General features: G+C 43.9%; 2 protein-coding genes across 2 annotated transcripts; both read right to left on the bottom strand.

The window, feature by feature from the left end:
• Window positions 1-21,028: 21,028 nt before the first annotated feature.
• LOC144507874 (metalloreductase STEAP4-like) lies at window positions 21,029-40,902 on the bottom strand. The gene is made up of 6 exons (XM_078235313.1): window positions 40,872-40,902; window positions 40,235-40,693; window positions 34,609-35,081; window positions 33,909-34,436; window positions 25,422-25,586; window positions 21,029-23,187 (listed from the first exon to the last, which is right to left on the bottom strand). The coding sequence occupies exons 3-6, from the start codon at window positions 35,077-35,079 to the stop codon at window positions 22,939-22,941; spliced, it is 1,413 nt and encodes a 470-aa protein (XP_078091439.1). The 5' UTR covers window positions 35,080-35,081; window positions 40,235-40,693; window positions 40,872-40,902; the 3' UTR covers window positions 21,029-22,938.
• An 8,797-nt stretch (window positions 40,903-49,699) lies between these two features.
• steap4 (STEAP family member 4) lies at window positions 49,700-66,858 on the bottom strand. Its single transcript, XM_078235299.1, has 5 exons — window positions 66,731-66,858; window positions 59,986-60,422; window positions 55,492-56,019; window positions 53,882-54,046; window positions 49,700-52,890 (listed from the first exon to the last, which is right to left on the bottom strand). The coding sequence occupies exons 2-5, from the start codon at window positions 60,415-60,417 to the stop codon at window positions 52,630-52,632; spliced, it is 1,386 nt and encodes a 461-aa protein (XP_078091425.1). The 5' UTR covers window positions 60,418-60,422; window positions 66,731-66,858; the 3' UTR covers window positions 49,700-52,629.
• Window positions 66,859-72,089: the final 5,231 nt, after the last annotated feature.

Raw genomic sequence — 72,089 nt, 5'->3', positions numbered from 1 at the left:
TCCTCTACCCTACCCTATTCTTATAACTCCACAAATTTCCCATCACCAATCCACCTAACCTGCACATCTTTGGGAGGAAACCGGAGCATCCAGAGGAAACCCACGCAGACACTGGGACAACGTGCAAACTCCACACAGAGTGACCCAAGGCTGGAATTGAACCTGGGTCCCTGGCTTTGTGAGGCAGTAGTGCTAACCATTGTGCCACCGTGCTGCCCTATGATGACTCTATGATAGCCATACCCTGTTGAGGACAAGCTCTCATGTGAAAACATGAATTAGGAGCAGGGGCAGGCCATTCAGCCCCTCCAGTCTGCTCTTCCACTTGATGAGAACATGGCTGATCTGATTGTGGCCTCTACTTTTCTGTCAATTTGTACACACTTTATCTCTCTCATCAGTCAAGAATCTATCTAATTCAGATAGATTGTTTAGCCAGGGTAGATGGAGTGATTCGTGGAACAATGCAGGCAGCACGTCTGTGAGTGCAGACCTAAACATTCACCTTGGTACTCGTGTAAAATAGTAAACAACAAAGAATCCACTCATCATTCACTCGCTACTTAATATGACAGGGTTGTATTCACTTAAGCGCTCTTTTAGACAAGAGCCATTATGGTAACAGATGCTGGTCAGCGGGTGGAGGAAGGGAATAAAGTGGAGGTGGGGTGAGGAAGAAATTACTTCCTTTAAAATAATAATAATAATGGGAACAAAGCCACTCAGGAGTTCTTGCAGGAAGACTGTGCTCTATATACCTCTGAAGAAAGTATTAGTGGGGAAATTAACACCTAACAGTGCAAATAGGGTAATTGCGGATTGACTGTTCGTTGTACACCTCTCTCAATTTTTCTCTCTATTGACTTCAGGAGATGTGTTTAATAGGCAGCTGATCCAAAATTGCCTGTTTACACTGTCGGTAGAAGTTACAATGTTGTCCTAGTGTGAGATAAAATTATGAGATGCTTGTTAAATAGAAGGATGGGAGTAACGGTGAAGATTTGATTTGATTTGATTTACTATTGTCACATGCATTAGCAGACAATGCAAAGTAATGTTACTTGCATGCTATACAGACAAAGCATACCATACATAGAGAAGGAAATGAGAGAGTGCAGAATGTAGTGTTACAGTCATAGCTAGGGTGTAGAGAAAGATCAACTTAATGCAAGGTAAGTCCATTCAAAAGTCTGATGGCAGCAGGGAAGAAGCTGTTTTTGAGTCGGTTGGTACGTGACCTCAGACTTTTGTATCTTTTTCTCAATGGAAGAAGGTGGCAGAGAGAATGTTCGGGGTGCGTGGAGTCCTTAATTATGCTGGCTGCTTTACCGAGGCAGCGGGAAGTGTAGACAGAGTCAATGGATGGGAGGCTGGTTTGCATGATGGATTCACGACCTTTTGTAGTTTCTTACGGTCTTGGGCAGAGCAGGAGCCATACCAAGCTGCGATACAGCCAGAAAGAATGCTTTCTATGGGGCATCTGTAGCAGTTGTTGAGAGTTGTAGCTGACATGCCAAATTTCCTTAGTCTTCTGAAAAAGTAGAGGTGTTGGTAGGAAGATAAGAGTAATGGTGAGGGTGGAAATAACGGTGAAGATGGGAGTAACGGTGAAGGTGGGAGTAATGGTGAAGGTGGAAATAACAGTGAAGGTGGGAATAATGGTGAAGGTGGGAGTAACGGTGAAAGTGGGAGTAACAGTGAAGGTGGGAATAATGGTGAAGGTGGGAGTAACGGTGAAAGTGGGAGTAACAGTGAAGGTGGGGATAACAGTGAAGGTGGGAGTAACGGTGAAAGTGGGAGTAATGGTGAAGGTGGGAGTAACAGTGTAGGTGGGAGTAACGGTGAAGGTGGGAGTAACGGTGAAGGTGGGAATAACGGTGAAGGTGGGAGTAACGGTGAAGGTGGGAATAACGGTGAAGGTGGGAGTAATGGTGAAGGTGGGAGTAACGGTGAAGGTAGGAGTAACAGCGAAGGTGGGAGTAACGGTGAAGGTGGGAGTATAGGTGAAGGTGGGAGTAACAGTGAAGGTGGAAATAACAGTGAAGGTGAGGATAACGCTGAAGGTGGGAGCAACGATGAAGGTGGGAGTAATGGTGAAGTTGGGAGTAATGGTGAAGTTGGGAGTAATGGTGAAGGTGGAAGTAATGGTGAAGTTGGGAGTAACGGTGAAGATGGGAGTAACGGTGAAGGTGGGAGTAATGGTGAAGATGGGAGTAACGGTGAAGGTGGGAGTAACGATGAAGGTGGGAGTAACGGTGAAGGTGGGAGTAATGGTGAAGGTAGGAGTAACGGTGAAGGTCGGAGTAATGGTGAAGGTGGGAAAAACGGTGAAGGTGGGAGTAATGGTGAAGGTGGGAGGAACGGTGAAGATGGGAGTAATGGTGAAGGTGGGAGTAACGGTAAGGGTGGGAATAATGGTGCCATTGTCATAAAGACAAAGTGAGACACAGCAGATATGAGCACTTCATTGGTTAAAACAGAAAATGTTGGAAATTCTCTGCAGCGTTTGTGCAGAGAGAAATGTAGTTCAATGACCTTTCATCAGTTCTGACAAACTGAAAGCTGAAGTCAGTTTGTCTCTCCTCAGATGCTGCCAGACCTATGGTGTATTTCCAGCACTTCCTGTTTTTTGTTTCAGATTTTCAGCACCTGCAGCATTTGATTTCTATGGATAATTTAAGTTGAATCCTGATGCCTCTTGCAGTTGTTCAACCCGATTCTTTACTCCATATTCCTCTGATTCCAAAGGGGCCTCTCCTTCAGGAATCTTAGTGTTCAAGCATTTTTGGATTGCAAAACTGTGCATGGCTGCTGTTTTGCAGGCAATACAGCTGGGAGCACATTGCAGAACCTCTTCAGGTCTATCAAGGCCTGGGGAAGTGGTGACCAAATCCAAGAGAACACGCTTGGACCAACATTGATGCAATGTCTGATGGCGATGTTTCTATTGCAGCACAAGCAGAAGTCACCTACCATCTGAGTGCTCAGGCTAAAGTCATGCATGCTCAGCTTGCTGCCATCATGGCCATGTTTATGAGTGCCCAAATGGACTTACAGAGTCCAGCAATCTGTGCTCTGGGAGGTTAGTTTGATTGCTGAGGCGCCTCTCCCAGGGGACTGGCTGTGGCTCTGCAAAGTACAAACCTGCTGTCCATGGTCAGGTCAATAGCATGTGTCCTCCCACTCCTGTCACTCCCCCATTGCCCTTACTGTTGTCTGTCAGTTAACCAGCGCCAACTGCTACTGCCCATGCCTGGATGGGTGCAATGTGCAGTTGGACTATCTGCGGTTAGAGCTGTTTGAGATTATGATGTAAGATCACCTGCAGACTCCTCACTGTAAGTCAATAGCCTTCCACCAGGCACGCTGCAGCCACTTTGTAGCACCATGTAGGAACAGTAGGACAGGCAAAGGCACATGGAAGACAGGCACTAATGGTGATTAGTTGATTTCTGTACGTATATTGGATGATATGTTTCATAAAGTTGTTCAGAAGCATTTGATTTGTGATGCCTTTTATTTCACCATTGCTACCAAGAGGATGCCGTGATGGTCAATAACAGAATAAGGTGGGTGTAACAGGAACTGGAGTTGTGTTCACTGATGCTGCATTAAGATGAGTTGATCCTGCCAACTCAGTGGGAAAGTGAATGTACAGGTTATGTCCTGTCTTTCTTCTCTTCTTCCTCAGCTGCCTGCCATATGGCTGATGGAGAGGGTTGTGTGCTAATAATGGTGAGATTGTGCAGGATGCAGCTAACCACAGCCTGATGAATCATGACGCATGTTTTGATGAATACTGCAGGGTTCCTCCATAGCCGTCCCGGCAGTAGATGAATTACATAAGTCTCCCAATTGCTCGCTCAATTATCTTTTATGTGGCAACATGGCTATAGGTGAATGTTTGCGAGTCATATGTGCAGCGGAGTCATGAGCCATCCTTTGGATTGATGTGGTTGTTCAATGTTGGTGGTCCCAGGTCCTACTGCTGCCTGACACAGAACAAAGGCGTCATGACTGCTGCCAAGTTACCAGGCATTCACAAGCACAATATGTTGGCATAGTCTCATACCAATTGTACATTCAAATAGTGGAACCCTTTGTGGTTGGGATGCATCTTTGCATTGAGATGTGCCATCCACAAAGTCAAACGCGCAGTATGCTATCCTGGCAGACTGCACCTACTTTTTCCCAGTCAGAGAGAATGTGACAGTAATGGTGAGGAGGTCCTCCCTACTGCTGAGTGCATAATCAGTTGTGCACGTTCATGAAAGGTCATTAACTGGAGTGTTGAGGTCAAAAATGGCACTGCTAGAGTCAAATCAGCATTGTACCCTCACCAAAATCAGGGCCCTTTGTCTTCCTGACTCACCCTGATAAGGCCAGGGAGTGGGGAATGCAGTTGACTTTCCTGCCTCGAGGCCAATTGAGATCCTTGTGGCCTCCTACAACCACTGACCTTGGCTGTTACAGTCTCTGTCAGCTGCTCGGGCACATCTATGATGTGCTCACCAACTTGTGACCCTGAATCTACTCGCAAATGTCCAATCACCAAGCTGAGATTATTGATGTTCCAAATGCTGTGACAATGAAGCGCATGTTGTAGTTGTGATTCAGAGAAGCTGATACTAATTGGGGAAAGCTTAGGGCACTTTTATAGGAATGGGTTTCCATCTGCGCGGGGAAGAGAAAAGCAGTCTGTATTTATGTTATATTGGTTTTGTGAATAAACCTATGTTGACGACGGACTGACTTCAGCTTATTCCTTTCTCAGATGCCTGCATAGCACCTCAATAGAGGGTATTTGCTCTGGTGGAGGGTGGGGGAAATGATGTGATGCTGTAGCCTCTGAGGATCCCTCTTCCTCCTCCTCCCCAGAGGTGGCTGGCTGGACCTTGGTCTATCTACCTCTTTGTACCTGGGGGTGACCCTGACCTTAATGAGAGAATATAAATGTGTAAGGTTTAAAGGCTTCCCATTTTTTCATTCCAACCATGTCTGATGTGGATCTCCATGTCTCCAATGTTGGTCATATGTGCACCATGTCCCGTGTGAGCCAGATGCACCCTTGAGCACCCTCACTCATTCTCTCACCCTCTTGATTTGGCACTCCAATCTTGCAATCAGTGATTGTAGGGCTGCCCGTGTGCCCTGCCATCTCCAAGGCCTCCTACTCCTCCATGAGGGTGAGAATGTAGAGACCCCTTCACCAGCCTTGGCCTTCTTTTTGTTGTTGTGTACTATCTTCTCCTGCCAGCACAAAAAGGAAGAGTAAGTTTGCCCATGGAGACAAGCACAATGCCTATGCTGGTGGCAGCTAAGCAGTCAGCGATCAGGACACGTGAATGCCACCTGCGTACCAACATGCTTGGGGAAATCCCATGGGGGTCAGCAATGATAGACTGGTGCCCCTTCTCCCACAGTTGGTGTTGCCTTATGGTCAGCTCCTTGGTTGGTTGGAGGCAGCAATCAAGGAGCAGCAGCAGCAGTGGGATGGTTGAGTCTTCAGTCAAGGGGAGGATTTCTCTGTGCACATAGCAGTGAATACAGAGCAAGCAGCCCTTTAAATAGGGTACCACCACCTACAGGACCATCAACACATGCCATCATGAATGCTTGCCATCCTGACCTGGGCCCTGAATTTAAAACATAGAACATAGAACATAGAACACCACAGCGCAGTACAGGCCCTTCGGCCCTCGATGTTGCGCCGACCTTGTGAAACCAATCTAAAGCCCATCTAACCTACACTATTCCAATATCATCCACTTGTTTATCCAATGACCATTTAAATGCCCTTAATGTTGGCGAGTCCACTCCTGCAACAGGCAGGGCATTCCACGCCCTTACTACTCTCTGAGTAAAGAACCTACCTCTAACATCTGTCCTATATCTATCACCCCTCAATTTAAAGCTATGTCCCCTCGTGCTAGCCATCACCATCCGAGAAAAAATGCTCTCACTGTCCACCCTATCTAATCCTCTGACATCTCATATGCCTCTATTAAGTCACCTCTTAACCTTCTTCTCTCTAACGAAAACAGCCTCAAGTGCCTCAGCCTTTCCTCATAAGACCTTCCCACCATACCAGGCAACATCCTGGTAAATTTCCTCTGCACCCTTTCCAATGCTTTCACATCCCTCCTATAATGCGGCGACCAGAACTGTACGCAATACTCCAAGTGCGGCCGCACCAGAACCAGAGTTTTGTACAGCTGCAACATGACCTCATGGCTCCGAAACTCAATCCCTCTACCAATAAAAGCTAACACACCGTACACCTTCTTAACAACCCCATCAACCTGGGGTCTATGCACATGGACACCGAGATCTCTCTGCTCATCCACACTTCCAAGTATCTAACCATTAGCTCAGAACTCTGCATTCCTGTTACTCCTTCCAAAGTGAATCACCTCGCACTTTTCTGCATTAAACTCCATTTGCCACCTCTCAGCCCAGCGCTGCAGCTTATCTATGTCCCTCTGTAACCTGCAACATCCTTCCACACTGTCCACAACTCCACCGACTTTAGTGTCATCCGCAAATTTACTAACCCATCCTTCTACGCCCTCATCCAGGTCATTTATAAAAATGACAAACAGCAGTGGCCCCAAAACAGATCCTTGCGGTACACCACTAGTAACTGAACTCCAGGATGAACATTTCCCATCAACCACCACCCTCTGTCTTCTTACAGCTAGCCAATTTCTGATCCAAAGCGCTAAATCACCCTCAATCCCATGCCTCCGTATCTTCTGCAATAGCTTACCGTGGGGAACCTTATCAAACGCTTTACTGAAATCCATGTACACCATATCAACTGCTTTACCCTCATCCACCTCCTTGGTCACCTTCTCAAAGAACTCAACAAGGTTTGTGAGGCACAACCTACCCTTCACAAAACCGTGTTGACTATCCCTAATCAAATTATTCCTTTCTAGATGATTATAAATCCTATCTCTTATAATCCTTTCCAAAACTTTGCCCACAACAGAAGTAAGGCTCACTGGTCTATAATTACCAGGGTTGTCTCTACTCCCCTTCTTGAACAAGGGGCCAACATTTGATATCCTCCAGTCGTCCTCCACTATTCCTGTAGACAATGACGACATAAAGATCAAAGCCAAAGGCTCTGCAATCTCCTCCCTAGCCTCCCAGAGAATCCGAGGATAAATCCCTTCCGGCCCAGGGGACTTAACTATTTTCACACTTTCCAGAATTGCTAACACCTCCTCCTTATGAACCTCAATTCCGTCTAGTCCACTAGCCTGTATCTCAGTATTCTCCTCGACAACATTGTCTTTTTCCTGTGTGAATACTGAAGAAAAATATTCATTTAGCGCCTCTCCTATATCTTCGGACTCCACGCACAACTTCCCACTATTGGCCCTAATCTTACCCTAGTCACTCTTTTATTCCTGACATACCGATAGAAAGCTTTAGGGTTTTCCTTGATCCTACCTGCCCAAGACTTCTCATGTCCCCTCCAGGCTCTACTTAGCTCTCTCTTTAGGTCATTCCTGGCTAACTTGTAATTCTCAAGTGCCCTAACTGAGCCTTCATGTCTCATCTTTACATAAGTCTCCTTCTTCCTCTTCACAAGAGATTCAACTTCTTTGGCGGCCCCATGCGTTGTTGATTAGCTGGCCATCGCATGATTCAGTGCGTCCTGCCGCTAAACCATCCAGTGGAAATGGCACTTGCTGCTGGCGCCACTGTCAGAACCTTACCACAAAATTCAGGCCTTGGTTCTCCTAGAGAGACCATAACATTAATGGCATCTAATGTTATTAAGTATTATAAATGCTTTGCCTGAAGTGAAAACTACGTCTGGAAATGCACGATTTGTATCTGAAATAGAAAGATAGGTTTTAGATGTAACCCTGCCATTGTCAGAGTCAAGGCAGTACTTTTAAAGGGCACTAGTCATTGCGCAGTGTCCTGCAGTGCCCTTTTGAACTTGGTTAAGGCTCAGGTTACTCAGGGTTGATATATGTGTCAACTTGATATTGACAAATTAACTTACTGTCCTGTACAAGTTGTTTCATCATAAAGTTCCCATCATTCAGGGAAAGGCTTGCACCATGTTTAATGCAGCTGCTCCCAGCTGGGATGAACTAGTCATTATAATAACACAGCTACCAAATTGGAGCAGAATAACAAAGTAAAACCATTGTGTCGTAACAGCACTTACATCCTGTACAAATTGTACAGTGCTGGCTGTACAATTAGACTGTGCAAATGATTTCCCGTCAGGGAGCTTCTGTCATCCAAACACAAACGGAATACGAATAAAGACAATCAAAAAAAAATCAGGAGGGAGTTTCTGGATACCAACAGTGACAATAGAGGGCCCCATGTTTTGGCACTGATTCAGTGTGGTAATGAACTTTTAATCGCCAATATTCTGAATTGCTTTTTCTGAAAGTACAACTGGCAGGATGCTAAATTATTGAAATAGAAAACTTGCTGCTATTATTCAGCTTCTGTTGATGAACAAGTTTGTCTATACTTACAGTGGTAAAAGACAGAAAATGCCAGTCAAAACAACAGAGCAGTGTAGTGCGTATTTTGATGTCAATAAATTGTGTGCATCACTGAGGTATATTTTCGACTTTGTCATCTGTGAATTAATCCGGAAGAACGGATTGTCCATTCTTGATAGAAACTGCCTGATTTTTATTTTGTTCTAAGTAAGAACAATGTTGCTCTATATTCATAAAAAGGTGAAGAAAGATTGTGCTCATTTCAGATTCCATGAAAGGGTGATTCCACCAGGCTCTTTTGATGGGTGGCAGCATCACAAGGAGTGTTTCTCAGGAAATCCTGGGCATTGCCAAGACGTGCTCATAGTGGGAGATGTTCCCCATTGTTTACCCTGGATTGTGAAGGCGATGCAGAGGAAAGCTTATTCACACAGCAATGGAGAACTTTTCATTTTTAAAAAATATTATAAATTAAGAAAGGGAATGACTCTATTGTGCACGATGCTTGAAGAGTTATTGAGAAATTTCCTCTATGTGCTATGTGGAGAAAATTGCACGCACATTATTTATAAATATATTTTTGATTATGCTACACCTATTGCAATTGCAAGGTCTCCCCAATTGTTACTCCTACGAAGTTAGCAGAAAACAATTTCTTCTGCTCACAAGCATGTAGTGTAAAAAAGACTCTCAATTTTACAAAAGCCACCTGCATCACATTGCAAAAATTAAATTCTTCGAGCTGCTCTCTCTCTTGTCTAAATGACAATCTTCTTCTGGTTTCTCTCGTGCACTAACTATAACTTTACCTTAGAATGAACTCGATATTTATCTTGGCAACAAACGTGCTATTGGTTTTATCCACATTTTTCATGACATTTTGAAGACCAGTCTCTTGCCTGAATGGGCTGGGAAAGGGCATGCATGGAATCTGTTTTGATGCCTGCTGGGATTTCCTGAGTTTCTCAACAACAAATATGATTGCAAGAATAGTAAAAATGCAAATTGACCCGTTTCTGATTAAGGAGTGGTCATGAGTCAATTAAAATGAATACCCACTGTTGTATGAAAAGCTCTCAACAGCAACCTGGCTGGGATAATAGAAAAAGTAAACTTTGGTAACACACAAAGGGCTAGTCAGTATCTGTGGAGAGAACAGGCAAGTTAGTATTTCACTTTTGAATGGCTATTCTTCTCTCATAATTTTAACAAAGCTCACCACAGCTCTTGACTGACCTATGAAGTGTTTCTCACAACTCCTGTTTTTTGCATCCAATTTCCAGCATTTAACTTATCATCTGCGTCCTTGTATATGACATGGATTGAAGCACATGGACTGCAAGAAGGTTAGAAAACAGGGATTTTCTTTATTTAACTGGCATCAGATCTTACAAATGTTAATGGAAGAGCTTAACTCAGGAAACAAACTTCTGACATGGACATTCATTCCAGGCACCATCCCAGCCTGTCGAAAGCTTCATCCCTTGTGTCGAGAGGGGTCTTCAGGCCCAGTTGATTCCCCAGCCCTGTGTTCTCCTGGGCCTCTCTGCTGACAGGGACTTAGTGCGCGGTGGGTAATGCCCTGCAGTGGGCAGGGCCTAGCATTTGGCCCCACTCTGAAGTTGGAATTTGGCACGCTGAAGTCCCAGTCACCTCAACTACTAAGATTCCTAACCACACAAGCTGTTCCTGGTCATGCTGAGAGCTAAACAAAGGAGTGGCGAGTTAATCATTCACTTCTAGTCAAAGGCCAGAATATTGGCTCAAGAATGTCTCATTAAAATTGCTCAGAGAGAAAAATCAAGCTTCAGGTTTCTTAGGAAACCAAAACACTCTATTGAAATCTCATTCTTGATTTGGTGTGTGTGAAAGAAGAGAACCATGCAGAAATACAAGAGTTCACAAGTGACTGAGAACATGTTAAACACATGATTCCTCTCGCTTTAACCATCCCTTTTCTTTTGTGATTTTTGTTAGATGCCCAAATTCCTTGATCACTCCTTAACTGCAATTGAAACTATTTGCACAATGTTTGCAATCACAGTGCCCCATCAGGAGAGCAGAATGTTTGGTTTCTGGATTTTAAGAGAATCTTTGCCCATTTGGCACATTATCAATGTCAAATGTTAGCTATTTCTAATTTTCTAGTGCTGAGTTTATCAGATGCAAACTGCTGTAGTAATTAATGGTGTAATTTCTCCTCCTTTATTAATCAGTATGGCAGAATACATCACACCACATATATTTTGGCAGAACTGTTGCATTTCATGGAATCCTACCAATCCTTCCATTCAGCTCTGCCAAGTATGTGTTATCCACAGCTACATTTTCTGATTTAAGATTACTCTAATTTTTCTTGAAACTTAAATGACAACGTGATAAGTATAAACGAAAGACTGATGTTCTGTGGTGATTGACAACCTTTGGTGCCTGGGGCATTCATAAGTTTGATGAGGAAGCCTGACAGATTTTAGCAATTGGCCCTCATTTGACCATTGCTGGTCAACTGTTCTCCCATTCGAGGCAGAAAGCAACAACTAGCCTGCGGGAAGGCATGATGAATGGGCGAACTGAAAGCAGCCTGCCAGCATTTAAAGTTTATTTATTAGTCACAAGTAGGCTAACATTAACAGTGCAATGAAGTTACTGTGAAAATCCCCTAGTCGCCACACTCCGGCGCCTGTTCGGGTACACCGAGGAAGAATTTAGCATGGTCAATGCAACTAACCAGCACATCTTTGGACTGTGGGAGGAAACCGGGGCACCCCGAGGAAACCCATTAGACACGGGGAGAATGTGCAAACTCCACAGACAGTGACCCAAGCTGCATTGACAAATGGCTGCCTGCATCAAGGTAAGTGCCAGCAGGGAACCAGGGTGCAGGGGCAGCAGGATTGTGGAATGGTTTGTGATGCTGAGCTTCAGATGATCCTTACAGGGCCAGCATGAATGCTCCTGCTCGTTCTGACCCTGCTAAAGAAAGCTTTTGCTTTTAACTCTAATCGCCTTGTTGACTTTTACCTGGAGGGTGGCCAGCACAGCAAGCTCCTCAATCAGAAGGTTAAGATTAAAGTTTATTTATTCGTGTCACAAGCAGGCTTACATTAACACTGCAATGATGGAGAATTTAGCATGGCCAATGCACCTAATCTGGTTAGGTGCATTGACCCGAACGTGCGTTCCGAGTGTGGCGAGTAGGGGAATTTCACAGTAACTTCATTGCAATGTTAATGTATGCCTTACTTGTGACTAACAAAATAAACTTTAACCTGCACATCTTTCAGACTGTGGGAGGAAACTGGAGCACCCGGAGGAAACCCACACAGACACGAGGAGAACGTGCAGACTATGAGCTCAGCCGAAAATCGAACCTGGGACCCTGGCGCTGTGAGGCAGCAGTGCTAACCACTGTGCCACCATGCCACCCATTGTCAGTGGAGTGGCTCTGTAAATCACAGGACCTTGATTTATTAAGGAGGTTCCCGTTAGAGTCCAGCTTTGGTCTGTCACCAAAAGCAGCAGTGTTAAAATGAGTAACCAGCGCAGGAGTGATAAATGGAGTGGCTCCATTATGGTTTCGCTCGACCCGAGATCGTAAAATCCCGCTCGAAGCCAACGGACCATCCCATTGTCCGCCCCACGCCCGGTCCGATTCCCATAGCAGGCGGGCGATAGAACTCCGAAAAACAAGTCACTTCTGAATTTTCATTTGTTCAGCAGAACATCCCGATCATTCCGGGAGCTACCTAAAAGATCACCCTGCCTTTCACAAAGGAACTCTCCACTTCCCTTCCCAAGGTGATTAAAGTGTAAGCTGGTGAAGAAATAACAAGAAATCAGTCTTGACGCAATTAGAACTGTGTATATTGGCTATTGAATAAGGAGAAAGGAAAACAAATTTAATAAGCAAGCCACTCATCCTATTGAGGGCACAAATGGCTTGTGATCCACTTCAGCCGGCCACATGGTCTGCAAAAATGCCAAAGATTGGTAAAGGAGTAGTGTGTTTTTACTTATTGTCAAGTCTCGCAAGTCATTAATTAGTAATTTCCCTTGCTTTTCCTTATATTTTATGTTCCAAGTAAATTAATTGGGGTGGGATTTTCTGGTTGCCAGAAATTCCTGCCTGACATTAATGGATCTTTAAATGGTCCGTCCAACTTTCGTCCTGCCCGCGACGAACCCGGTGGTGGGAGGAACAGGAAAACATACCTCTTGGGCCGAACCAGGGCATGACCCTAATTTCCAACCATTTAAATACATTTTGACCTAATTAGCATCTGACCACATACCCTTCCCCACCACCCCCCTCCCCATAGCTGCAAATCTGTCCCCCCCCCACCCCTCCCCCCCACCCCGTCCACACTCCCTACTGGCAGCATGACATCACTCCAGCATGAATCACTACTGGTTTTCAAAAGCGAAAACCAGTTACGGTGACCATGCCAGGGGTGCGGAGGTGCCTGGAGGCCCCAGGGGTTGAGGGACAAGGCTGGGCATTGCCCTCTGGCAGTGTCATGTGGGTAGTACCAGGGCACATGAAGTGGCATTGCCATGTGGGCTCTGACAAGGAGAGTAATCCTCCTCCCTGGGGGAGAAGGAAGAGTGCCAATGCCTGTGGGGGTGGTGGGCGGGGGGGAATGGTTGTGAATGGGGAAGAGTGTCCTGATCATTCTGTGATGGTGGGTGGGTGTCCTGATGATTGTGGGGGTGGTCTTCCATATCTTTGGGGAGGGTGGGGGGGTTGGGTAACTACATTTTAAATGCAGATCTTTAAAGATGGCGCCCTGATTTCTGTGGTGCCGACCTTACTCTATCTGCCCCCATCCTATCACGGTGATGTCATAAACCACACCCCTAGACTTTCTGCCAAAAAGTGTGGTCTTAAAACTTGACTGTGTTTCTGCAGAGCAACAAGCCGATTTTCAGTCAGGACCTGACACTCAGACAAATTTTGGGAAAATGCTTTGATTTGATTTGATTTGATTTGATTTATTATTGTCACATGTATTAGCATACAGTGAAAAGTAATGTTTCTTGCGCGCTATACAGCCAACGCATACCGTTCATAGAGAAGGAAACGAGAGAGTGCAGAATGTAGTGTTACAGTCATAGCTAGGGTGTAGAGAAAGATCAACTTAATGCATGGTAAATCCATTCAAAAGTCTGACGGCAGCAGGGAAGGAGCTGTTCTTGAGTTGGTTGGTACGTGACCTCAGACTTTTGTATCTTTTTCCCGACGGAGGAAGGTGAAAGAATGTTCGGGGTTCGTGGGGTCCTTAATTATGCTGGCTGCTTTGTCGAGGCAGCGGGAAGTGTAGACAGAGTCAATGGATGGGAGGCTGGTTTGCGTGATGGATTGGGCTACATTCATGCCCTTTTGTAGTTCCTTGCGGTCTTGGGCAGAGCAGGAGCCATACCAAGCTGTGATACAACCAGAAAGAATGCTTTCTATGGTGCATCTGTAAAAGTTGGTGAGAGTCGTTGCTGACATGCCAAATTACCTTAGTCTTCTGAGAAAGTAGAAAATGCTCTCAAGTCTTCTGCAATATTCCCCCAGATATACTGGAATTCCGTCCACAGTGCCAGTGTCTTGTTTTACCTTGAACCTAATCATTTTGTCCCACTGATCACCAAGATTGCTTACTTCTACCTCCATAATGTTGCTTCCCTTCACCCATACTTCAGCTCCTCCATCGACAAAACCCTTATACATGTATTTCTCCTCTGTCTTTCCTTTACCCTGTCAGGACCTGTGCTGACTTCTTCTCTGCTTTGCCACATGAGGATTGGGTCACGCGTGGATTTCTCTCTGAATCTTGTCGTGATATTAACTTACATGTGGAACATGTTGCTCAATCCCAGAAATAGGTAGCATTGACTATTGAGTTTCCCCCATTGATGGAGAGAGCCTCAAAATGGGATCCTCTCCCTACAGTCTTGTCTCCAACACTTAATCTGGACAAAGCCTTCTCTTTGGTCAAAGTTTTCAGTGGCATATTGTCATTGATGCTTGGAGCATTTTTATCCCTTTATGGTCCCTCACCAACTCAAAAATATGCATCGCGTAGGGCCTTGAATGTTGTAAAACATGCCCAGATAAGGAGATACTGGGACACATGACCAAAAACCTGGTCAAGCAGGGAGGTTTTAAGGGGTGTCTCAGAACAGGGGTCCTAGAAAGGTTTAAGGAGGTGATTTCAGAGCTTGGGGTCCAGACAACTGAAGGTACAGCCACCACTAGTGAAGTGGTTAACATCAGAGTTCCACAATAGATTGGAATCGGAGTTCTTTAAGGATTATTGGGTTGGGGGAAGTTACAGAGATAGAGAAGGGTGGGGTCATGATTTGAACATGAGGATGAGAATTTTAAAATCTAGAGCGTGCTGATCTAAAATACAATATTGGTAAGCACAGAGGTGATAGGGTAATGCTTTGTGGTATGTATCAGTGTAGAGGCAGCAGCATTATTTTGAATGAGCTCAAGTTTACAGAGGGTGAAAAATGGGTGGCTTGGTGATTTTTTTATTCATTCGTGGGACATGCTGGCTGGCCAGCATTTATTGCCCATCCCTAGTTGCCCTGGAGAAGGTGGTAGTGAGCCGCCTTCTTGAATCGCTGCAGTCCATGTTCTGTGGGTTGACCCACAATGCCATTAGGGAGGGAATGCCAGGGTTTTGACACAGCGACTACGAAGGAACAGCGATATATTTCCAAGTCAGAATGGTGAGTGGTTTGGAGGGGAACTTGCAGGTGGTGGTGTTCCCATTTTTCTACTGCCCTTGTCTTTCTGGATGGAAGTGGTTGTGGGTTTGGAAGGTACTGTCTAAGGATCTTTGGTGAACTGCTGCAGTACACACTGCTGCTGTTGAGTGTCAGTGATGGAGGGATTGAATGTTTGTAGATGTGGTGCCAATCAAGCGTGCTACCTTGTCCTGGATGGTGTCAAGCTTCTTGAATGTTGTTGGAGCTCCATCCATCCAGGCAAGTGGGAAGTATTCCATCACACTCCTGATTTGTGCCTTGCAGATGTTGGATTGGTTTTGGGGAGTCAGGAGGTGAGTTACTCGCCGCAGTATTCCTAGACTCTGACCTTCTCTTGTGTAGCCACTGTGTTTATGTGGTGAATCCAGTTGAGTTTCTGGTCAATGGTAACGCCAAGGATGTTGACAGTAGGGGATTCAGTGATGGTTACACCATTGAATGTCAAGGGGTGGTGGTTAGGTTGTCTCTTATTGGTGATGGTCATTGCCTGGCATTTGTGTGGCACAAATGTTACTTGCCACTTGTCAGCCCAAGCCTGGATATTGTCCAGATCTTGTTGCATTTGAACATGGACTGCTTCAGTATCTGAGGAGTCACAAATGGTGCTGGACATTGTGCAATCATCAGCGAACATCCCCACTTCTGACCTTATGACGGAGGGAAGGTCATTGATGAAGCAGCTGAAGATTGTTGGGCCTAGGACACTACCCTGAGGGACTCCTGCAGAGATGTCCTGGAGCTGAGACGACTGACCCTCCACAACCACAACCATCTTCCTATGTACCAGGTATGACTCCAACCAGCGGAGAGTTTGCCCCCTGATACCCATTGATTCCAGTTTCACTAGGGCTCCTTGATGCCACACTCGGTCGAATGCAGCCTTGATGTCAAGGGCTGTCACTCTTACTCACCCATGGAATTCAGCTCTTTTGTCCATGTTTGAATCAAGGCTGTATTGAGGTCAGGAGCTGAGTGACCCTGGCGAAACCCAAACTGGGTGTCACTGAGCAGGTTATTGCTGAGCAGGTGCTGCTTGATAACCTCTTCCATCTCTTTACTGATGATTGAGAGTAGACTGGGTGGTAATTGGCCGTGTTGGATTTGTCCTGCTTTTTGTGTACGGGACATACCTGGGCAATTTTCCACATTGTTGGGTAGATGCCAGTGTTGTAGCTGTACCAGAAGAGCTTGGCTAGGGGAACAGCAAGTTCTGGAGCACAAGTCTTCAGTGCTATTGCCAGAATGTTATCAGGACCCATTGCTTTTTTAGTATTCAGTGCCTCCAACTGTTTCTTGATATCACGTGGAGTGAATCGTATTGGCTGGAGACTGGCATCTGAGATGCTGGGGACCACTGGAGGAGGCCGAGATGGATCATCCACTCGGCACTTCTGGCTGAAGATTGCTGCGAATACTTCAGCCTTATCTTTTGCACTGATGTGCTGGGCTCCTCCATCATTGAGGATGGGGATATTTGTGGAGCCTCCTCATCCAGTGAGTTGTTTAATTATCCACCACCATTCTCGGCTGGATGTGAAAGGGCTGCAGAGCTTAGATCCGATCCATTGGTTGTGGGATCACTTAGCTCTGTCTATCACTTGCTGTTTTTGCCATTTGGCATGCAAGCAGTCCTGTTTGGTAGCTTCACCAAGTTGACACCTCATTTTTAGGTTTGCCTGGTATTGCTCCTGGCATGACCACCTGCACTCTCCATTGAACCAGGGTTGATTCCCTCGCTTGATGGTAATGGTTGAGTGGGGAATATGCCGGGCCATGAGGTTGCAGATTGTGCTGGAGTACAATTCCGCTGCTGTTGATGACTCACAGCACCTCATGGATGCCTAGTCTTGAGTTGCTAGATTGGTTTGAAGTCTGTCCCATTTATCACGGTGATAGTGCCACACAACACGATGGAGGTTGTTCGCAAAGTGGAGGCAGGACTTCGTCTCCACAAGGACTGCACGGTGGTCACTCTTACCGATACTGGGAGACAATTAGAGTTAGCCAAGTCTGAAAGCAAAAACAAATGGGCAAATTTGGCCAGCGCCTTTTATCATTTTATTACTGACAATGATTTAAAGAGCCCCAACCTTGAAAATAAATTGGGGCCACCAGGAAACGTTAGTAATGGGCGGTGAGCTAACTCTGCCCACCGACTACCTTGTTATGCAGCAGCGATGTTCCTGCTGCTGTACAGTCAATCCTTTCCTCTTCACATGGACAGACTTGCTTTTGTTAGTTGGAGTCCTGCCAGGTGATCACCATTCAATTCTGATGACCCATAATCAAGGAGAGTACGTCAAAGTAAGACCAGTTTCGAAAGGGCAGGCTCCGAGTGTTTCTTGCTGCAACTCCACCACAGAGAGGAGAATCCCAGCCTTCAGACTGTTAACTGGAATGGTTAATCCAATGTCTACATCCTTAAGATGCCTGTAACTCTGTCAGGAATAAGTCTGATTCAGAATTCATACTATTTTCTTTGCCAAAAGCACAGCTCCTGGAGTTTCTCCTGGAGTTTGCTAACCTCCTTTTCGATAACAAGTGGGACAAATGGAAGGTTTGGAAAAGCTGAATGTGACCCACTTTGATTATGGAAATTTCCCACACGACATGTAGTTTGTTGTGAATACCTACATTTGGATATATATAATAAAATTCAGGAATTGAACAGCGAATTCTGCTGTGGGATATAATTCACTGCAATATATCATGCGTCATAACATAACATTCTGGAATCTACAACTATTCTGGCATATTTCCTCAATAACTTTAGTTCGGGTGCAATGCAATTGTTGGACAGTACGTAAACATGGTTGAGTTATGACAACGAAACATATATTCCAGGATGGCCTTGAAGGAATGGATCTTTGGCCTGGCTCTTATAAGGCCATTGTCTTTTGGAGCTTTTTTATGTTAAGGGGAAATAGGCACTCAAGGGTTAGCAGGTGTATGGAGTGTTGCTTAGCTCCGTTGGCTGAATGGCTGATCTGTGATGCAGTGTGATGCCAGCAGTATGGGTTCAATTCCTGTTCCAGCTCAGGTTATTAATGAAGGCTCAGCCTCGCCCTTGCCTGAGGTGTGGTAATCTTCAGGTTACGTTACCACCAGTCAGCCCTATTCCTCAAAGGGTAGTGGTGCCTATGGTAATCTGGGATTATGGGTAGGTTTATCTTTAGTGAGCACAGGCATACTCAATGAGACCAAATGTACCAGCTGATCTAACAGTGGATGTGGGGATCACCTGAGGTCAGTCTGGGATCATGGTCTGAGCCTTTGAAATTTTGACTCCAATTTTCTTTTCAAGTGATTATTAATTTTCCAGAGATCGGTTATACCTTAATTCTGTGATAGTACTGTGACTTTAAGAAATGTATTTTTTAAAATCCTGTTTTCTGCAGTTTATAAGCAGCTTAGTTTTTTTTTCATTGTTGCTGAGCTGTCTGCTTAGAAGTCCTTTTATTGCTGCTTAAATGGTTTAAATGGGGTTTTGTTTATTTTTAACCTGGGTCTAATGCGATGTCCTGGCATTTTACGACTTTACGACCCTTTTGAACTGTTTGGGGGAAGAATGATTGACAAGTCAAGTGGGACAGTTTTAAAAAAAATTTTAGTTAGAAGCTGTGGGGAATCCAGACTGACAACAGTGTTTGTGTTTGTCTCTCTGGTATTATAAATTCAGCTGGATAGAAGGAACAGGGCTTCCTGCCTTCCTGGAGTGAAAATTCTGCTGTTGGTGGTTTGCTAGCTAGTAACCAGAGGCAAGGATTGACTTTGTCTGTTGCAGTGGTTCACTGGCTAAAACCTAAAGGCCAGTAGTGGCATTATCTCTACCTCGAGTCTGCTGGAAGTTACAAGCTGGGAAGTCAGAGTTTCAATTCTCCAACCAAAGGACCAAGTTGCAAAATCACATGAGCATTGTTATTTCCTGTGGTAATCTCAAAAATGTTGTTTGTTTATAGGACTTGTTTGGTTGGAATGGTATTTAGCTATTAAGGTTTATACAATATCATGGTTGTTTCTTTTTCCTTGTTTGTAATTGGTAAAAGTTATTGCTAATTTTCTTTCTAGTGTTAACTGTATTCTTAAATAAACTTTGTTTGAAAACAGCTCCCTAGTGGGTCATTTGAATCATACCTGAAGTGAAAGATCTCAAGCTTACCCTAGCCAAATTCAAATTGCAAAACTTATTATCTAGGCTGACTTCATAAAATACTTTGGAGTTTCTGACCTGAATTATAACAATTCGATGGAGGCAAGAGTTGGAGGCGAGATGGAGGCACTCCTTTGGCTTGGGTACTCATAAAGAACTGCCCAACTTGGCTTATTCTTAATAAACAATGACTAAGTCTAATTCAGAGTTGGTGCTAGCTCTTTGCCCAATTCAGCAATAGCACAGCAACACTGGAGTCTGCCTTCTGGAGGTTGCCATCGTTCCTTGTGAATGCTGCCCAAGAAGCCTTAGTAAGTTCCTGCAGTGTATCCTGCAGATTGTGCATCTTGCAACTAGGCTGTGCAGGGAATGGTGCTTAAGCCAATGATTATAGTGCGATTTCTCATCCACTTCAGTGGTTACCCTAATAGGGACTCAGCATAAGGTTGGAAGCCAGTAAACTGAGGGAGAAGAAATAGCCAGCATCTTGAAGGGTGGAGTAATTGATTCATCTGGTTAATCAACTATTGCACTAGCAATTTATCATAATGGTATGAGTAGAGTAGATGGACTTGGTCTTTTGTCTTGTAAATATATCAGATATTGTAATTGTAAATAATGAAGAAAAAACATGAATTCAATTAAGTATTATAGCAAGTTGATTATTATTTTAACCCTTTATTACTCAAGGGAAAAAGGGACAATGGTCCAGGCTGGGATATCACAAGGGCCCCTAAAGATTATTAATTAGATTTTTTTCCCCATAATTATCTAACTGTAACTCCCGGGGTGGAATTTTGTGTGTTTATTAGGTCGTGGGATGGGGGAGCAGAGGGGGCAGTGCTAGACATTCTTAGACTTAATGGTGAAATAAGGTTTCTTAATAGATGAGCGGCACAATGGTTAGCATTGCTGCCTCTTAATGCCAGGGACCGGGTTCTATTCCAGCCTTGGGTAACAGTCTGTGTGGAGTTTACACATTCTCCCCGTGTCTGCATGGGTGTTCTCTGGGTGCTCCAAAGATGTGTGGGTTAGGTTGATTGGCCATGTTCCAATGTTCCTTAGTGTCAGGGAGATTAACAGGGTAAATACATGGGGTTACAGGAATAGGGCCTGAGTGGGATTGTTGTTGGTGCAGGCTCAATGGGCCAAATGGCCTCTTTTTGCACTATAGGGATTCTGTGATTCTATGATACATTGATCTGTACAACATTCAACCCTCTGCAAATTTGGTGCCCTCCCAGGACCCAGATACTCTGGTGGTGTGAGGAGATTCATCACCTGACAGAACCAGTTAGTGTCATTCCAGTGTAAGTGTCAGGATTGGAACTCATTAAACTTCAGTTGCCTTATGAATGGAAGGATTTTGAAAGTATTCACAGCATGTGAATTGGAAGGGAGCAGTATACCTATGAGGGCTGCTGTGCACCAAGCCTGAGTGAAATGGATGTACAAAAATCCAATATTGTCATGTGTGGGTTTCCTCGGATCATGTCTAGGTCTGTAGTAGAATAATTGATAGAGATTGGTTGGTATGATTAATCAATGACTCCACGAGCAGTGTATCATGTGACCATCAAAATGGTCATCTAGATTAGCTATATGATTTTATTCTAAATTCCAGTGGTGAAGTATGAGTAAGAAACTTTATTGTAAATATATCAGATATTGAAAATGCATATAATTAAAAACATACATGAATTCAATTAAGTATTGCAATAATTTGCTTAATACCTCAATCCATCAATGTTCCCTGAATTGCACAGTTCAAATTCCCAGGTCATGTTCATTGTAGATCTGCCCCTGCTTTCTGCTATTAGTCGGATTATATTGAACTACGATATTGTATTTGAACAGCAACAATGAAAGGATCATTGAAAAATCATTGGTGTAACAGAACCAGGAAAGAATCTGAATAATTATCATATCATTTTTGTATAATTATGTTCCAACTAAATATGGCTTGTAACTTTTGATGCACAATGTATATTGTATTTGACTGATTTGACTATATTTTTAAAGATTAGATTGCACTGAATTTAAAGAATTAATGACCTGTCTCACTGACAAAGTCATATTATTTATTGTGTCAATTATGTTAAAGTGAGACAGGTCCATTTAAAACAAAGATGAGGAAGAATTTCTTCTCTCAGAAGATAGTGAATCGGTGGAATTCTTTACTGCAGAGGGCTGAAGAGGTTGGGTCATTAAGCATGTTCAAGACTGAGATAGACAGATTTTTAATCAAGACTTATGGGGATAAGGCGGGAAAGTGAAATTAATGGTATTGCAGACTCAATGGACCGAATGGTCTACTTCTATTCCTATGTCTCATGCTGTTAAGGTCACTGCGATAGTATACTAATGGTCAACTGAAGCAAAATCTAATATTAAAGCTTGATTTTCAAGTGACCCATTTATCAGATGGGTAGTGGGTAGGAAGGATGGCAGATTGAGCCCACCACCCATCTGATGATGTTTCATGGAAGTCCAAGTAATTTTCATGGTTGGGATTCATTTGAACACTATCAGTGAGCTGTCTGTGCATTTGCAGCACTGACAGGCAGCTTGCTGATTGGGGTGGGATGCGTGATGGGTTTGTAGAGGATGGGAAATCCAACAGTTCCATGCTAGATCCATCTTTCACCTTAAAAATCAGATTCCAGGCAAAATTAAGGGTTTTGGTTGGAGAAGGAGGTAGAGACTAAGCATTACTGTGTAAGGTCCAGCAGTGAGCGTAGTGTTTCTTGTGGGATCAGGAGGACCCTTAAAACTACTTGAGAAATTTGAAGGTACATCCAGTTTTAGGGTCTGCTAGTTTGACCAGTTAATATGCAGGCTTAATAGGGCACATGCACTGCAGACACCAAGTATGCTAGCATCAAAATGGCATTAAGAACCAATGTATGTTTAAGAGAGCAAATAATTTTCTATAGTAAACATTTGAGGGATCTTTTTCCAACTGTGCAGAACAGACAGTGGCAGACTGGTTTCCAATTTAAGACCCTCTCCAATTCCTCTTTACATCGATTTCACTGCCTGGTCCATTATTGTCACTTTAACACTGTCATCAAGTGTTAAAGAATAACCTCTTTGGGAACATCTCACCATAATAAGGATCTACATTAATACAAGTAGTATTCATTATATTATTTATAATGTCAATTATGTTAAAGTGAGACAATAGATGACTGCTAACTCAACAGACAGTATTATTGAGAATGGGGCAATTTTAACTCTTGGAGGATGTGGAAAGGACAGGGAGGGATGGATAAAACTATCAAAAATAGGAAAATAGACTTTACTTCACCAGGAATGATTCCACTTTCAGTTGGTCTGGGATGAGGTTGGTGTTTAGGATAGCAACCTACTCTCCAGATGTGGGTCAGGAATTATAATATTTAAATATCTTAAATGTCATTATTCCAAGAGGTTTGGAATATTAAATTCCAGTGTCGAACATTTCTGCAGTATTTCTATTCAGAGTGGACTAATCATATGTTTTCAAAACATATTATTCAGGTGGAATGCCTTTGGTCAAATGTTTACCTTGCCTAAGTCTCGTCCTTTCCTTTCCCAACCCTGTCGGATTCTTGTGACCATTCTGTCTACACATGGAGTTATGAGAATCAGCTTTAAAACTAACACAATGCAGGGAATCACCATAGACAGCAGGTACCCTGGCGGAAGCCCCCATTTATACACTGTAGGCTTTAGAAATTTATTCCATCCAAGAACTGCAGTATGAGCTGTGCACAGAAGCAGTGTGACATGACCCAGCTTCGACTGGAAGAAAAGGAGAAATATGTTAGGCAGGATTCATTATTCAAATTTCTGTCATACTACCACATAAAAGTAAGGAAGTGTTGCTGCAACTAAACAAGGCGTTGGTGAGACCACACATGGAGTACTGTGTACAGATTTAGTCTCCTTATTTGAGGAAAGATGTTGTGGCGTTAGAGGCAGTTCAGAGGAGGATCACTAGATTGATTTCAGAGATAAAGTGTTTATCTCATGAAGAGAGATTGAGCAGTTTAGGCCCATACTCTCTAGAGTTTAGAATAATAAGAGGAAATCTAATTCTGGGATATAAGATGATAAGAATGACAAAGTAGACGTACAGCGGATGTTTCTTCTTGTGGGGCAATTTTGAACAAGATTTGGGATAAGGGATAGCAGATTTTCATTGGTCTGTAGAATTCACTACCCCAGTGTGAGGATGCCAGGACATTGAGTAAATATAAGGAGGAGATGGACAGATTTTTAATTTGTAATGAGTTGAGGTGTAATGGAGAGTGGGCAGGAAAGTGGAGTTGAGGCTGAGACAAGACAGCCATAATCGTATTGAATGGCAGAGCAGGCTCGATGGACTGAATTGTCAACTCCTGCTCCTGGTTCTCATGTTCTTGCATAATGACCCCTGGACATAGGAATATTGGAACAAGAGTATATAACTTCTATACCTTGTTCTATCACTAAATTAGAGCCAGGCTGAAATTTACCTCAGCACTACTTAACCCACCTTGGTCATATCTCTTGATACAATATGAATTAAACATATGAATTAGGAACAAGAGTAGGCCATTTGGTCCTTTGAGCTTACTCTGCCATTTGATAAGATTATGGCTGATCTGATTGTGGCTTCAACTCTATTTCCCTGACTCCCACTCCATAACCTTTGACTCCTTTATTGATCAAGAATCTACCTTGGCCTTAAAAATATTCAATAATCCTCTCTCCATGGCTCTCAGTGGAAGAGAATCCTGCAGGCTAACAACTCTGAGAGAAAACTCTGAGAGAAAATTGATATTGGAATAGTGTAGGTTAGATGGGCTTTAGATTGATTTCACAGGTCGGTGCAACATCGAGGGCCGAAGGGCCTGTACTGCGCTGTAATGCTCTAATGTTCTAATGTTCTGAAAAAAAACAGAAAACATTGCCTTCTTATGTGGGAATCCCCTCATTTTTAAACTGTATCTCCGGTTCTAGAGTCCATCATTGGGGGAAATACTTTTTCAGCATTCACTCTGTCAAGTTCCTCAGGATCTTTATAAGATCAACTCTCATTCTTCTAAACTCCAATGGATACAGACCCAATACGTCCAACCTTTCCTCGTAAGATACCCCCTTCTCTGAACTGTTCTGAATGCAATTATATCCTTTCCTAAATAAGGAGACCAAAACTGCATGCAATATTCCAGATGTCATCTCACCAATGCCCTGTACAACTGCAATAATACTTCCCTATTTTATATATTCCATTCCCCTTGCAATAAACACCTTCCTAATCACTTGCTGGACCTGCATACAAGAGGTAGATAGATTCTTATTAGGCAAGAAAATCAAAAGTTGCTGGGGATAAATGGGAATGTGGAATTGGGAACACAAACAGATCAGCCATGATCTTATTGAATGGTGGAGCAGGCTCAAGGGATTTCCTTCTGTTCCTATTTTGTATGTTCGTATTCAAAATCTGAATTCTCAGTCTTGAAGACATCACTTGACCTAATACTCACGGCCTTTTGTGAGAGAGAATTCTTGAGCTTTCAATTTAAAGGATGTTTGAAGAATGAAAGTTCCTTTCATTGGCCTAGGAATGTTATTCTTGGACACCTGGCACAGTGGTTAGCGCTGCTGCCTCACAGCGCCAGGGACCGGGTTCGATTCCCAGCTTGGATCATTGTCTATGTGGAGTCTGCACGTTCTCCCTATGTCTGTGTGTGTTTCCCCCGGGTGCTCCGGTTCCCTCCCACAGTCTGAAAGACATGCTGGTTAGGTGCATTGGCCATGCTAAATTCTCCCTCATTGTACCCAAACAGGTGCTGCAGTGTGGCAACTAGGGGATTTTCACAGTAACATCATTGGGGTGTTAATGTAAGCCTACTTGTGACACAAATAAATAAATGTTATATTGATAGTTATACACTGCTTCTTAGTTATGTTCCTGTTTACTTGACTCCTTATTATATAACATAAATATATAATAATGAATGAACCTCTCTAAGTGACGAATGAATTACCTGAACAAATCGGAACTCTCTCCAATTCATTGCATTGCTGACAGATGGAAGGGATGTTACTCCAAGCAAGCAGAAGACAAAAAAGCCCAAAATTCCAAATGCATAAAATAAATCACTGCGCCAGACCCATTTCATCTCCATCTCTGAGGTTGCGTTGCTTTTCATCTGTGTTGAAAACAAGAAATAAACTGCATGAAGATACAAAAATATGTGTTACCTATCTATGTAGCAGCTTGACAGTTTGACATAGCACTCTCAGAGAGAAACAATTCTATTTTGACCAGGCTGGGCTTTTAACCACCTTCTTGGATCACAATGCTTGGATTTTTTGTAATGATAAAAATAGCAATCCTGCTGGTACCATTGCTATACAAATAGAAGTTTGAACAAAAGCTATTCATTTCTTTCAACTTATTCATTCAGTCATGCCCAGTTACAGGACCAAATGTGACCATTTCATGTACCTATATCCACAATTTGTACTGCTCTTTGCTAAATCAGAATTAATTGATCCAATTCTCTTATGTATGCTCCAAACAGGCTAGCAACCATTGAATAAAATATGTACTAGTATAAATGGAGATGCTGAATACAAAAGTAAGGAAGTCATGGTGAATATTTATAAAGGTCTGGTTAAGTCACAACTTGAGTATTGCGCCCAGTTCTGCTCACCACACATTTGGAAGGATGTGAGGTGTTTTAGCTACAAGGTTAGGTTGGAGAAGCTGGAGTTGTTCTTCTTGATGCAAAGGAGCTTGCGGGGTGATTTCAACATTATGGCAGGGTTAGCGAGGGTAGGCAAAGAAAAACTGTTCCCATTAATTGATGGACTAAGGAGAGCCAGGGTTAATGTTTCAGATAAGAGGTACAGCGGGGATGTGAGGTAGAACTATTTTAATGCAGCAAGTGGTGATGACCTGGAACTTGTTGCCATAGAGGGTGGTTGAAGAGGAGACCATCATTGATCTCAAAAGAAAAATAAATGTACAATATGACGGAACCAGCGGGGAAATGGATTGATTGGACTTTTCTACAGAGAGTCAGCATGGACTTGATGGGCAGGATTTAACCAGGTCCGTCCACCATGACAATCAACAGAACATCTGATGGACCAGCAAAACGTCAGTTGACTTAGGGTCGGAATTCCCAGTCCTGGTGTGGTGGCTATCAAGCCAGGTAGCTCGAGCTGGACTGGCCTTGATTACAAGTGCCATGGATTGTATAATTTTTGCTCCAGGGTTGGAGGGCAGGTGGGGATGGAGTGAGAGTCGCTGACCCCAGAAGCTAAGCATAAATGCCCATGGGGATCAGTGAGAGCAGAGGTGGCCGAGTTAGGCGGCCCGTCCTGGTTTTCTGGGATTTTGCTCCCATTGTTTCAGAAACTGTGGCCCTCTATCCTTCACACCTTGCACCTCCTCCCACCCTTTTCCACGGCCCCCCATAACCTCTATGCAACTCAATGCCAACCAATGTCCCTCCACCCACCTCTATGGTCCGTCATAGCTTCCATGCCACCACCAAAGCCACTCACCCAGTATCCATCATGGGCAGAACTCAGGAGACTTCAACAAACTTCCTCCAATCTTGCACACTTGATAGAGAAGCAAAGCTCCCATTCATAAAATCTATGCAAAGCTTTTAAACCTCCTTTAAGAATACACTTCTATTCACACCCCATGTCAAAGACATCCAATCCTTGAATAGCCGATTTAAACTGTCAATCAAATTGTGAACTCGGGACTGCAAGCATTTATAATGACATAATAATATCCCTGGGGGAGATGTCAACAAATAACTGTTGAATCTGCATGATCAGATGGTACATTCTTTTTTAACCTTTACTGGATGGCTTGTCAGTCACAGCAATCCAGCAGTGATTTTTTTTCAACCCTCAGTGACAGTTGCAGCCTGTCTTTTATTAAAGTTTAAAGAGCAGGTGATATAAAAATACTTCAGATCATGATAGTTATATGTCCCTTAACAGACCTTGAAGACTGTTTATGTCTGCTCCATCAATTCCTAACTCCCATACCGTGCATTAAAGCACTTGCAACAGCCAAAATAAAATCTACTTGAACTCAGTGGACTTTATGCCCACCATTTTTAAAAGTCCATAGAGTCTTTCTAACACTATGAAAATCTGTCCCCATGACTCAAAAAGCCACCAGTTGAATTCTCTTAATCTCACTGCATAGTACAATGAAGTGTGGGATCCTCAAAATGTGGGATAGATCTTAATGTTATGCAATAGTGCAGAATGGATGACAACATGCTGGCAATCCTTTTATATCACTTCTACTTTTTATTTCCATTGAACTTCTTGCATCATATTTCCTCAGGGGCTTCTCCTGATTGTAAAGGTGGTGGATTAACAGAGCCTCTGCCAATATTTTGCTTAAATTACAGCGGTCAGTTAGGAGAAATCCTTGAGGAAATTCCCAGCACATATTACCTGTAGTGTATTGCAACCCAAAGAACCGAAAATGGCATTAATGGAATGGGGTAAAACAATCTGTAATGTTGAAGACTTTGCTGGTTCTTGTGATATCAGGAAAAATGTTGTACTTAGTTGTTGGCACCTGGGATTAACAGTTGAAGCTACACTGAGAATTTTGGATTGTCTGGAGCACAAAGAGGAATTAAAAGCACAGACAAAAAGGACAATGCACCGTGAACAAAGAGTTCAAAAAATAAAAGCAATATGCAAGGTGTTGACATTCTGTTGGTAGCCAACACGAGCATAAATGGGAAATGAAATGAGTGGACGGTAGCAGAAAGTGGGAAATAAAATTGGACTGCATGTATCACATGCTGCCAGGTCATTAATAGTCACTTTGCATCACCAACCAAGATCAATTTCACCCCTGTGAAGTTTGGGAAGTGAGTTACAACATGAGAGACAAAATTCAAAGCTGAAGACTCTTGGAGTGAATATTTTCTGTATCTGGTGCTGCCACTGGTTAAAGAGCACAGGCTAGTCAGCATGCTTTGGAATTCATCCAAGGCGGTGTTGAGGGGTGTATTTGAGGCCAGTGACATATCCAAAGTGTTCAAGGCAAAACTCATACAATTCACGAGATCATGAAGCAGCTATGGATGAGGACAGTTATCCTTGTTCATTTCTACAGCGACAAAAATACTACAGTCTGCTCGTTACAGCATTCATTATTTTATGTTTCTGGGCTACGTTATAATTGAAGGCAAGAGAATGTCACACAAATGCATTAAACCCCATATACTAATATCATAAACCACTTTTCCAATTAGTTACTCATTGCCTGAGATAACAGTTACATTTGAAACGGGTGCAGGCTCCTAATATTGTAGCTCTTGAAATTTATTGAACTGATATTATATCACATGACTTGTAGGGTGAGACATTCCTCCCACTGGTGGGTGAACAGCAGGTCAAGACCTGGCAATGTGACAACTATGCAAGTTTCTGGAGGTTTAAGGTGGGAGGGGAGTGGTAAAATGGTGCCCATTGGTATACTGCCAAAGGAGGAAAAGCCACAGTTGACGAAAGGGTCGTGTATTCTTCTGTACATGGAACACAATCATGGCTGAGGAATTGGCCTGGTGTGGGTGGTGGTGGTGGAGTATGTGGGGGAAAATGGCTTCAGCTTTAGAAAAGGCTTCTAGGTTTTCTAATTGATGTAAACCCAGTAATGGGACACCCAAAACTGGCCAACTATCCCTGATGGGACTCCCATTATCAACCTATTCTGTCCTGTCTTTCTAGATGACTGACTCCGCTTCCACAATGGGACCCTGGTGATTAGTCAGCACTCACCAGCCCCACCCACCATGATGTATGACCTCCTCTACCATCCCAAATGAACTTACCACTGCTCCACTCCCTGGCTGCCTTTCTGCCTGATGGACAGCCAGACTGCCAACCTGCCAAGCTTACTGCGAGGAAACTTTCTGTATAAAAATAAATCTGGTTCTGCCTGGGCTGATCATTTCTTGTGGACAGATGACTGCCCAAGGGATCTGTAATGGTGGGGATGGGGTCCTACCAGGGGCTGGGTTGCTGCCAAGATGTTAGAGTGCAGATGCAGGAGGAGATTAGACATTGTGCATGTGGAAAGTTTAAAGGTCCAAATTACAGGACAAACAACATCCCAAACTCAGCTTGAGACACAGAGCAGTGGAAAAAAATAAGGGACAATTGATCACCATTACCATTATGTTTGGTGAACCTATGTGTAACCCATGCCCATCATCCCTTTCCAACTCAGAGTTAATTTGGGCGCCTATGCCTCTGTTACCAGATTTGTGTACATACACCCCCAGCTTTTTTGGTTCCTGGGCCCTCTTTAAAATTGTTGATGCCATCTAATCTGTCCTTTTCCTTCCTAAGCAAATGGATTAGTTCACACTTTCCATGTAACATTTCATTGGGCATGTGGAGGCTCCTCCACTACATGGACTGCAGCGGTTCAAGAAGGTAGCTCACCATCACCTTTTTAAGGGCAGTTAGGGGAGAGCATTAAATGCTGGCCTAGCCAGCGACACCCATGTCCCACAAATGGATAAAACATTTCTGCCCATTTCACTAATTAGTCCTCCTGAAGTCAGATGTTATCCTTCTCACTTTTATATGTTTCTGAGCTTTGTGAAGCCATGCATTGTATACCAAAGTCCAGGATATTAAGATATATCACAAACAAGAATAGCTCAACACGAAACAATGCCACTGTCTATTACCCTCCGGCCTGGAAAACAATGTTACTATCCGCTGTATTCTTTCCCTTAGCCAATTTCTTACTTCACCCTTTAATCCTATGACTTGCAATTTTGTTAAAAAATCTATTGTGTAGATTATTATAGAGCAGGGTAATGATAATCAGAGTGTGGCAGGAAGGGACAGAGCGTACAAATTTAAGAGTGTACTGACAGATGAGGTCAAAGATTACAAAAATGATAAATGAACAGAATTAAACACTCCATATCGGAATGTTTGCAGCATTTGTAACAAAATGAATGAATTGTTAGCAGAAATAAATATATATGACCTGATGGCCATACAGCTACTGGTGAAATTGTTTAATGCAAAAAAAATCTGCTGTGCGCTTCTGTCTCAAGTTATGAATAACTTTGTTCTGTGCTTGATAACGTTCGTGATGCAAATGCTATTGGTCGCTCCTCCCAAGTTGCCATAATGTAAGATACAACAGCAACCACCCTGTAGGGTGATGTATCCTATATTAGTTTCAACTCTGGGTTAAAATGGATCAATATCTCGGATTGCTTAAGAACGTCCTCCTTTGTACATACTTTCACACTCTTTCGTCCAAATCCATTGTTGGTTCGAAGTGACTTGAGTAGCATTGCAAGGTTTGAGATGAACTTCCCATAATAATTGATTAGCCCTAAAATGATTGCAACTGTGACACATTCTGTGGCCTTGGCAAATCTAGGATCGCTGTCATTTTGTTAAATTCTCAGTGGAGGCCATCCTTGCCTATGGCATTACCGAAATAACTGACGGTTGATTTGAAAAATTCAGGCTGCATTTCTCTTGACATTCCAGTGTTTCCTCTAAAGTTTATTCCTGTTCACTTTTGCCTGTAATTAGAATGTCACCCAAATAACATTGGACATCGTTGAGGCCAGTTAAGATTTGGTCCACTGACTTCCGGAATATGCCCGTTGCTGATGTCATTTTGAATGGTAGGCACTTATATTGGAACAATCCCTTGTGGGTAACAATCATTAGCAGTGGTGCGACTCAGTTGCCGCCCTCATGTGGAGGTATAGAACATAGAACATTACAGCGCAGTACAGGCCCTTCGGCCCTCGATGTTGCACCGACCAGTGGAACCAATCTAAAGCCCCTCTAATCTACACTATTCCAATATCATCCATATGTTTATCCAATAACCATTTGAATGCTCTTAATGTTGACGAGTCCACTACTGCTGCAGGCAGGGCATTCCACGCCCTTACTACTCTCTGAGTAAAGAACCTACCTCTAACATCTGTCCTATATCTCTCACCCCTCAATTTAAAGCTATGTCCCCTCGTGCTAGCCATCACCATCCGAGGAAAAAGGCTCTCACTATCCACCCTCTCTAATCCTCTGATCATCTTGTATGTCTCTATTAAGTCACCTCTTAACCTTCTTCTCTCTAACGAAAACAACCTCAAGCCCCTCAGCCTTTCCTCATACGATTTTCCCAACACACCAGGCAACATCCTGGTAAATCTCCTCTGCACCCTTTCCAACACTTCCACATCCTTCCTATAATACGGCGACCAGAACTGTACGCAATACTCCAAATGCGGCCGCACCAGAGTTTTGTACAGTTGCAGCATGACCTCCTGGCTCCGAAACTCAATCCCTCTACCAATAAAAGCTAACACACCGTATGCCTTCTTAACAACCCTATCAACCTGGGTGCCAACTTTCAGGGATCTATGCACATGGACACCCAGATCCCTCTGTTCATCCACACTACTAAGTATCTTACCATTAGCCCAGTATTCTGTATTCCTGTTACTCCTTCCAAAGTGAATCACCTCACACTTTTCCGCATTAAACTCCATTTGCCACCTCTCAGCCCAGCTCTGCAGCTTATTTATGTCCCTCTGTAAACTGCCACTTCACTCCGCACTGTCTACAACTCCACCGACTTTAGTGTCATCCGCAAATTTACTAATCCATCCTTCCACGCCCTCATCCAGGTCATTAATAAAAATGACAAACAGCAGTGGCCCCAAAACAGATCCTTGCGGTACACCACTAGTAACTGAACTCCAGGATGAATATTTCCCATCAACCACCACCCTTTGTTTTCTTACAGCTAGCCAATTCCTGATCCAAACCACTAAATCACCCTCAATCCCATGTGTCCATGTGTATGGTTGGGACAAGTCTATCTTGCTGAACTGAAGGCGTATTGGACATGACAGAATATCTGATGAGGATGAAAATTTCAAAAATGAAACCGGAGTAGTAAAGTTAGATGGACAAAAAGTAAAGATGGAAGTAGATACAGAAGTTGCTGTATCACTTTTCCCAGAAAACATAAACAATCTGAAGTTGAAACCCTTACCAATTAAACCTTCAAACGTAATCCTGTAAGTTTATACCGAGGAAGTAGTTCCACTAAAGGGATATATCATGGTTCAAATAGAAGCTAATGGTCAGTCAGCTGAATTGACTCTGCAGGTAGTAAAGGGAAATTTTCCTGCACTCTTTGGAAGAGTGTGGTAACGCAAAATCAAGCTAAACTGGGCCAGATGGATGTCTGGTGGGGGGGGGGGGGGGGGGGCGGTGGGGGGTGTGGGGGGGGGGGGTGGGGGGTGGGGGGGGGGGGGAGGAGGCCAGATGGATCTCTGGTGGGGGGGTAGGAGGAGGGAGACCAGATCATTCTCTGGTGGGGTGGGGGGAGGGAGGTGGGCCAGATGGATCTCTGGTAGGGGGCAGGGAGGACAGGAGCAGGGGGATCCGCTGCTACTCTGTGGGCATTCGGTGGGAGGGAAGTGGGGCAAGGGTTGTGATCGGCTTGGATAGCGGGGGAGGGGGGGAGCGGTGGGTGGATAAGACGGATAGTTGTGGGGGTGGGGCAATGTCTGTGGGAGCCATCGCTCTCGGGCCGCTTTATCTGCTTTTTGTGACCCAGGAGTGATGTAGCAGGGGAGCGCTTTACAAATTTTTTTTTTACTGCACATGCGCACTTGAAGGCTCCGATTGGAGCAGCAGCATTTTGGGCACGATAAGCCCTGCCCACAGCGCGATTCAGACTCGCGACTTTTTTTCAGGCTGAGTGCGTATAGGGGTGCCGGAGAACAGGGTTTACAAGTCAGATCTGAATCATGCCCAGATTCAGCACTTAGAATCAAAATGGTAAAATCGCCCCCATGGACTGCATGGTTCAAGAAGGGAACTCACCACCACTTTCTCAAGGGTAGCTATGGATGGGTAATTAATACTGGCCTAGCCAGCGATACCCACATCCCATGAATGAATAAACAAAAAGTTTAATATTCTCCATTACACTTTGGCTTAAGAAATGGATGGGGATCATTTGGGTTGGAGGAACTGGATGAAGGAAATGTGGATTGAAGAAGTTTGCTTGTCAGACCTGCTGCTTAAGACTTGCAGATGCCACCAATGAAGGCATGACCATAAATTAACAAAAGCAAAGTAATAGAATTATACCATTTTATAAGTCTTGATATTAAGTATATATCCAAAAATACTGCCCCTATTTAGTTCCTCTTTTGTAGTCTTTCCAAACCACAGAATTCTTGAGCTGAGCAGAGGATTTATGTCTTATTTTCCTTTTATTTTTCTCTGTGTCCCATATGGAATTGTAGACCTTCACATGACATCCCTTCTACTCTTCCCAGAATGATTAGGTGAGACAGGACCCACATCACAGTGTTTTACGTTCCAAATTCAGTCAACTATCCTACTTCTGATAGAAGAATATTAAAATAAAAATACAGTATTAGTACAGGAACAAGCCTTACCACGGATGCAGCATACTGAGCACTCCTCCAGTAAAATGAATATCGAAGTGGTTTGACCAGTGAATAAAAAACATGAAGGAAGCCATAGGCAAATGATACAAGCCCAAGCTGCTTTCGACACAGCATCCACTTGTCGAGCCAGTTGGGGAATCTCTTGTATTTTGTCCCTCTGTGGAGTTGGAGGAATGCAGCAATCACACCCGGAAGGTAAACCAAGCCAAGCAGAATGAGACAGACACTTGGAAAAACATGATTTGGTATGGAAATCATTATCTGATAGGTCTGATCAACATTCTTATTTACGTAAGAATAAATAATTCTAAGCACAACATGGTATAAAAAGAAAAATACTGTGAGACCAGCCGTTATAATAAATGGCAGTCTCCACATCGGAAAGAGCTGGAGAGGGTAGCTCTCCAGTTCTTCGGCTGCTAAGAGATATCCCTGGTCCAAAGGAGTGAGCCCTATACTCCTGGCAACATCCATTACCAACTGCTTAGACTTATTGTCATCTCCACAGACAAAGACCTGAAACACAGAATAATAATTTTTATAACCGGTGAAGATATTGTTGCTACAATTCAATATATTCAGCACACTCTAATATTTTTTTTGAAATACAGTTAACTGGTCAGTGTAGACAATAATTTTAATTGATCCTTGCTAACCTCTTTTCCCTCACATAACACTGTGATCTTACCTGACTGCTGGCATCCAGACTGCCTGACTGCAGGGCCCAGGCTGAAACTGTGTTGAATCCCTTCACCACATTGGCTCTGGGAACCAGCTGAGACAGATACTGTGCATTGGACTCAGGGTATTGGTTCATTCTGAGATTGTTGCTTACATCCACCAGCACTTTTCCATCCAGCAAATCAGACAGAGCCAGAAGAAAATCATAGTTCTCCCTATGGACTGCCAAGAAAATGAGCTTGGATGTTTTCAGGGCCTCCGCTTGGCTAAACACTTGCGCTCCACTTGGCAGCAGGACGGAGTTCTTTGGATCTCGGCTCCCAAATACCACTGGGTAACCTGACTTGAGCAGCCTTATGCCCAAAGATCTGCCAAAGTCCCCTGTACCAAGAATGCAAATTGTGTCCTGCTTATGGTCCAACCTTTTTCTGCTGCTGGTCTGATGAAGTAGGATCTGGCCTGCTGCATTGTTGTCCATCTCTGAAAGATAAAGTCAGTAGGAATTTTACAATACTCTGATCAAACAGCTCCTATAAATTAGAACATAACAAGCATTAGCTATACTGGTATTTATGTTTTTCTATTTTGTATCTTCCTCCTTAATTTTAATCTTAACGTTATAAAATGTTCTTACACACGTTTTTCGATATAATTTTTAAAGTACTTTTGTTCCAGCATGGATATGAGCACTGGAATCCTCTGCACCAACAATATTTTCAAGCACTGGTACTATTTTTGGTTTCTGACCCTGTACAGGTCAGCATTGTGATAGCTGTTGAGATCTTCTGGGAGCTGGCAGATAAGCAGGCTGACATCACGCTTGCCATCTGATTAAAGGTGGTGGGCAGAACATGGATGTGAGTTGGTTAATTGGAAGGTATGCAGGAATGTCCAGTCGGAGGCCCAATTGGGAAAGGTGAGCATTGCTGAAGATGAGGGAGACCTCAGAGGCACCTTAAAATGTTGACAAAAGGCTCCAAAACCTGTTTAATAAAACACGGCCGAGAACATTTAGGAGCCTCAAATTGGAGTGGAAACCCTTGCACAAGAATACCTGAGGCTGTGAATAGACTGTGTTGAGCTCTCATACAGGCATTTCATTCAAGCTCGAATGGCCCTATGACCTCCCATTGACAGACTGGCATTGAAGCATACTTTCCCGACATAGCAGGTGGGCGGGGAGCGGAGTGTGTGATGCTGAGATAATTCCATTAATTTCAGAAAATGGCCGTTGACTCAGGGGAGGCCTTAATTATCACCTGCCTGCCTCTTCCAGACTAATTGCCCTTGTGAAACTAGTCTGATGGCATTCGAATGTGGGTGAGCCATTCTGGTGTGGTTTTCGCAGGTTTCCTGGGTGCCCCCACCTCCTGAGGTCTGGAAGATTCTGCCAGTGTGTGACGCTAGTTGTGTCACTATTAGGAACACTGTACAACTCAGCTTTTCTCATCATATCTGATGATATCCTTCATAGAAACAGAAACATAGAAGATTGGAGCAGAAGGCCATTTAGCCCTTCAAGCCTGTTCCACCATTCATTACGATCATGGCTGATTATCCAACTCAATAGCCTAATCCAGCTTTCTCCCCATAACCTTTGATCCCATTCACCCCAAATGCTATATCTAGCCGCCTCTTGAATATATTTAATGTTTTGCCATCAACTACTTCCTGTGGTAATGAATTCCACAGGCTCACCACTCTTTAGGTGAAGAAATGTCTTGTCACCTCTGTCCTTAATGGTCTGCCCTGAATCCTCAGACTGTGACCCCTGGTTCTGGACTCCCCCATCGGGAATATCCTCCCTGCATCTACCCTGTCTAGTCCTGTTGGAATTTTATAAGTCTCTATGAGATCCCCCCTCATTTGTCTGAACTCCAGCAAAAACAATCCTAACTTAGTCAATCTCTCCCCATACATCAGTCCCGCCATCCCCGGAATCAGCCTGATAAACCTTTGCTGCACTCCCTTGAGAGCAAGAACATCCTTCCTCAGAAAATGAGACCAAAACTGCACACAATATTCTAGGTATGGCCTCACCAAGACCCTGTATAATTGCAACAACACATCCCTGCTCCTGTACTTGAAACCTCTTGCAATGAAGGCCAACATGCCATTTGCCTTCTTTACTGCCTGCTGCACCTGCATGCTTACCTTCAGCGACTGGTGCACAAGGGCACCCAGGTCCTGCTGCACACTCCCCTCTCCCAATTTACAGCCATTCAAGTAGTAATCTGCCTTCTTTGCTTCCAAAGTGAATAACCTCACATTTATCCAAATTATACTGCATCTGCCATTGATTTGCCCACTCGCCAACCTGTTCAGATCATTTTGAAGGATCTCTGCATTCTCATCAGAGTGCACCCTCCCACCCAACTTGGTATTATCTGCAAACTTTGAGATGTTACATTTCTGTTCCCTCATCCAAATCATTAATATATATTGTGAATAGCTGGGGTCCCAGCACCGATCCTTGTGGCACCTCACTAGTTACTGTCTGCCAATTTGAAAAACACCCATTAATTCCTACTCTTTGTTTCCTCTCTGCCAGCCAGTTTTCTATCCGTCTCAATACACTTTCCCCAATCCCATGCACTCTAACCTTGCACGATAATCTCTTGTGCGGGACTTTGTCAAACACTTTCTGAAAATCCAAATATACCACATCTACTGGTTCCCCCTTGTCAACTCTACTAGTTACATCTTTAAAGAATTCCAACAGATTTGTCAAGCATGATTTCCCCTTCATAAATCCATGCTGACTCTTATCCTGCCACTACTTTCTAAATGCTCTGCTATAAAGTCCTTGGTAATGGATCTTAGAATTTTCCCCACTACTGATGTTTAGCTTACTGGTCTATAATTCCCTGTTTTCTCTCTACCTCCCTTTTTGAATATTGGAGTGAAATTAGCTACCCTCCAATCTGCAGGGACTGTTCCAGAATCTATAGAATCCTGGAAGCTAACTACCAATGCATCCACTATTTCTAGAGCCACTTCCTTAAGTACTCTGGGATGTAGATTATCAGGCCCTGATGATTTATCCGCCTTCACTCCCATCAATTTTCCAAGCACCATTTCTCTACTAATATTGATCCCCCTCAGTTCTTCCCTCTCACTAAATCTTGCTTTCTGCAACATTTCTGGCATCTGATTTGTGTCCTCTTTTCTGAAGACAGAACCAAAGTATGTATTCAGTTGCTCGGCCATTTCATTGTCCCCTATTATACATTCCCCCATTTCTGTCTGTAGGGGACCTACATTTGTCTTCACCAACCTCTTTCTCTTCATGTATCTATAGAAACTCTTAGTGTCAGTCTTTATGTTCCTTGCAAGCTTACTTTCGTACTGTATTTTCCCCTTTTTAATCAATCCCTTGCTCCTTCTTTACTGAATTCTAAACTGCTCCCAATCCTCAGACCTATTATTTTTCTTGGCCAATTTGTAAGCTTCTTCCATAGATTGGATAGTCTCTCTAATTTCCTTTGTAAGCCATAGATTGGCCCTCTTACACATTTTGCTTTTGTGCTAGACAGGAATAAACAGTTGCTGCAGTTCCCCTGTGCGTTCCTTGAATGTTTGCCATTGCCTATCGCCTGTCATCCCTTTAAGTAACTCTCCCCAATCTATCCTCATAGTTTCCTTTATTAAGATTCAGCACCCGAGTCTCCGAATCAACGACTTCACTCTCCATCTTGATAAAAAATTCTATCGTGTTGTGGTCACTCATCCCCAAAGGTCTCATACAGCGAGATTGACAATGATACCCTTCTTATCACACAATACCAAGTCTAAGGTGGCCTGCTGTCTATTTTGGTTCCTCCACATATTGGTTCAGAAAACTATCCTTTATACACTCCAGGAATTCCTCCTCTACAGCATTGTGGCTAATTTGGTTTGCCCAATCTATGTGCAGATTAAAATCACCCATGATCACTGATGATGATGAGTTCATGATGAACTCTCAAACATTCAGAAGCCCCAAATCTTCATAGGATCACTACAGTGCAGAAGGAGGCCATTCGGCCCATCGAGTCTGCACCAACTCTCCGAAAGAGTATCTTACCCAGGCCCACCACCCCGTCCTATCCCCTTAACCCCACACATTTACCATGGCTAATCTATCTAACCTATACATCTCGGGAAACTAAGGGGCTATTTACTATGGCCAATCCACCTAACTTGCACATCTTGAACTGTGGAAGGAAAATGGCACCCAGAGGAAACCCACGCAGACACGGGAGAATGTGCAAACTCCACATAGACAGTCATCCAAGGCCGGAATTGAACCCAGGTCCCTGGCGGTCTGAGGCAGCAGTGCTAAGCACTGTGCCACCGTGCTGCCCTTATATCTTATATCCTACCTGAGTCTGTGGCTTAACTGATGAAGGATCCTTTTGAATGAGTATTACAATGGAAATTGCAATGATAAAACCCTGCCCGTCTGTTTTTGTGACATCAGGAGATGAAATACTGATCAATCCCAAACCTTTGAAAAACATTTCAGAGACTTATCAACAGGTTGCTAACTTGATATTACTGGATCTGAACCACATCTGTCTTCACAGCTTCCATCTCCTTTAGCTAAAAGTATTGGGCAATGGCAGGATATCAAGCACTATGAAGCAGTCTAAATGGAGTTCATACAAGTAATCAAGGCTCTGATGAAAGTAGTATTTTTGCTGCTCGATGCGACTGAGTGAAATCTACCCTTTGAACAAAGAAACTCATTTTATTAACTATCTTAAGTCGTTCTTACAACTTTGCCTGTAAGTGGCCAGCAAGTGCTACACATTGCTTTCTATCCAACGGAGGGCACGAAGAACAAACTCTGACTACTGGCAACTGCCTGTATTTCTTTTGGAAATAGTCTGCCCCAGAAGCCCTAGAGAGGCCAGGCCTGTCTCTCAAATGTAGGTGCCAACTCTCTCTGTGCCACGGTTATACTGGAGGGGAAAGCCGGTGAATTGTTAGCGCTGCATAACATTCCACTAAATACGGGCAATCATTTCTTTTATTTATGAAAAGAGCTGTATGCATGACTGGTTCAATAAATAGTTTCAAAGAAAATTGCTGTCATGCGAAAGAATCCAAAGCAAACAATCAAAAGTAACCTGAGGTCAAAGATCAGGCTGCAGGACAAATTCACAAATTTTTGGCTCATTTAGTGTTGTTCCTCCCTGGTATCTTGAGAATGGTGAACTTATATGCAAATTATACTCAAGAATTATAAAGCTCATATAAAGCTTTCATTAATTATGAAACAGAAGCAGAAAGTTTCTAGAAGTGGAGAGGAGGTCAGAAGAGAGAATGAGTCAAGCTTTCACAGAAGTAACAAATGTGTTATCTAATTGTCGAATGAAGGATGTGCCTTGTACTGAACTAGAAGTTGCATCCACTCCAGTGATGCTTCAAGTGAAAGCAAGAAAAGAACACGAAGAGAAATATTAGAAAACAGATGGTCTTGTAGATGTATTGAAATTATTTGTGAATCAAACACTTGCTTGTTAATAACAATTCCAGTTGGTAAAACCAATAAGTTCATAAAAGTTTTTAAACAAAATAATTTATTGAAATGTACAACAAATTGTATCATAAGCTCTGAAAATACATAATATATTAAATGTTCTTACCTTCCTTATTTTGGTTGGCTGGGCTGGAAATTGAGGACAGTTAAAGTAAAGAATAAACAGAGCTTTCACTTGAGATGATGTGAAGATAAAGCCTTTGGCTGTTTATCTTTCAAAGCAAGCCTCATATTTAAAGACTGTGATCCAGCTTCTGAGGTTAGTGTGCCTTTTGCTCCACCTCTTTGCATTTCTGCCAAAACTGGAACCCTGCAGCAAACGCTTGACGACATGTGGTTTCTAATGAGCAGGCATGACCACAGGAAAGTATCAAATTTTCAGGCTAAATATCCTTTTCACATGGTTGTTCAACAATGAATTTTAAAAATGTGACCAGCCAGCTCCTCCGTGACATCATGATTGTTCTGAGACTTAGCTTCTGCCATGGAACGATTACAATCAGTTAACAATTAGGCTTGCTCAGTGATAATACTTCTTCCAATATTTACATCTTCATATTTTAATCTGGTATAAAGGGACACGTACGAATAACATATTTCATTTGACCAGTTTTCCTGAATCTGTCTCTGCACTTTAAAATGATTTCTAATCAGCTTTAGTTAATTTTATCACAAATTGTAACAACTTGTAACGCTTCTGAAATCTTCCAGTGTTTCTGAATGTATCAGTGTACCTCTCTTACCTGCACTTGGGAGATATGCCATCAGTTGTGTTTCCCTTGCCTCCTATTCATTAAGCCATCAAAAGACAAACTAGCTGAGGTATTATTTTAATACCTACATTTTTCTTTATGTCACCCTGTTGCCTGCACATGATGGATGGCTGCCAGATTCTCCCTCCCCATTCCAGAAGTTTCTGGACTATGCATGTTCTTTCTCCTTTACTCCTGTCTTTGCTCATTTTGTCTTTCCCCAAATCTCTCCATTTCTTACATTCCACAACTTCCTCGACTCTCAGCTACATCTGCTGTCCAGGCAGTCGCAGATTAATTCCTGGCCTGTGCTCAGTTACTTGCTCTTAGCCAGAGTTCAGCACCCCCAAGATAGAGCAGTACAAACATTCCACGCAATCTATCCCATTAAAAATAAATTAACTGCTAATACAGTTCTTTCCTGTGGGATCACTGTTGTTTGCAAAATGACCATCTTGTTTCTACACAATAATGGTTAGACTAAGAACTAGTCCAACACAGTATATGTGAATCACTTTCTTTCTCTTATTTTGTGAGTCCTTCTATGTTCATTTTCTTATTATTAATGATTCATTTCTTCAGAGCAAGTAATTGCTGTTTGTTTTTTGCTGAGCTGAAAGGATACTTTTGTATTTGTGGAACTGGTTTAGTCATTGGACTAATTTTATGTATTTCCAGTTTTAAGCAAGACTCAATGAGGCAATATTTTCCATGTCACTTTACTTGAACACGGAGAGTTCATAGCTAAGAAAGCTGATGCATCACAAATGTTTGCACTGCTTGGGTGCCAGATAAATTTTCCCACAGGCAAATATTGCACAATGTTCAGCAGGGTTTTCAAAGTGTGAATTCGTAAACTGCAAAAATATTGCCGATATGCTATAAGATCTTGAACTATCTTTGGATGTAAATTAGGTATGCAGTAAAGACTCTGCCATTCACTGGGATTACCTTCTTGGAATACCTTGCAAATGGTGAACATATTTTATAATAGCAGTCAATTAGATGGGTAGCAATCATCCAAAAATTTGTTATGTATAGAAAATAAAAGACAGCAAAGTCTTTTTAAAAAATATAAAGATGCGCTGCTGTTTGACACAATAGGAAATATACATTAGTCATAATTATTCATATTAAAAGGCTCTCTAGCAACACTGTTCCAACACTGTATTCTTTGGCATCTGTGCTGTTTCCCAGCCTATCTAATATTGTCACCTTTACAGCAGGTGTCATTATTTTTCTATAACATCTACGGCTTGACTCAGATTCACTCATTTTGCAATGATGGTGACTTAAAGATAGCCCAGGTACTGTATTGTAGACACAAATGGCATCATAACAACTGTGAACACTCACATGTGAGCACTCCAGTAAGCAATATGGCAACATGGCGCACATATTGAGCACCTTCTGTTCCAGTAATTACATCATGGACAGCTTACCTTTCATATTTTTAAAATATTCGTTTAGGTACTTTTTTATTTTATGACATTTTCTCCAACTTTTCTTCTAATTTTTTTTTCTCTGAAAACCGTGGATAAGTGGACATTGGACCTGTAATCAGTGAAATGATGTACACAATGTTTTGTGCAGATAAACAAAGTCGCGAATTAACGAGAAATGTTGCAAATCTGTGTTATGTTAAACAATTCATGTCCGAGATTCCATTGGTTAGGGGTCAGTTTTGCAAAATTTACTGGCAGTAGCATTTACTGGCAGTACCAAATCAGTTCAGAGAGTCAAGATGAGAAGAGGAGTCAAAGAAAGTTATTTTGTACTTGGTATAGTTCGGACCATTTGGTAGATATTTATAGCAGTTTGGCAAATATAGCCGGTGGCAAAGGAATGGTAAAAGCAAAATACTGCGAATGCTGGAATCTGAAACAAAAACAGAAAATGCTGGAAAATCTCAGCAGGTCTGACAGCATCTGTGGAGAGAGAATGGAGCCAATGTTTTGAGTCTGGATGACCTTTAGTCAGAGCTCTGGCTCTAGTCTCTATTTGTTTTGGGCGGTTCCTCTCCTTTTGGGAGCTGCTCCTTTTAATTTATCCCCTCGTTAATTTGAGTTAGTTTACTTGGTTTGCCAAAAAGATTGGTGCCATTGGAGCCAAAACAGTGCAAATTGGAGTAACTGAAAATGCTGGGCGACACCACTTCGGGCTACTTCTTACATGGATTGCACGGCGTGTCATATATTTAGAGCTTTTTTTTCGGTACTTTAATTCTAATCAAAAAAGCCAATTCAAATTAAGTCCAATCATGGTCCTCACATGAGGAACAAACCAGGTCCAAGCTGACAAGATAAGACATTGCATCCCATCTTGGGTTTGATCCTACAAGACCCAAGGTGACAAGACCTTAAGATGAAGCATTGCACCCCCTCATGGGCTTGATCTAATGCTTCATCTTAGCCAAAAGGCCAAGATGATTTTGAAAATTTGCATCATATAAAGCCTCGGTTTAACCTCTTTGGCTACCCTGATCCTTTATTCTACCCTAGCTTAGGTAAACCACGATCGCAGGGATCAGCACACCCTAAGTGCAATCGGCTAACCTCATCCCCTGACTGACCATTAACTCTCTCCTGCCAGAAAACATGCAGATTGGATGATTAATGATGTTAAATAGTATGTGAAGCACATTTAGCCAACCTGCACAGCACAGGTCCAGTCAATGCCGTCTCATAATCAACGATAGCTGCACATGCACTGAATACATGAAGGACCACACGCCTCCTATCTACTGGAGCAATTTAAAGGACCAGCCATCCAACTTGTAGCTGAGGTGATTTGACTCACTTTTGCTCTTGAAATGGTACTGGAAGAACTGTGGTGCTCTTTTGGAGGAGCGTTTGGGTGACTTATTGTAATTTGAAAGGATTGTTGATACAACTGACAGGGAAGCCATGGCTGTTTTATGCCTGGTCAACAGAAAGATTTATGGGAACTATAGTTGAAGTTTATCTTGGGTCACGATATGATTGGGGCTTAGGAGCCCAAGCGGCAGACAGAGGAAGCTGTGTGCAGAGGATAGGGTTCTCCTCATAATACCTGCTATCCACTAATGGTATTCAGGAGTATTTCCCACACTCCCACCTCAGCCAGGAGCCTTGGGAAGGGGCCTCCGTTTCAGCAAGGAAGTGGCCACTGAACTGTGTCACCTCCTTCAATAGGGCCTCCTTTCAGACAGGAACAGGCAGCATAGTCAACATTTCCCAGTTTGCCCTCCAACACTATAATCAGGGAGCTGACACAGGCTCACTACTCCAGGAGAGGGAACTTGTTTTTTTTTATCAAAGTGAAGCAGAGGGAATGGGCAGATGGATTTTTCAAGGCTGCAGGATTCCCAACATCGCAGGGAGCCAGTGACTGCACATGCATGGCTTGGTGGGTCCCAGATATATAAATGTGAGGGTATACCAGCATAGCAAGAGATGTGTGACAGTGCACAGAATATCATGTTGGTGAATGTAAGCTATCTTGCTAGCAGTGGTGGGAAGGTGAATGCTATCATCCTGAAGAGAGGACAGTGGATTTGTTCTCCATCGAGCCACTCTCCTGGGGTGGTACCTCAACAATCCTAGTAGTTTTTAAAATGTATTTATTCATGGGATTGAGGTGTTGCTGGCTGGGCCAGCATTTATTGCAGATCCCTAATTGGCCATGAGAAAGTGGTGGTCAGCTACCTTCTTCAACTACTACAGTTCATTTGTTGTAGGCAAAGAGTTCCTCTGCAGCAGAACTTCCATCACCACCAGTGAGCTGGCATATGAACTGTCCTTGAAGTTGATTATCTTGAATGATATTAGAACTAGACTTATCTAGACAAGTGGTGAGTTTTCCATCACATTACCTGACTTATGCCTTGTTGATGGTGGAGAGGATTTGGGGGGATAGGAGGTGAATTAATCACGCAGAATTCCCAGCTTCTGACCTGCTCCTGTGGCTATAGTATTTATATGTCTGGTCCAATTGGCTTCTGGTCAGTGGTTATTCTCTGGATGCTGATTGTGGGGGATTCATGGTAGGACCATTGAATGTCAACAGGAGTTGGGTTAGATTCTCCCTTGTTGGAGATGGTCATTGTTTGTCACTTGTGTAGCAAGATGTTATGGCTACTTATTAGCCCAAGCCTGAATGTCAAAGAACAAAGAACAATACAGCACAGGAACAGGCCCTTCGGCCCTCCAAGCCTGCGCCGCTCATATGTCCACTAGACCATTCTTTTGTATCCCTCTATTCCCAGTCTGTTCATGTGGTTATCTAAGTCTTAAACGATCTCAGCATGTCCGCCTCAATCACCTTGCTTGGCAGTGCATTCCGGGCCCCCACCACCCTCTGTGTAAAATACGTCCAGTAAGAAGTTTAACAACACCAGGTTACAGTCCAACAGGTTTGGATGAGGGGTGACCTAATAATGAGGGGTGTCCTGAAGAAGGGGCTTAAGGCTCCGAAAGCTTGTGTGGCTTTTGCTACCAAACCACTCACCTGAAGAAGGGGCTGAAGACTCCGAAAGCTTGTGTGGCTTTTGCTACCAAATAAATCTGTTGGACTTTAACCTGGCGTTGTTAAACTTCTTACTGTGTTTACCCCAGTCCAACACTGGCATCTCCACATCATAAAATATGTCCCCCTGACATCTGTGTTGAACCTTGCCCCCCTCACCTTGAACCCGTGACCCCTTGTGTTCGTCACCTCCGACCTGGGAAAAAGCTTCCCAGTGTTCACTCTATCTATGCCCTTCATAATTTTATACACTTCTATTAGGTCACCCCTCATCCTCCGTCTTTCCAAGGAGAACAACCCCAATTTACCCAATCTCTCCTCATAGCCAAGACCCTCCATACCAGGCAACATCCAGGTAAACCTTCTCTGTACTCTCTCAAAAACCTCCACGTCCTTCTGGTAGTGTGGTGACCAGAACTGGATTCAGTATTCCATATGTGGCCTAACCATCGTTCTACACAGCTGCAACATCATATGCCAACTTTTATATTCTATGCCCCGTCCAATAAAGGCAAGCATGCCATATGCCTTCTTCACCACCCTCTCCACCTGTGCTGCCACCTTTAAGGATCTGTGGACTTGTACATCCAGGTCCCTCTGTGGTGTGTCTATACTCCTGATGGTTCTGCCATTTATTGTACAGCTCCCCCTTACATTAGATCTACCAAAATGCATCACTTCGCATTTATCTGGATTAAATTCCATCTGCCATTTCTCCGCCCAATGTTCCAGCCTATCTATATCCTGCTGTATTCTCTGACAATGTTCATCACTATCCGCAACTCCAGCAATCTTCGTGTCGTCTGCAAACTTACTGATCATACCAGTTACATCTTCCTCCAAATCATTTATAAATATCACAAACAGCAGAGGTCCCAGTACAGAGCCTTGCGGAACAACACTAGTCACAGACCTCCAACTGGAAAAAGACCCCTCCACTGCTACCCTCTGTCTTCTATGGCTAAGCCAGTTCTCCACCCATCTAGCTAGCTCACCTTTTATCCCGTGAGATTTAACCTTTTGCACCAGCCTGCCATGAGGGACCTTGTCAAACACTTTACTAAAATCCATATAGACGACATCCACGGCCCTTCCCTCGTCAATCATTTTTGTCACCTCCTCAAAAAACTCTCCCAAATTTGTGAGGCATGACCTCCCTCGTACAAAACCATGCTGTCTATCGCTAATGAGATTATTCAATTCTAAATGCGCATATATCCTATCTTTAAGAATCTTCTCCAACAACTTCCCTACCACGGATGTCAAGCTCACCGGCCTATAATTATCCAGGTTATCCTTGCTACCCTTCTTAAATAACGGGACCACATTTGCTATCCTCCAATCCTCTGGGACCTCACCTGTGTCCAGAGAAGAGACAAAGATTTAGAGGCCCAGCAATTGCATCTCTCGCCTTCCTGAGGAGTCTCGGATAGATGCCATCTGGCCCTGGGGATTTGTCTGTCTTAATGTTTCCTAAAAAACCTAACACGTCCTCCCTTGTAATTGAGATTTTTTCTAACGGGTCAACACATCTCTCTAAGACACTACCAGTCAACATGTCCCTCTCCTTTGTGAATACTGATGCAAAGTATTCGTTTAGGATCTCACCTACTTCCTTTGGTTCTAAGCATAATTCCCCTCCTTTGTCCCTGAGTGGTCCGATTCTTTCCCTAACAACCCTCTTGTTCCTAACGTATGTATAAAATGCCTTAGGATTCTCCTTAACCCTGTCTGCCAAGGACATTTCGTGACCTCTTTTTGCCCTTCTAAGTCCCTGTTTGAGTTATTTTCTACTTTCTCTGTATTCCTCCAGTGCTCCATCTGTTTTTAGCTGCCTAGACCTCATGTATGCCTCTTTTTTCTTTTTGATTAGACCCACAATTTCACTGGTTATCCATGGCTCTCGAATCCTACCTTTCCTATCCTTCCTCTTTACAGGCACATGCCTGTCCTGCAGTCCTATCAACTGCTCCTTAAAAGACTCCCACATGCCAGATGTGGATTTACCCTCGAACAGCCTCTCCCAATCAACAGCCACCAAATCTTGCCTAATCCGGCTGTAGTTAGCCTTCCCCCAATTCAGCACCTTACCCATAGAACAACAACAACAAGACTGTCGTCTTTTTCCATTACTATCCTAAAGTTTACAGAATTGTGGTCACTATTTGCCACATGTTCCCCTACTGCAGCTTTGATGACCTGACTGGGCTCATTCTCCAGTACTAGGTCCAGTATAGCCCCCTCTCTAGTTGAACTGTCAACATATTGTTCCAAAGAACCTTCCTGTATGCATTTTATAAATTCTTCCCCGTCCAGGCCCCCAGCCCTAAGCGATTTCCAGTCTATACAAGGGAAATTAAAGTCTCCCACTACAACAACCCTATTTTTTCTGCACCTGTCCAGAATCTCCTTACATATCCGTTCCTCAACTTCCCATGGGCTGTTGAGAGGCCTGTAGTATACCCCCAGCATAGTGACTGCGCCCTTCCTGTTTCACCCACAGTGACCCGTTACCTGAGCCTTCCATATTGTCCACCCGCTGTACCGCTGCAATATGCTCCCTAACTAGCGGCATGGTAGCGCAGTGGTTAGCACTGCTGCTTCACAGCTCCAGGGTCCCGGGTTCGATTCCTGGCTCGGGTCACTGTCTGTGTGGAGTTTGCACATTCTCCTCGTGTCTGCGTGGGTTTCCTCCGGGTGCTCCGGTTTCCTCCCACAGTCCAAAGATGTGCGGGTTAGGTTGATTGGCCAGGTTAAAAATTGCCCCTTAGAATCCTGAGATGTGTAGGTTAGAGGGATTAGCGGGTAAAATATGTGGGGGTAGGGCCTGGGTGGGATTGTGGTCGGTGCAGACTCGATGGGCCGAATGGCCTCCTTCTGCACTGTAGGGTTTCTATGATTTCTATGATAGCATTGCTACTCCCCCACCTCTCCTCGCCCCTCCTCTGTCTCGCCTAAAATGCTTATACCCCGGAATATTCAGCTGCCAGTCCTGTCCTTCTTTTAACCAAGAGTCCGTCACTGCAACCACATCCAAGTTCCGCACAAGCATTAAGGCTCTAAGCTCGTCTGTCTTGCCCGTGACGCTTCTTGCATTGAAGCAGATGCACTCCAGACCTCCAGGTCCACTGAGGTCATCCTCCCCCAGAATGCTCTTCCTCTTAGATAGCCTTGTCTTGGCCCCAACCTCGTCCCCAACCTCTATGCTTATTGACCTATTGTTCTGATCCCCACCCCCCGCCACATTAGTTTAAACCCACCCAAACAACACTAGCAAAACCCCCAGCTAGGATATTCATACCCCTCCAGTTTAGGTGCAACCCGTCCTTCTTGTACAGGTGCCATCCTCTCTTGAAGACTTCCCAGCGATCCACGAATTCGAAACCCTCCCTCCTGCACCAGTCCTTTAGACACACGTTCAGCTGTGCAGTCTCCCTGTTCCTAGCCTCACTAGCTTGTGGCACTGGGAGTAGTCCAGAGATCGCTACCCGAGAGGCCCTGCTTTTTAGCCTACTACCTACTGTCGTCCAGTTATTGCTGAATATAGACATGAACTGCTTTTGATCAGTATCTATGGAGTCGCAAATGGTGCAGTCATCAGCAAACATTCCCACTTCTGACCTGATGATGGAGGGATGGTTATTGCTGAAACAGCTGAAGATGATTGGGCCTAGGGCACTAACCTGAAGAAACCCTGCAGCAATGCCCTGTTTGACAACTTCCCAGATAAGTCTTCCTAATTGACACATCTTAGCCTATTATCTAATTAAGGACTGAAGGCAGGCTTCCAATTAGAGGGCAGACAGCTCTGAAACTTCAGCAGTACCACAGAGAGAGGCAGTTGCTGCTGAAGCAGATCGAGGGCCTCAAGCCTTGGAAGTGTAAGTGAAATAAAAAAATAATGATGTCTGTGGCTGAAGACCTCGTGAACCAGATGGAAAAAGCTCCAAGGGGGAATCACTGGAGAATGCAGGTTAACTTTCCTGCATGACCCTCCTGCAAGGCACTTAGTGCTAATGGTCCCCTCAAGCTGTGGTAGGGTGGCTGCTCCATGAAACTGCAACCTCCCTACACAACGGGGACAGAGCCTACAGTCAGCAAAATGCCAGTGGCCTGAGTTAATGGCCCCTAATTATGAAAATTGTCTGCTCACTTTCTGGAATGGGTAGGTGATCTGGGTCCACTGTTTCCCTTCATGGGATAAAGTGCTGCGCGACACCTTTTGGTGAGTGCGGAACACTGAATGATTGTTGTTGTTTTGTTTCATCTACATGTAAATGAATTTGGTTGCATGCAAACACTGACAAACATTTCATTTGAATGTTTTATTGAGACTTTTAAATGCATGACAATAGTAATGTTACGAACTTGTGGCCATACATTGTTCTTCAGCACATGTTTATATCCAATGAGGCATTTCATTTGCAAGAGACATAACATAATATTTTGCCGCTGACAGAAAGAAAATCTAGAAAATGTAAAGATTCATTTCAAATAGCTGTCAGTTAACATCCTAAATGTTATGTTTTTATCATTCTACATAATCATCAAATCAATAATCATCGAGCATAATAGGATGCCATTCAATCTATTGTCTCCTGTGTTGGCTCCAGGAAAGAGATATCCAATTACTCCTACTTCCCACTCTTTCTCCATTGGCCTGAAACTTTTTCCTTTCCATGTTTATCTCCAATTCCCTTTTTGAATCTTATGACTGAATCAGCATCCTTTTGGCCTGTCCAGATCACAGCAACATGTGGGGTTAAAAATGAAATTCCCATTCCCCCACCCTCCCCTTTGTTTTGCTGGTTATTTTAAATCTGTGTTCTTTAGTTACCATCTCCCTTTGCCAGTAAAGAGTTTTGTCCCATCTACTCATAGGGTGAGATCTTACCAGCCATTCATGCCATGCTCCTATTGCAGCGAAGTCAGAATTTGGCATCCATCGGGTTGGAAAAATCCCTCTGGTGTGAACGGCCGTAACATTCCAGCCATAATTTTGAACCGGTCTATTAAATTTCCCCTTGACCTTCTCTGCTCTAAGAAAATCTTGGCTTCTTCTCTACATAGCTGAAGTCTCTTGTCCCTTTTCATTCTAAAAGATCTCTGCATCTTCTTCAAGGCCTTGACATCCTTCCTTAAGTGTGGTGTTTAGACGGGACACTTTTTCAGTTAAGTTAATTATAAAGGTTTACCTTAACTTTGTTTTTGCACCCTGTCCCTCTATTTGCAAAGCCCAGGATCCTGCATCTTTTAAAAACATCTTTATTAACTTATCCTGTCACTGCCAAAGATTTGTGGGTGTTCCATATGCCTTTCTGTTCCTATAATGCATGTACAGATACAAAGGCTTTGTTTATAGCTGCATAGTATTACATATGTACAGATTACTGAAGAAGACGATGCTATTTAAATTTTACCTGTCAGGACGTCACATTACAAATTATTTCACTCTGGCCCTTAAAAAGTCAGCATTGTTTTCATTATCATTCTATTAGCATGTATGTAAAAATTGAAAAAGGTATAAACACAATATGCTACCATGTGAAATGCATATTGGAAATGTGTATGTTCACCTCAATTGAAATTATCGAACTTAATTCATAGAAAACTGAGGATATCTGCCTGAATTGCTCCTAAATGCATGCAGTGTGAAAATCTCTGGGCAGGAGTTTTCCCTTTGTTTTTGCAGAGTGTCACAGCGCATGGGAAAAGGGGCATTAAAACTGCTGGTCCCAAAGGTGGCTTTCTCTGTCGTAACATTAAAAAAATGACAAGGGTCAGATCGCACGACATCACACATCACGCTGACGAGTTGGGCTTCGCCAGCAACTTATTTTTTTAAAGATTGGGGCTGTGATTCTCCCCAAAAAAGTTCTAAGTGTCAAATTCGCGGGAAAACTAATGTAAACCACGCTGGTTTTTTCAGTGCGACTTCAGACAAGAATCTCCCACACTCTGTGCATTGCAGAGGTCAATTGGGAATATCATTAAAAGCTCGGGAGGCGGGGCCTATTCACGCCAGAGTTTGACAGTTCCGGGCCTCTGTGCATGCGTAGTGGCCCCAAACTATCAGCTTGAAGTTTGCTGGCCAGCTCAATCGCTGGGCAGCCTGGGACTCCCACAGTGCAGCCAGCCCCAATCCCACCACGGGCCGATCGCGGCCTCCTGTCCATTCGAGGGCCAACCCCAATGCCCTGCCAAACCCCCGCCTGTCTGTCCTGGACCGCCCGATCTCCAAGCCGCCCCGATCATTGCCTCCCTCCAGCCCCGACCGATCCCCATGCAGAATGGCAGAGGGGCCCCGTGTGAGGAACTGTTGGACAGGCCAGGCTTGTATCCATTGGAGTGAGAGACAATCTTATCAAAATGTGTGTAAGATCTCGAGAATTTTAAACAGATAGATGCTGAGTTGATGTTTCCCCTTATAAGAGAGATTAGAATGAGGGGACACAGTTTAAAAATAGAGGGCAGGGTTTTACGGCCTCGCTCGGGCATGACCGGAAATTCTCGCCCGAGGTCAATGGAGATGTCCGTTCCCGGACCCTCGCCTGCGCCGATTCTGTGGTGAGCGAGGTGATAGAGTTCCGGCCATAGAGTCTCCCATTTAAGAGAGATGACGGTTTTTTTCTCTCTGGGTCGTTAGTCTGTAGAATTCTCTTCTCCAGAGAGCAGGTTCATTGAGCATTTTTAAAACTGAGTTAGATAGATTCTTGATTGACAAGGGCATAGTGGGTAAATAGGAAAATAGAATTAAAGCCATAATCAGATCAGCCATAATCTTATGAATTGACTGAGCAGGTTCATTAGGTGATACAATCTACATCTCCTCCAAATTTGTTTGTTTCATATATATATGCTCATGTGTTCATATCAGTTTGTAATGTATTTGAACCCAGATCCCAGAATCGTAGACTACTTGAAAAAAAGCACTGTGCAGGAAAAAAACTGTTAAAAATAAAAACAAAAGGGACCAATTCCACACATCTCTGGGAAGACCTTCAGATGAGTATAAAGACAGATAAATATGCTGTAACATGTTCTTTTACTCCAGCCCACTGTTTAAATGCTGCTTGAATGCATTGGCTCGGTCCCGGTGTACCTCAAAGAAAAACATAGAAAGCCATGGGCAAGGAATCAGAAACGTGGCATCTTGGATTGCTGCCCATTGTTCCCTTCTTTGTGTTCACAAAATCAATGTTTCCTCAGCTTAAAGGAATGGAAAACTGCCCCCAAATATTCTTCATATGCAGAATGATTTGTTACCACACACTTTATCTTCCAATTTTCTCTCCCAGCCCAGCCGGATTTTGGTGATCATCTTGTCTACACATGGTATTATGAGAATCAGCTTTAGAACCAACACAATGCAGGGAATGACCATGCCCCACATGTATGTTGGTGGAAGCCCCCATTTGTACCGCTTTGATTGCAGAAATCTGTCCCAACCAAACACTGCAGCATGTGCAGTGCACAACAGGAGTGTTACATAGCCCAGCTTGGACTGTAAGACAATGGAGAAATCATTTAATCAGTTCCTGTATACAATTGTAAAATACACTCATTTACAACATTTTACTTGATTTGTTTTATTCATTCATGGGATGAGCTGGATGAGCCCATCCTTAATTGTTCCTAAACTGAGTGCCCTTCGGAGGTTATTTAAGAGTCAACCACATTGTTGTGGGTCTGGGGTCAGATAAAGCTCAGGATGGTAGATTACCCTCTGAATGGTATTCACAAATCGGGTGGGTTTTTATGACATCGTTTCATAGTCATCATTAGACTTAATTCCAGATTTTTACTGAATTCAAATTTCATCATCTACCTTGGTGGGATTTGTACCTGGGTCCCCAGATCACTACCCTGGGTCTCTGGGTTACTTGTCCAGTGACAATACCACTATGCCGCCGCCTCCCCAATTGCTAATAACATTCTCCACCTGAGACAATTTCTCTCACAGATGTAATTTCAGTTATCTTAACAAGTTTAATGAATATGTCTCCAGAAAATAAATAAAATTGTGCATTTTGATACAAAATGCAATCATGTAATTCTTTATATAAGTGGTCTTTTTCTTTATTAAGTGAAAAGGTTAACATAAACCTTTAAGCTGTACCCATTCCAAATGAATCTGCTATAGATTCTCACTGGTTCTCCAACTGATGAGTATGATCATTGTCAGCTTGACAAAATCCGGGCCATTGAGTTAGATAAGGCACCTTACATTTCTTTCCTCAAGTGCAGCCCCACTTGTCACATCATTATGAAGCCAAATTTCTCTTTTCGGCTCAAGAGTTTGCAAAAGAGAAACACTCTATGTTAATATTCATTCCTATTCCATTATGGAATTTGCTATAGATGATAATTTGTATGTCTTCAAAGGAGGGGTAGGCATACTGTGCCTGAAAATATTGTATAGTGTGACACTTGTAATAATAATGCAATTTTTTAACAATTTGAGCAGCTGATTGCGCACACAAACGGACACATACCTGCACAAATCGGAACTCTCTCCAGTTTACAGCATTGCTGACTGATGGAAGAGAAGTGATACCCAGCAAAACATAAAGAGCAAACCCCAGCATTCCTAATGCAAAATACAGGTCAACACGCCAGGACAGCACTTGGCTTAACTGCATAGTTTTATTCTCCTTTGACTGCAAGAAAGAAGAGAAATGTCAAAACAATGATGTGTACACAATGTTGGGTGCAATATAACCCTTGGATTAAGAAAATGAATTAACCCTTCAGTCCCTTGAGCCTACATTCTAGTGGATCATGACTGAGCTGTATCTCATCATCATTTACCCTCCTAAGCTCCAGACCTTTTTAAGCAACAAAATGTTTTTGATCTCATTCTTGAACGTTCCAAATGTCCCAGTACCTTTTAGTTTTAAACAGGAATAAAATTAACATGTGGAATGGTCGGGACATCATCTTGAGATGTTTTTAATACATTGTTTATTTTAAATGGCAATGACCTCACTGCAAAGTACAAAGAATACATCGGGCTGGATTTAATGCAGGCAGTTGCGGTGGGAAACATGATGGTTGGGACCACTTAATCATGGGAGAGGCCCTGTGTCTATCTCTTAGTGGTGAGAAACACCCTTCCCCACCACCCCTTAACCTTCTTAATTACTTGTGCTTGCATACTAACTTCTTGTGACTCATGCACTAACATCTAGATCCCTTTGCAACTTGGAATTCTGCAGTCATTCTCCAATTAAGTAATGCACTGCATTTTTATTCTTCCTCCCAAAGTGAACAACATTCCCATAATAAGCTTCACAAATGAAAACAAAGGGACAGACCAGTTGGCCTGTGCTGCAGTTTCTGCTTGTCACCTGCTTTCCCCCATCAACCATTTATGGAATTCCATGAGAGAGGTAAGAACAACAAGAGGGAAGAGAAATCATTGCTAAGTTGGGAAAAAAAAACCTTTGATAAATTTAGAAAATTCCTCTCCAATCCCCGAAGGGAATCAAATCGGTTTGAGGAGAATGTTGTGACTGGGAAACACATTGCTGGTGCCTACTATCTGTAGCAATGTTAACCACATTCAGGAAAGTTTCTGTCCTGTTTTTGAATGTTTGCAGTGAGTCCACACATCCTGCATGAGCCAACAATTTGTTCCCTAATTTCTCTGTGAAAAGAAGTACCTCTTGACAGCTAAACTAGCTTTACACTTACAGAAATTATATTTATATCGTCGTGCCACGCTAACCTAGCTACTCAAATATCTTGTCCACAAGTACCGAATCTAACCTCTTCATTAATTTAAAGAGACATCAAATCTTCAATAGGTTTATATTTCTCCAGAGTATGAAGGCCCCAGGTCCATAAGCCACTGTGAGGGCTTGTAAAGTAGGCACAGTCCAGTGACTTTGCTCTAATCCTTTCCAGGGCCTCTGTATCACCTACCATGTAGGCGGGTCAAAACGGGACACTGTTCCAGATGAATTCTAATCTAGACATTATACAAAAATGGTACCTTTTTTGGTGTGTATTTGATCATGCTAACAATTGATCCTAATACTCTAATTGTTTATGTTAAAAAAAAACCTAAATAACAACGCACGTGTAGAAAATAGTATATTACCTCTTCAATCATCGAGTTTATCCAGCGCCATCTAACTGAGTACCTTGTGGCTAGGATATACGTGTAGAGAACATGAAGGAAGGCATAGCCAAGTGCCACAAGCCCAAGCTGCTTTCGGCACAACATCCACCTGTCGAGCCAGTTGGGGAATCTCTTGTATTTTGTCCCTCTGTGGAGCTGAATGAATGCAGCAATCACACCCGGCAGATAAACCAAGCTAAGTAAGATTAGGGAGACGTTTGGGAATATGCGATTTGGAACAGAAATTGCAAGCCGATAGGAGACATCCTTATTGTCTTTTACATAGGGATGGATTACATCGATCACCACAGAGTAAATGAAGAACAACACCGTTAGACCAGCCGTTATTGCAAGTGGCAGTCTCCACATTGGAAATAGCTGGAGCGGGTAGTTCTCCAGTTCTTCTGCTGCTAGAAGGGATCCCTGGTCTAAAGGAGTGAGGCCTATACTCCTGGCAACATCCATCACCAATTGTTTAGATTTATTGTCATCCCCACAGACAAAGGCCTGAAACACAGAATGATCATTTTTATTACTGGCATGAATATTGTTGCTGCAATTTAGTGTGTTCAGCACAAACTAATAATCAGTTGATCAGTGTAGACAATAGCTTTAGTTGATCATTACTAACATCACACTCTTCACAGCTAATTGCATATATAAATTCTCCAAGGTGCATTAAATAAGGTGTGAAACTACAGGTTGTTGCACAAAATAAGTGCTTGAGGTTGGGAGTAATTTGTTAGCATGGTTAAAGGATTTGTTGAAGGACAGAAAACAGAATAGCGATAAATGGGTAATTTTTTGGTTGGCAGGCTGTTACTCATGAGGTGCTGTAGGGATCAACACTGGAGCCTCAACTAGCACAATCTGCATTAATGACTCAGATGAAGTAACTAAGTTTAACATGGACAAATTTGTTGATACAAACTTAGAACAAGAACAAAGAAAATTACAGCACAGGAACAAGCCCTTCGGCCCTCCAAGCCTGCACTGACCATGCTGCCCGACTTAACTAAAACCCCCTACCCTTCCGGGGACCATATCCCTCTATTCCCATCCTATTCATGTACTTGTCAAGACGCCCCTTAAAAGTCACTACCGTATCCGCTTCCACTACCTCCTCAACGAGTTCCAAGCACCCACTACTCTCTGTGTAAAAAATCTACCTCATACATCTCCTTTAAACCTTGCCCCTCACACCTTAAACCTATGCCCCCAAGTCATTGACTCTTCCACCCTGGGAAAAAGCTTCTGACTATCCAATCTGTCCATGCCTCTCATAATCTTGTAGACTTCTATCAGGTCTCCCCTCAATCTCCGTCGCTCCAGTGAGAACAAACCAAGTTTCTCCAACCTCTCCTCATTGCTAATGCCCTCCATACCAGGCAACATCCTGGTAAATCTTTTCTGTACCCTCTCCAAAGCCTCCGCATCCTTCTGGTAGTGTGGCGACCAGAATGGAACACTATATTCCAAGTGCAGCCTAACTAAGGTTCCATAAAGCTGCAACATGAATTGCCAATTTTTAAACTCAGTACCCCGGTCGATGAAGGCAAGCATGCCGTATGCCTTCTTGATTACCTTCTCCACCTGCATTGCCACCTTCAGTGACCTGTGTACCTGCACACCCAGATCCCTTTGCCTATCAATACTCTTAAGGGTTCTGCCATTTACTGTATATTTCCTATCTGTATTAGACCTTCCAAAATGCATTAACTCATATTTGTCCGGATTAAACTCCATCTGATCTATATCCTGCTGTATCCTCTGATGGTCCTCATCGCTATCCGCAAATCCACCAACCTTTGTGTCGTCCGCAAACTTACAATCAATCCAGTTACATTTTCCTCCAAATCATTTATATATATTACAAACAGCAAAGGTCCCAGCACTGATCCCTGAGGAACGCCACTTGTCACAGCCCTCCATTCAAAAACGCACCCTTCCACTGCTACCCTCTGTCTTCTATGGCCGAGCCAGTTTTGTATCCACCTTGCCAGTTCACCTCCGATCCCATGCGATTTCACCTTCTGCACCAGTCTGCCATGAGGGACCTTGTCAAAGGTGGGAAAGTAAGCTGTAAAGTGCTTGTAAAGAGTCTACAATCACATGTAGGCAGGTTAGGCGAGTGGGTAAGAAGGTGGCAAATGTGAGTATTCATGTTAGTTGGAAGAATGGAAAGGCAGAACATTTTTAAATGGTGAGAAACCATTATAAGTTTATTTATTAGTTACAAGTAGGCTTGCATTCACACTGCAATGAAATTATTGTGAAAACCCCCTGGTCGCCACACTCTGGTGCCTTTTCAGGTACACAGAGAGAATTTAGCATGGCCAATTCACCTAACCTGCATATCTTTGATCCTGGGAGGAAACCAGAGCACCCAAAGGAAACCCACGCAGACGGGGAGAACATGCAAACTCCACACAGACAGTGACCCAAGCTGGGAATCAAACCCGGGTCCCTGGCGCTGTGAGGCAGCAGTGCCACCATGCTGCCCTTACTAAAGCAAAATACTATGAATCCTAGCAATCAAAAGAACAGAACATCCTGGAAACACTCAGTGGTGAAAGGGACAGAGGCCAATAATTATTCAGGGTCAATAATCTTTAATCAAAACATGTTTTAAGCAAGTCCAGAGGCAGGGAAAGAGTTGGAGGGGGAATGGTGGGAGAGAGCAAGAAAGACGGTGGGAATATCTTACCTGCTGCTCACGCCACGCTCACACTGCAGTGAGGTCGGAGAACTTGGCAGCCAGCCAAATCTCTGTTCACTGCTGCGGGATGGGAAAATCCCGCCGGCGTGAATGGTGGTAAGATTCTGGCCAGTCTCCTTTTCATTTCCTGCATTTCTACCCTAACCCCACCCTTTCTCTCTGAGAATGATGATTGCATTTCTTTTTTCCTCACCTTCCACCTCACCAGCCTCTGCACTCAAGAGAATTCTGCCACCTCCAGCATGATGATGCCATCAAACAAACTTTCTCCTCCCCTTTCAAAATTCTGAAAAGACTATTTCCTCCATGACAGCCTGATTCACTTCTCCACTACCCACAATATCCCCTCCACATTCCATCACACTGTCCCATGCAATGCAGGGGATGCATCACCTTCCCAACACCCAGGACCCTGAATACTCCTTCTAGGTGAAACAGAGATTTACTTGTACTTTTTTCAATTTAGTAAACTGTAATAATTTCCCAAAATGTGGTCTCCTGTATACTGGGGAGGCCAAATGCAGATTGGGTGATGGCTTTGTGAAATACTTCTGTTCAGTCCACAAGCAAGATCCCGAGCTCCTGGTTGACTGTCATTTAACTTGCTACCCACTCTGACCTTTCTGTCCTTGGCCTCCGTACACTATTCCAATAAAGCTCAACAAAAGCTCAAGGAGCATTGATTCAGTGTTCGACTGGGCACATTTGGATCCAGCATTGAGTGCAACAATTTCAGGTCATAATTTCATCTCCATTCTTTTTCTTTTTTGTCCCTTTTGGATGGCAATTGTTGGTGATGATTCTGCTTTTCCCATGCACAATTCCTCCAGATCTATCTACTGTTTCTATACTTGTCCAGTTACCATCTCCTTTTATCTTGTACCATCATCCCTTTATTCATTTAATCACTCAGTCTTCTATCTTACCATAGACCTTCCCTTTGTTTTTTTTTATCCCCCGCCTCTCCCTTTCCTTACCTTTTGGACTTGCTTAAAGTCTACTTTAAAACCAACTTTATCCAGTTAAATGAAAGGTCATTGACTTGAAATGTTAGCATTTAAACTGTGTCGCATGAATTTGAATGCCCTTGCACAAAACAGCCAGAAAGTTAACACACAGATAGAACAAATATTTAGGAAGACAAATTATATGTTTGCCTTTATTGCAAGGGGGCTGGACTACATGAGTAAGGAATTCTGGCTGTGATTTGATGAAATCACATCTGGAGTAATGTTCATAGTTTTGGTCTCCATATCCAAGGAAGAATATAATTGCCTTACAAATGGTTGCCTCGATTGATTGCTGTGATGAGGTTGTTATCCTGTGAAGAGAGATTGAATAGAATGGGACTATACTCTTTAGAGTTTAGAAAGCTGAAAGGTGATCTCACAGAAACATTTGCCATATTGAGAGGGCTTGACAGGATAGATGTTGAGAGACTGTCTCCCCAGCTTGAGATCTAGATCTAGAAGGTATATTCAGAATGGTGGATTGGCCATTTACAACTGTAATGAGAAGCAATTCCTTCACTCGGAGGGCAGTGAATCTTTGGAAAGCTCTACGACGGAAAACTGTGAATGCTCAGTTGTTGAGTGTATTCATAACTGAGATAAATATATTTTTGGACTCAAGGGTTATAATGGGGGGAATTGGAGCTGAGGTCAAAGGTGAGCCATGATCTTATTGGTGGATGGGGCAGGTTCAAGGAGCCACAAGATATATTCCTGCCCCTAATTCGAAAATTCTAATCTTACCTGATTGCTGGCATCCAGACTGCCTGACTGCAGGGCCCAGGCTGAAACTGTGTTGAATCCCTTCACCACATTGGCTCTGGGAACCAGCTGAGACAGATACTGTGCATTGGACTCAGGGTATTGGTTCATTCTGAGATTGTTGCTTACATCCACCAGCACTTTTCCATCCAGCAAATCAGACAGAGCCGGAATAAAATCATAGTTCTCCCTGTGAACTGCCAAGAAAATGATCTCAGATGTTTTCAGGGCCTCCGTGTGGCTAAACACTTGCGCTCCACTTGGCAGCAGGACGGAGTTCTTTGGATCTCGGCTCCCAAATACCACTGGATAACCTGACTTGAGCAGCCTTACGCCCAAGGATCTGCCAAAGTCCCCTGTACCCAAAATGCAAATTGTGTCCCGCTTATGGGCATTTTCACCAATTGCAGCCATTTTATCTGTAAAAAGAAACAAATGAAAGGGTTTATTGAATAATCTAAAAATATATTAAATATCTGCTTTAAAGTTTTCTCCATGCAGGCAGACAGGGAGTTGAAATCATGAGCGATTTCCCACAGTTCTCAACTTTAACCTGTACCTCTGAGCACTGATGCTCTTCTGGTTCTCACAAGGAAAATTTAGGCCTTCCCACACCACTCTTTCCTTCCACCTCCGATTGTAACCATAGAATCCCTACAGTGCAGAAGGAGACCAGGTCTGCACCAACTTTCAGAAAGAACATCTTACATAGGGCCACTCATAGAATCATAAAATCCCTCCAGTGCAGAAGGAGGCCATTCAGCCCATCAAATCTGCACCGACCACAATCCCATCCATGCCTTATTCCCGTAGCCCCACATATGAATCCTGCTAATCCCCTGACACTAGGGTCAAATTACCATGGCCAATCAACCTCACCCGCACATCTTTGGACTGTGGGAGGAAACTGGAGGACCTGGAGGAAACCCACGCAGACATGGGGAAAATATGCAAACTCCACACAGACAGTGACCAGAGGCAGGAATTGAACCCGGGCCCCTGGTACTGCGAGGCAGCTGTGCTCACCACTGTGCCACTTGCTGCCCTATCCCTGCAACCCCCCGCATTTAACAATCCACCTAACCTACACATCTTGGGACACTAAGGGGCAATTTAGCATGGCCAATCCATCTAGCCTGCACATCTTTGGACTGCGGGAGGCAACTGGAACACTTGGAGTAAGACTCATCTGAATACCTTCCTAGCGAATCACCATTTTCTCAATTTTCTGCATCTGCTCCCACCTTATGACCGGCTCAGAATGATCAAAAAATTATGGAACACTTTGGCATGGGGGACCCTATGAGCAGGCAGAGGATTCTGGTTAACCTTTGGAGTGGGAAGTTGGAAAGCCAGTGTCCCAGCAATGTATAACCCCGATTGGGGGACATTTGCCTCAATTATGGGATGATCCTACAAAATCTGGGATGGCTGGTCACTCTGCTGTCCCCAGACACCAAGTCACCCACTTTTGCTTCCTGCTGATTTTGGACTTTGGATTTAGGGCTGGGCCTACACAGGCGAGGCCTGGATTTTAAAATTCAAACAGGTGCCAATGATGATGTAGGGCATTTTGCCAGTTACCTGGGCCCTGAGAGAAAGGGAGGGGGTAGGGCAGCGGAAGGGAAAAGGGGGAATGACTGACATCATCACTGAGGGGGCTTGCGGTATCCAAGGCCTCCAGGTTTCAGAATCTGGTTAATTGAAAGGCTCAGCCACAGATTAGAGTGCAACCTCAAACTGTTTCAATTCATATAGCACCTTTCACAACCTCAGGGTATCTCAGAGTACCCGACCCCAATGAAACACTTTTGAACCACAATTTAGCACTATTGCAACGTAGAGATGTTAACAGTCAATGTGCACAGTAAGATCCTGTGTGATTAAATAACCAGATAATTGTTTTTTGGTTGTGTGATTGAGGGAAGAATATTGGTCCAGGACTTCAAAAGAATGGAGGTCTTTGTTGAGCAACTGGAAGTTGACAGGTAGTATGCAAATTCTCTTCACCTTGGTGTTCCAGTTGCTTCCCGCAGTCCAAAGATGTGCAGGCTAGGTGGATTGGCCATGCTAAATTGCCCCTTAGTGTCCCAGATGTGTAGGTTAGGTGGATTGGCCATGCTAAATGCCCCTTAGTGTCCCAGATGTGTAGGTTAGGTGGATTGTTAAATGCTGGGTGTTGCGGGATAGGGTTGGGGGAGCGGTGAGTGGGGTGGCATGGCGGCGGGGTGGGGGGAGCAGTGGGTTGTGGGGGTGCCCTCTGAGGCTTTGGAAAGATGTATCAAGACAATATCAATGTCAGGATAATCAACCCAGGATTCAATTCTGCAAATACAGCAAGAATGTAAAGTGATTTATTGCTTTCTTTATTTCTCTGCATTACACTGAAGCACAGTGCCTCCTCCTTCCTAACCCCAGCATTTGATAACTCATTCCATGTACTTCAATCATAGTGCGACACTGCAACAAATCCTCTCCTCATTCCAATCAGACACTTACTGCCGCACGCCTGGCAAATGCAGCCACCTGCTTTTACCTGGTAGCAACGGCAAAGCATTTTATTTCTTTGATTACTGTTTTCTCATTTCACACTTGGACAGGACTACCTCTCCATCCTGCTCAGAAGTTAGTGCTGCTCCTTCTCACGCTGTGCACTATAGGAAGTTTCTTCACAGTTCGGCACAACGTTTCATAAAAATCGCATGTGAGGGAGCGGAGCAGGAAATTTGCAGTGGACAGCCGTCATCCATGCCCTTACCCAGAGGCCAGAAAACCATTGGCAAAAGCGGAGCAGGCAATTCCAGAAACTTCGGCAATGAAGAAGCTGAATGTTAAACTCAGGAGGGTATTTGTCTATTTAATTGCAGCTTTTCTCCTTTCTGAAGAAATAGTACGTTCAGCCAGTGTGACAATTTTCCTGTGCCGTGCTGGCCCTTGTTCCTCTTCCCTTTTACCATGTCATTCTGATGACTGAAACCCTGTAGTTGGGTGGACAAACACTCACTCTAACTTTCCCAAGCATCAGCACAGAAGCTGACACCCTGAGTGGAATGGATAATTTGAAAGATGTCAGTCTCGGCTCAGAGGCAACTTCCTTGCCTTTGAATTGGCAGGTCATAGGAACAAGCTCCACACCAGCAAACTGATCAAATGATCTGGGTACTGAGGGAGTGCAGCACTGTTGGAGGTGTTGACTTTGGATGAGGCATTAAACCAACTCCTGATGGATGTAAAGGATCCCATGACACCATGGACGGCATAGTGGCACAGTGGTTAGCACTGATGCCTCACAGCGCCAGGGACCTGGGTTCAATTCCTGCCTCGGGTCACTGTCCGTGTGGAGTTTGTACGTTCTCCCCAAGTCTGCGTGGGTTTCCTCCGGGTGCTCCGGTTTCCTCCCACACTCAAAAGATGTACAGGTTAGGCAGATTGGCCATGATAACTTGACCCTTAGTGCCGGGGGATTATCAGGGTAAATACATGGAGTTACGGGGATAGGGCCTGGGTGGATTTTGGTCGGTGCAGACTTGATGGGCCAAATGGCCTCCTTCTGCACTGTAGGGATCCTATGATTCTATGATTAGAAGAAGACAGTGTCCTGGTTGACACTCAACCAACGCCCAAAACAGTTTTCCGGTCATTCATTTAATAGCTGTAATCAGGATCTTGTTGGACACAAAGTGGTTGTGACATTTCCTACATCTGATACACTGCAAAACATTGGTTGTAAATTGCTTTGGGATATCCTAAGGATGTAACTGCAAGCTCTTTCTTGGGGATGATGAATTAAGGTAAGGAGTGAGCATGAGCAGGGGTAAGTGAAAAGGAGCAATGAAAAGTTTGCAATGACGTGACTTCCACATTGTGTGTTCCCTCACAGAGCTTTGTGAATGCATTGAAGACGATTAAGCCGAAACAGAGTGACTTCTAAAGCAGAAATGTCTGAATAAATATAGCTGGGTGAACTGTAAACAAACTACAATGCGCAGAATGCTTAAGATAATACCCCTAAAAATAACAATTTTAAAACACTGGCTGCGCCTGTAGCAAATCGTGCCAATCCTGAGAATAGCATGCGGGCCTAAATATCGGTTTCGCACCTAGTGTCAAACAGTTTGCGATTCTCCCGGCCCCTTTTCCAATGGTGCAAACCAATTTGTGCCCAGGAAGGGCGCAAGGCCAATTTGCAGAAGATTGACTGGATAGCCGCCTGTGGGAATTCACGGGGGTGCGAATCACTACTGGTCCCTGCAAGTGTGGTTCAGGCGCAAGAGTTGCGAGGGAGGGTGAGCATTGAGGTGAGTACCATTGAGCACTGACTTCCAGGATGCAAGAGGGCGGGCAGGTCAGCCCCTGCCACAGTGTAGGGTGAAGTGGGGGCCCCCAGAGGTACAGGGGCTCGGGGTCTTGGGCTGGGCCTCCTCAGTTCAGGGCTTGGCACTGGGCTGGGGCTCTTTTGGCGAGCATTCTCCCTGCCTGCTGAAAGACCCCGAGGATTTTCAGATGAGGTTAAGTTCAAACCCCATTAATGTTGCACCCTCCACCCTGCCACCATCTACAGGAAAGGCTGTGTTGTTTATCATGGACCCGTTCCATCCCAAGCTCCATTAACAGTGGTGGTCACGAACCTTAACAACCAGGTGCCTACCATTTCCTGCACCAGGCTTTCCACCATGGTCGCCACCATTGCAGTGTTGGCTTGGGTGCCATGCAATGCTGGCACCATCTCCTGCACCTGAAGGCTGTGGGACTCCTCTAAACAGCCTTGCAGTTGCTGGAATGTCACGGACACTCCCTTCTGCCTTCCCTGTCTCTGCTTCTGCATCTCCAGCAGCTCTGTGAGAACGTTTCCAGTGGATTGGCATCTGGCTGGGGGCCAGCTTTTTTCTTGGATTTGGCAGACCTCCATCTGCCCAATCACTCTGATGTTCCTGCCTCACCTGACGTGCATCAGCAGCTGTGTGGTGCTCACAAGCAAGTGACTCTGAAGCCTGTCTGCTAATTCCACTAACCAAGATGTGTGTCTCTGCGCTGGTGGATGGTGCGGATGATGCCTGTGACACCTTGGTCGGTGCTTTCCTCAGAGCTTTGCTCCAAGGTGCTGGTAGGTTCCCAGGGGAAGTGCTGACTCCTGAGGGCCTGGCCTCATCGGGGGTTGCTCCTGCAAGAGAAGACACATGATTCAGTGCAAGGAAGGGACAAGCATCTGGGCAGCTTGGAACGTAATTGAGAAAGGTCATGTGGATGAAAGTTTTGTGGATCCCTACTTCTCTGGCACCTGCTGACCTCATTGGCAATCTTGTTTAGGTTCCTCCCCTGAGGACTTCATTGCTCATTCCTTGAAGGGGTCAGGAGTCGCTACTCGGGAATTCCACCGCCTGTCTCCTCCTGCTTCCTTCTATCATAGGCCACCTTCTCCTGTGGAGCCAAAAGGGGATGATTGAAAGCCTGATGGGGCGGGGGGGGGAAACAGGTGGCGTATGTTGGCATCATGTCTTGGCAGGCAAGGGCTGTGATGGGGAGTGCCAGGAAGTGGATCGAGGTGGACATTCCAGGTGTGACGGACAGGACTGATGCCAGGACTAAATGGATGGACACTCACCCTTGTAGCTTGAATCAGGTCATTCATCTTCTTCCAGCATTGGGCCCCGTCCTCAGTGCCAGGTCACGGGCGCTGACTGCTACGGCCAGCACATCCCAGGCTGCATTGGAGTTCCTGCCCCTGGGTTGTCTGCTCTCTTGGGAGTACAGGATGGCCCACCTCTCCTCCATGGCACCGAGCAGCATCATAGGTCTCCCTCGGTGAAACATGGGATTGCTCTTCGTGCTGCCATCCTCCTGGCATGACTGTCTGCGGGTGCAGCGGGAGTGTTTAAATGCAGCTCCCCTTGCTAAAGGTGCACAGCTGTGACCACTTTGGGTTTCACATGGAGGCTCTTTTAGCGCACTGAGTGTTGGAGCATTGCAGTGTGGCGCGAGCCAAAAAGACTGACACAGATCGCTCCTGCTTTCTCAGCATTATGACACACCGGCCGGAATATTACTGCCGTTCACTCCGGCGGGATTTTCCCATCCTGCTGCGGTAAACAGAGATTTGGCTGGGTGCCAAATTCTCCAATCTTGCTGCAGCGGGAGTGTGGCGTGAGCGGCCGGTAAGATCGCACCCATCGAAACTTCTTGGAAGAATTACGCCCACTATTTCAAACGTGTATCACCTGGTGGTAGGGGGCGTGACCACCACTGTATTCTATTTCACCACTTTCCGGTAAAAGTATCTTTCGGATTCTATCAAAACCTTAGATCTGCTTAAATATAAAGTAATAAGGCTCCTGCCTGCTTCAGGGAACATCCTCAGAGAGATTCCCATCAAAATGCTGATAGGTAAGCAGCGAGATCGTAAGCTTGGTCATTTCTGCAGCGTCACTGTTCAGCTCAGGTGGAGGCATTTAATATTGACACCACTGTCTGCTCATATGTGAAGAATATTTGCTTGAACAGAATATCCAAAGGCTGCTAAAAATCTTTAGAATTATAACTTTGTATAAGTAATCAGCATAGCGAATCAAAAGGAATAGAAATGAAAAACAGTGAAACATTGACAATTTACATTTCGTACATTTGATGATCTTGTGACATTAAATCTGGTTATTTCCAACTACTATACACAAAATTGTTGAAATAAGTACATTTATGAAAGACCTTTTCTAACCGGAATGATCCAACTCACCACAATATGAAGTCTGTTTGTTGCCACACAAATGGCTAGGAGCTCACATTTGCTAACTTGTTTGGTCTTCTGTGCAAGCTCATCTGTTTGGTTTTCAACTCTTTTTGTCCTTAAATACTTGGCTCTATGATTCTGGATTTCCTAATGTTTTCCTTTCTCTCCCCATCTGTCAGCATGAATCATTGCTAATCACACTCGAATTCCTCAAAGATTATGGGGAAATTCCCAACGGCCGTTAATCTGATGTTAACTGTTCTTTCCCAGAAATGTACACCACAGAATTGGGCAATTGCATTTTAAGCATTCTGACCTACTTGCAGAAAACACAGTAAGAACTGCAATGTACTACCAATGCACAGTGGACGTGTAACAGAATTTAGCAGTCTGTCCAATGCCATCAGATGAAGAATGGAATGAACCGTACTAACATCAACACATGTAATTTATTCCAACATCATCTTTTTTTTAACTTATATATGAAATGATCTGTTATCATCTCATATAAAAAAGTAAATAAACCAATTGCACACTTTCTCAAATCTTGATTTCTGTCTTCGAGCTTCTGAGTGTTAATTTCAAATTTATTGTTTTACGAGCTGGTGAACTATTAGAACCATAGAATTCCTATAGTGCATTGAGTCTGCACCATCCCTCTTATCCAGGCCCATCCCACACACTATCTCCACGACACAGAACCATAGAAACCAGAAGCAGGACTTGACCATTCGGCCCATCGAGCCTGCTCCTCCATTCATTTTGATCTTGGCTGATCATTGAATTCAATATCCTGATCCTCCCTTCCCCCCGCCACACACATTTTGCCATGGCTAATCCACCACATCTTTGGACTGTGGGAGGAAACTGGAACACCTGGAGGAAACCCATGCAGGCACGGGTGAACGTGCAAACTGCACACAGACGGATTCAAACCCGAACCCTGGCACTGTGAGGTAACAGTGCTAACCACAATGCCACTATGCTGTCCTATATACTGTATAGGCAATGGGCTAAAAATTTGTTTGCCCTGATTTTCGGGTGCGAGGGTTGCAATTTGTGACTTGCTAGTTCTATTGGAAGTAGGGCAGTACACAAACTTGGCACTCCCAACCTATTTGCCTGATTTCAACATGGGCTTGAGCAGGTTCTTCACAGCTGGATCCTCCTTCTGCTGCTGGTTGCCTCTGCACTCAGCAGAGAACTGATTAGCATTGTGCTGATAGCATGGGCTGCAGCAGGTTTTGTAATGTACTTTTTAGGAGATGGCAACATTGCATCACTAGAGGGGAAGTGAGTCTTGTGATCAAGCCACTGTTTCACTTTGGCCTGTGAGCAGAAACAAACACCTACAGCTCTGCTGCTGTGGTCTTCAAGCTTTCTACTTTTGTATAGCTTTTCTTACAAGCCTAGTCCAAATAAATGAACACAATCCCTTACGAGTACTTGGTGCTTTTATATCAACCAGCACTCTCTTCTTGATCGTCTCAAACTGAAACTGCATTGAATGATGTTGCTCGTATTTAAAAATCACAGAACCACAGAATTGTTACAGTGCAAAAGGAGGCCATTTGGCCCATTTTGCCTGCAAGGAAATGTCTCTAACTTCTCTGGAACCATCAATGTATACCAATCATGAGGTGTGTCAGTAAATTTAGCTCTCTGATTAAGTTAGTCTCAACAAATAATGACAATGGCCAGATTAATAGAGTGAAATTAATGCAATGTGAAATATTTACGTGAAGCGAAATTTAAATTTGAAAATGCACCTGTGCCACCTTAGTGCTCTCAATCTGAAATTCCCTCCCTAACGGCATTGTGGGTCAACCCACTGCGGCGATTCAATAAGGCAGCTCACCACCACCTTCTCAACGGCAACTAGGGATGGGCAATAAATGCTGGACAGCCAATGACGCCCATGTCCCACGAATGAATAAAAAAAGTCTCCTGTTAATGGCAATGGAACTGGACAGGAAAGTTTTGGCTCTGATACAGACCCTCTCTGGCTCTACCTGTAGCTGCAGCATTGTCAGCAGGTGGTGGGTCTCCACACTGACAAGCTGCCTTCACCGTGTGTTCATTTGTGTCTCGCAGACACACCACCAGCACTTTAAATTTTATTGTGATCATGTGGACAATGGGAGAAAGCAAGTTAGCAGAAGTGGGGCATATTTCCAGTTTCACCGTCAGGAACAGCACACAGCTGATAATTTTACATCCTATAAATAATGGGGCTTCACTTGTTATCTTTTTATTTAAAGCTCAAAATACATTAGGTGGAATTTTATGAGAAAATTTCTAAGTTTCCAGCTGGCATGAAAATGGGAGAGTTGCAGATCCATTTTTGGGCAGGTTTTTACACCCAATCTTGTGCACATCGTGCATGAAAAAATGGACTAGACTATTTCCAGCTACTACAGGCAGTGGGCACGGCTTAATCTGCCAGCCAGCAGCAGAGGGAACTATTGAGTATGTGCAGACCTCTGTGTCTGCACATGCGCTATAGTAACAGCAGAGGCCTCACAGAGAGAACTGTCAGGCCCCTGCTGCTGCAGCCAGCCTCAACCAACACCCCAACCTCCACAAATTATGGGGGCCTGTGGCCGATTGTGAGCCCCACACCACTCAAAAATGTAGCCTGCGCCACCCCCCCTGCTGTCCAGACTGATCGTGTTCCCCTACCCCACCAGTCGGATCTGCAGATTGGCAGTGGGACCCACCCTTCCCGGATTGGGCTGCCCCGACCTGGCCCCGCCCCCTAAACGCCCCACTCCCATAGGCCACACCCCTATAGGCTCTGCACTCTCCAGACCCCTGCCCCAAAGCCCCCACTCTCTGGCACTGCCCAGGCTGGCATTGCCAGGCTGGCACTGCCCAAGGGGCACCTCCATTGTCCTCGGCCTCCCCAGGGGCCCTCAATGGCCTTCAGTCCTACCAGCGAAGCCAATGCAATTGTTCCCCTTTCATGGGGAGCAGGTGTTTTCTTTACCTGAAAGAACCTCTCCCGGTGAGGCCATAAAGGCAGGTGAGCCTGCACGATTGAGCGCTGGGCTCACGAATCATATGTTAATATACATTATAATAAATTTAAATAATTTATTCAGCCTCTCACCGGAAATGGGCAAGAGGCTGACGTCGCCAGAAATCCGGCTCTGGGAAGATCATGAGATCCAAGAAGTGGGGCGATCCTGATTTCTCGGCTCTCGTGCAATTTTTCCAGCTCACTCCGCCCATCGAAAGGCGGGTCGAACCAGTAAAATTCTGCCCATTCTCTGTTGTGAAAAACATACCCAAAATTGTCCCACTAGTGCTTTCCAACACTGTTCCCAGTATCATTTACATGATCAGTGTACAGCGAATTAATCTGGCAGGTGGCTACAGGGACCCCAAAGGTTTGGCAATTGCCTGTGTTCATACCAGTGGAAATTCAGCAGTCTTTCCTTGAACTGGCATTGGTCTGATCAGCCACGAGCAGTGGAAACAATTGAGGATACGTTTCTCTTTATAAAACAGATATTTTATGCTTCGGGATGCAGGCCTGCAATGCATTGTTGGAGCTCTTGCCTTCATCTGCAAATTCAACCACTTTGTCTTTGTTCCCCTCATCTAAGTCATTGATATAAATTGTAAATGTTGAGGCCCCAGCACAGATCCCTGCGGGATTCCACTCATCCTCTATCTATGCTAATATGTTATCTCCTACGCCATGAGCTTTAATTTTCTGCAATAACCTTTGATGTGGCACCTTATCAAATGCCTTCTGAAAATCTGAGTACAGTATTTCTACAGGCTCCCCTTTATCCACAGTGCACGTTACTCCATCAAGGAGCTCCATTTCTCAAAACCACATTGACTCTTCCCCATTACTTTGAGTTTTTCTAAGGGCACAGCGATAACCTCCTTAATAACCTTTGCAAGTGCCCAGCTATAAACTTCCCCATGACAGACGTCAGGCTAACAGGCCTATGTTTTCCTGTTTTCTGCCTCCCTCCCTTCCTGAATAGAGGGATTATACTTGCTCCTTTCCAGTCTGATGGAATCTTTCCAGAATCTAGTGAATTTTGGAAAATTAACATCAATGTATCTGCTACCTCATTAGTTTAGTTTTAGTTTATTTTTATTAGTGTCACAAGTAGGCTGCACTCTGGCACCTGTTTGCTTAAACTGAAGGAGGATTTAGCATGGCCAATGCACCTAACCAGCACATCTTTCAGACTGTTGGAGGAAACTGAAGCACCCGGAGGAAACCCATGCAGACATGGGGAGAACGTGCAGACTACACACAGACAGTGACCCAAGCCGGGAATTGAACTGGGGTCCCTGGTGCTGTGAGGCAGCTGTGCTAACAACTGTGCCACCGTACCATCCATTTCAAGAGTTTAGGACGAAGTTCACCAGGAAGCATAGACTTGTCAGCCTGCAGCTCTATCAGCTTGTTCAGTAAGGCTTCCCTAGTGATTGTAATTTCACCAAGTTCCCTTCTTCCTTTCACCTCTTGATTTACAGCTATTACTGGAATGTATTTTATATCCTCTGTGGTGAAGACAGGAGCAAAATATTTGTTCAATTCATCCACCATTTCCTTAATATCTATTATTAGCTCCCCATTGTCGCTCTCTTATAATGTCATAAAACATTCCGAGGCACTGCAAGTGATCAAACAAAATTCGCCGTTATCAAAATCATTTGCTCTACAAGGAGAAGATGAAAATTCCACCTTTAAAAAGCAACAAGGAAACTCATAAATATTGGAGACCCAACACACCATGGTTTCTCCCATTTCCAATGGTTTCCCATCAGGATTTCAGCACCAGACTCTCAAAACTTTCAGGCCCCAATCGTTAACAAGAATAGCTAGGAGGAATGGAGTTCAGCTGTACAACGGTGAGCTCAGCATTAAGTGATAGAGGAATTTTGTCATAGAGATTTGGAGCTGGATTTAGTGAATGCAATGATGGGGGAATGTCTTGCCCATTATCTGCAGAGCCGGTGAAAGCCCAGCATCGCCTCTTTTAAGGAAGGCATGTTGAGATAAGCAAAGTGATTTAGATAGGCTAATTGAGTGGGCAAAAAAGGAGGGAAAATGTAAATGAAAAGGAGAGAATAAAATGAAGGAAAACGTAAAGTTGTCTACTTTGGCAAGAAGATTAGAAAAACAGATTGTTAAATGGAGAGAAATCGCAGAACTCTCTGATATTGAAGGATATAATTTCTTGGTCCATGAATCACAAAATGTTAGAATGCAGATACAGCAAGTGATTAGGAAGACAAATGGAAGTTGTTGTTTATTGAAAGGGGAATTGAATATAAAAGTAAAGAAGTTTTGCTACAATTGTGCAGGGCATTGATGAGACCATGACTGGGA

Source organism: Mustelus asterias, chromosome 2, assembly GCF_964213995.1.
Source record: "Mustelus asterias chromosome 2, sMusAst1.hap1.1, whole genome shotgun sequence".
Classification (NCBI taxonomy): domain Eukaryota; kingdom Metazoa; phylum Chordata; class Chondrichthyes; order Carcharhiniformes; family Triakidae; genus Mustelus; species Mustelus asterias.
Note: the sequence above shows the minus strand (reverse complement) of the source record. Positions and strands in the feature narration are given on the sequence as shown.

Coding starts and splice junctions, on each gene's coding strand:
- LOC144507874 (XM_078235313.1), bottom strand. CDS start 35,079: ATGGACAACAATGCAGCAGGCCAGATCCTACTTCATCAGACCAGCAGC. Junction 25,587..33,908: donor CTCAGTATGCTGCATCCGTG/GTAAGGCTTGTT, acceptor TTTTCAACACAG/ATGAAAAGCAACGCAACCTC. Junction 23,188..25,421: donor GAGAGTTCCGATTTGTTCAG/GTAATTCATTCG, acceptor CTTTTCTTCCAG/TCGAAGCTGGGTCATGTCAC.
- steap4 (XM_078235299.1), bottom strand. CDS start 60,417: ATGGCTGCAATTGGTGAAAATGCCCATAAGCGGGACACAATTTGCATT. Junction 56,020..59,985: donor GTCTGGATGCCAGCAATCAG/GTAAGATTAGAA, acceptor TCTGTGTTTCAG/GCCTTTGTCTGTGGGGATGA. Junction 52,891..53,881: donor GAGAGTTCCGATTTGTGCAG/GTATGTGTCCGT, acceptor ATTGTCTTACAG/TCCAAGCTGGGCTATGTAAC.